Source organism: Peromyscus maniculatus, chromosome 4 (assembly GCF_049852395.1).
Source record: "Peromyscus maniculatus bairdii isolate BWxNUB_F1_BW_parent chromosome 4, HU_Pman_BW_mat_3.1, whole genome shotgun sequence".
In the NCBI taxonomy this organism is placed as follows: Eukaryota; Metazoa; Chordata; class Mammalia; order Rodentia; family Cricetidae; genus Peromyscus; species Peromyscus maniculatus.
Genome location: NC_134855.1, coordinates 130408522 through 130478393, shown reverse-complemented (window position 1 = coordinate 130478393; position 69872 = coordinate 130408522). Strand labels below are relative to the sequence as shown.

At 48.6% G+C, this 69872-nt stretch overlaps 4 protein-coding genes across 4 annotated transcripts; 2 read left to right on the top strand and 2 right to left on the bottom strand.

The window, feature by feature from the left end:
• Positions 1-10918: 10918 nt before the first annotated feature.
• Rem1 (RRAD and GEM like GTPase 1) lies at positions 10919-19621 on the bottom strand. The gene is made up of 5 exons (XM_006985492.4): positions 19476-19621; positions 18108-18662; positions 17062-17141; positions 12383-12584; positions 10919-11671 (listed from the first exon to the last, which is right to left on the bottom strand). Exons 2-5 carry the CDS (start codon positions 18445-18447, stop codon positions 11400-11402), a joined length of 894 nt encoding a protein of 297 aa, XP_006985554.1. The 5' UTR covers positions 18448-18662; positions 19476-19621; the 3' UTR covers positions 10919-11399.
• A 3956-nt stretch (positions 19622-23577) lies between these two features.
• Defb124 (defensin beta 124) lies at positions 23578-26877 on the top strand. The gene is made up of 2 exons (XM_042277182.2): positions 23578-23710; positions 26673-26877. The coding sequence occupies exons 1-2, from the start codon at positions 23653-23655 to the stop codon at positions 26828-26830; spliced, it is 216 nt and encodes a 71-aa protein (XP_042133116.1). The 5' UTR covers positions 23578-23652; the 3' UTR covers positions 26831-26877.
• An 11573-nt stretch (positions 26878-38450) lies between these two features.
• Defb123 (defensin beta 123) lies at positions 38451-49144 on the bottom strand. Its single transcript, XM_006985493.4, has 2 exons — positions 48925-49144; positions 38451-38693 (listed from the first exon to the last, which is right to left on the bottom strand). The coding sequence occupies exons 1-2, from the start codon at positions 48980-48982 to the stop codon at positions 38548-38550; spliced, it is 204 nt and encodes a 67-aa protein (XP_006985555.1). The 5' UTR covers positions 48983-49144; the 3' UTR covers positions 38451-38547.
• An 11680-nt stretch (positions 49145-60824) lies between these two features.
• LOC102924253 (beta-defensin 122-like) lies at positions 60825-64675 on the top strand. The gene is made up of 2 exons (XM_006985495.4): positions 60825-61128; positions 64437-64675. The coding sequence occupies exons 1-2, from the start codon at positions 61071-61073 to the stop codon at positions 64580-64582; spliced, it is 204 nt and encodes a 67-aa protein (XP_006985557.1). The 5' UTR covers positions 60825-61070; the 3' UTR covers positions 64583-64675.
• The last annotated feature ends 5197 nt before the right edge of the window (positions 64676-69872 follow it).

Here is a 69872-nt window from a genome sequence, read left to right as displayed (position 1 = left end):
CCATTTTCTTCCAAACAACCACAGTGACATACATGTTTAATCTCAGCATTTAGAAGGCAGAGGCAGGAAGATTCTAGTGAGTTCAAGTCCAGCCTTGTCTACACAGTGAGTTTCAGGCCAGCCAGAGAGACATAGTGAAATTCTGTCTCAAAAACCAAGCCAAAACAAAAATCAAAAAGTTGAGAGTTGGAGAGATGGCTCAGTGGTTAAGAACCTAGGTTACTCTTTTAGAGGACCTGTGTTCAATTCCCAGCACCCACATGGGTTACAACTGTTTGTAACTCCAGTTCTGAAGGCCCTGATGCCCTCTGTTTGGCCTCTGTATGTACTAAGCACACATTTGGTACATACATACATACATATGGGCAAACACATCAATACACATAAAATAAATAAATACATGAAAGATTTGAGAAACTTCACAAAAACATCTGGGTCCAGGTTTTCTTAGGAAAATGGAATACCTGTGATGCTGGGCTCATATCCAGAGAGCCCAGGAACAACAAGCAGCCTAGTACCCTCTTCCCTTTTAGAGGGCGTATTATTTACTCTTCTGTTGCTGTGATTAACCACCACGACCAAGGCAACCTAAATCAAGAAACCTTTATTTGGGCTTAAAGTTGCAGAAGAATAAGAGTCCATTATGGCAGGGATGCAGGGTAGCAGGCAGGCATGGTGGCTGGAACAGGAAGCAGAGAGCTCATCTCTTGGACCTCAGGCGTGAAGCAGAGAGAGTGAACTGCAAGTGGGGCAGGCTATGTACTTTCAAAGCCTTCCTCAGTGACGTACTTCCTCCAACAAGGCCATACCTGCTAAGACTCCGTAAACAGTACCTCCAACTAGGGACTAAATGTTCAAATCCTGAGCCTACATGGAACATTTCTCATTTAAACTATCACATGAGACAGGTTGTTCTGCACCTTGATGCCCTCTGAAGTCTACCTGTGACCTCCATAATTATGTGACCTAACACCATGTACTGCTGGTGTGTGTGTGTGTGTGTGTGTGTGTGTGTGTGTGTGTGTGTGTGTACTCTTGTATAATCCTGGAAGAGCCATGAGCAGAGAGTACCCTTCACTGTCCTTCTGAGGTGGTGGGGTGCAAACCTACCCAAGTAACCCAGACTGTGGAAGATGTCTTCTTGGGAGAGGAGGGTAATTGGGAGACAAGTCCTTCTGTGGGCATGGAGTAGTGTTTTCACCCTGAAAGGTGAAGAGGTAGAGATTTGCTCAGTGCAGGTATATTAGTGACCAAATGTGTCAGAAGCAGCTTAAAGTGGGAGAGCATTAGTTTGGCTCACAGTTTCAGGGGACACAGTCTACCATGGCAGAGACGACCTGATGGCAAAAGCCGCTGGCTCTGTGGTGATGAGAGCTTGTAGTGTTGACTTCTCGCATGGCATGGACCAGGAAGCCAGCTAGGTTAGAACTCTTAGAACTCTCTCTAGTGGCCTGTGCCAGTCAGCTAGATCCTATGTCCCAAAGGTTCTGACCCCACCCCGCTGCCCGGCCCAAAACACCGTCAACTAAACCTTCAGATCCATGAGCCTGGGGAAGACATTTCAAACTCAACCCTAACAAGTGCTTCTGGGTAAAGGCATGAACTCCTGAAAGAGAGGTGAGCTCAGCTTCTGGGAGCGGTGATCCACTTCCAGCATTCCCCAGTTCCTGTCTTCATATCCCTCGGAACGTGGCTAGGGGAGAAGGGGAAAGAATGAAAACCCATTCCATCACCTTCTTGAATTTTTTTCTCTACTCCGCTACGGTGGGGAAATAAATAGCTCTTCACAATGCCCAGGTCCATCTCTGGAATATGTTACATTACAAGGTGAAGATACGTGACATTACCTTTGCTAATCAGATAGATGGCTTTGATATAAAGGGGTGGGTGGCTGGGGAAAAGGCTGTGGGCAAAGCATGGGGACCTGAGTGGATCTCCAGCACTCATGGAGCAGCTAGGTCTGGCCTTGTGCGTCTATAATTCCACTGCTAGAGGGCAGAGACAGACAGGTCCTGAGGAGTTGCTGGCCAGCTGGAAACAGCGAGTGCCAGGCAGGTTCCGTGAGAGATTCTGTCTTACAATAAGATGAAGAGTCACTGAGGAAGACACCCGCATCTGTCTGGAGAGATGAACAGTGGTTTGAGAGCACTTGCTGCTCTTGCAGAGGTCTTGAGTTTGGTTCTCAGCACCCACATCGGGTGACTCACAACCGCCTGTAATGTCAGCTCCAGGGAACCTGACACTCTCTTCAGCCCCCTTTGGCACCACTGCCAGGAAAGTGGCACACACACGTATGCATACATATTTAAAAAAAAATCTTAGCCGGGCGTTGGTGGTGCTCGCCTTTAATCCCAGCACTCAGGAGGCAGAGGCAGGCGGATCTCTGTGAGTTCGAGGCCAGCCTGGGCTACCAAGTGAGCTCCAGGAAAGGCGCAAAGCTACACAGAGAAACCCTGTCTCAAAAAACCAAAAAAAAAAAAAAAAATCTTATGGGACATGGTGGCGTACACGTTTAGTACCAGCTCTCAGGAGTCAGAGGCAGGTGAATCTCTATGAGTTTGAGGCCAGGTTGGTCTACATAGGGAGTTTTAGGTCAGTTATGGTTGCACAATGAGACTCTGTTTAAAAAACAAAAGCAAAAAACAACTTTTTGTTTTGTTTTGATTTGAGACTAAGACAGGGTCTCACTGTATGACCGTGACTGGCCTGAAACTGGCTTTGGAGACCAGGTTGGCCTCTACTTCCTCAGTGATTGCTAGTAAGCTACCTGAAACATTTATGTACAGGCCTGTGTACCTGCATGTACATGTGTTCGGATAACAACACACACACACACACACACACACACACACACACACACAATCCCTGGTGATCTGTGTGGGCCCAGTATAATCTCATGGGGAAGGAAAGCAGAAGAGGAGTCTGAGCGTTGGTGTCTTAGCTTGACTTGACATTACTGCCATAACAAGGGAGCTATGAGCCAAGGAAAATGGTTGCCCTCTGGGAGCTGAAAAGAAGGGGGTGCCTTCTCCTCCAGATCCTCCAGAGGGTACTGCTGCCACGATGCTGTGTATTTAGTCTTGCCAGACCAGTCCATGTCCCAATTTGGTCGAATTGTAAAATAATAGACCTGTGCTATTGCAAGCCACTGAATTGATGGCAATTTGTCGTAGGAAGCGATAGGCTTCTTCTCATAGGTCCATCATACCTCACTGTCTCTACAACAGCCATAGTTATGATTTTGGTGACTTTGGAGGTCAGTATCTTCAAGGACTTGCTAAGGAATTTAAGTAAGGTGACAGGTGATTTCTGAGGTACTCCTGGACAGGGTTACAGTTGGTGAGGTGAAGCCCAGCTCACAGGGCCGCAGAAACAGGGCAGCTTTGCTGGAAGCAAATGTTACTAGCTTTACTTGTGAGATTCTTGGGAACTCTCCAGACAGCCAGGCCACACTAGTGTGCATGCTTTTTATTGCTGTTTTAACTTGTTAATTTGGATTCATCTCTATGTAAAATGAATATTGTCTCCATGTTGGCCACCTTCACAGCAAATGGTGCTAATTGTGCTGGAATCCTGGACTCTCAGCTGGCAAGAGGCTCCAGCCAGACTCCAGAGAGAGGGGTCCTTTTCCTTCCCATGCTGACGTCGCCTCCCCAGTCTCTCTGTCCTGCCTCAGACCCGCTTTTTTTTCTGTGTGAGTTCCTGACTCACAGTTTCTGGGCATGAGAAATGGTGACTTCTGTGCTTCTACATTTCAGGGCAGCTTTAAGGCAGCCCAGGGTGGGAAGTAATGACCCATCTGACATGGCTCCCTCTTTTGTTGTCTGAGATGTAGCTTTTCCCTGAATGTAACTTTTCATATTACATTTGTTTGCTTATCTATCTATGTATCTATCTATGTACCTATGTATGTATGTATGTATGTATGTATGTATGTATGTATCTATCTATCTATCTATCTATCTATCTATCTATCTATCTATCTATCTATCTATCTATCTTGTGTGTATGGTTCTCTTTTTCCACCGTGTGGATCCTGAGGATTGAATTTATGTCTTCAGGCTCAGTGACAAGTATCTTTACCGGCAGAACTATCTCGTCAGACCCCTCAGGCAGCTTTGCTCAGGGACAAATCGTGATGAATTCAAATCGATGATTGGCTTGAAGGTGGCCATGTGACTCTATCCTGTCAATGGGAAACTGCCTCCTGGAAGCTGCTGGGAGAGACTCCCAGATGATGAAAGGGGTGTGTCCAGGAAGCAACAGCTTTCTCACACTCCTGGAATTGTCATGCTCATATTTGATATTTGGAGCTGTGGTGGCCATATTGACCTTAAATGTAGCCAGCCCAGGTAAACTGGGACTCGGAAGACAGCAGAGAGAGTCAGGTGGTGATGGCACATGCCTTTAATCCCAGCATTCAGGAGACAGAGGCAGGCGGATCTCTGAGTTCCAGGCCAGACTGGTCTACAGAGTGAGCTCCAGGACAGCCAGGGCTACATAGAGAAGCCCTGTCTTGAAAACAACAAACAAACAAACCAGGAAGATGGCAGAGAGGAAAAATGGAAAAAAGGAAGTCTGACACAGGAGCTTCATGTTCAGAGCAGCACCTTTCATCATAGTAAAGGAAGTCCAATGTGAAGAAAGATGAAAATAAACCTTGTGTGTTCGTAAGCCTTGCAGTGGAGTACTATACAGTGCTAAAAAGTATGAGCAATCATTAATTATCAATGCAAATGAATCTCATGAATATAATGTCAGATGTGAAAGGTAAAGCTGAAGGATAAATACAGTTTAAGTGAAGTCTAAAAGCATGCTTCAAGCCGGGCGGTGGTGGCACACGCCTTTAATCCCAGCACTCGGGAGGCAGAGGCAGGCGGATCTTTGTGAGTTCGAGGCCAGCCTGGGCTACCAAGTGAGTTCCAGGAAAGGCGCAAAGCTACATAGAGAAACCCTGTCTCAAAAAACCAAAAAAAAAAAAAAAAAAAAAAGCATGCTTCAGAGAGAGCTTATACATGGGAAAAGTTATAATGAATTGAACAAAAAAAAGTAACTATCAAAGTACAGAGTGCTCACTGTGTGTGAGAAGTGTCATGCTAAGAAACAGAAATCTGAATTCTCACACTGACTGACCTGAAGAGAGGGAAGGGTGAGCGAGAGAGGTAGTGGACGACATCAAGGGAACATTTTCCAGACTTGACGGGGCTGATGCACATATGAACTCTCAGTCTATGGCAGCATGCCCAGGACCTACACAGGTCAAGTCACACAGAATCCAGAGAAGGGGAATGACACGAAGCCTCTTATCTAGTCAAGAAGCTATTTGCAATTAGTAGCTGCTAGAAAGGGCAGGCTCCGTGCTACGTAGCTAGCCAACACAAACCAGACTCCACGGTCTTCTTTTTTTTTTTTTTTTTTTTGGTGTGTGTGTGTGGTGTATAAAATATCTTTTACAAATTGTATTTATTTTATTATTCTATGTGCATGAGTGTTTTGTCTGCATGTATGTCTGTGCACCATGTGCCTGCCTGGAAGAGGACATTGGGTCCCCTGGGAGTGGAGTTACTGATGGTTGTGAGTCACCGTGTGTGACTGGGAGGAGTTGGGGTAAGAGAAAGAATATAATCAAAATATATTGTATGGAATTTTAGAAAATTAAATAAAAACATAAAAAAATGACATAGACATACACATAGGCCAATCTGATGGAGGCAATTCTTCATCCGAGGTCCCGTCTTTCCAAGTGATTGTAGTTTGTGTTGAATGGACAGACATACTAATGTCTTTGTCGCCCATAAAACTGAATAAGCCTCCTCATCCCCCCCAAAAAAGAGGAAGGGAGAAGGGTGGCCAGTACCCTCATTTTCCAGATGACAAAACTGAGTTCTGAGAGATGAAGGACATTACTCAGTGGTTCCAAATACTTAAAGCTCATTTCATTTTTTCATTTTAATTATTTTTTTGAGATAGGAGTCTCTCTGTGTAGTCTGGCTGTCCTGCAACTCACTGTATAGGCTAGACTGGCCTCAAACTCACAGAGATCCGCCTGCCTCTGTCTCTGGAGTGTGGGGACTAAAGGCGTGAGCCACCATTATACCCGGCACCCCGAAGTCTGTTTCATGTTATAGATTGGAATTACTACTTCCAAAAGGAAGAGAGGCTGAGTCAGGTCTGGGGTACACAGAGACCAAGCTTCCTAGATGGGACCAAATGCTGATGTCTTCCAGTTCTAAAGCCCTGTGCTTGCTACCAACCGGTCTCATCCATGCAGCATGGGAATGCCCCCACCCCCACCCCCCTCCTTAGAGCAGATGGCAGTGGAGGAAACCACACACTTTGGTGAACCCAAAGCTTCCAGCCCATCATTAGCGTTATTTTTAACTGAACCCTGAGCTGATGGGGACAGTGCTCAAATTGAGATGGAACTTGTATATTTTTTCAAGCTGTTAAATTTGAATGTTCAAGTAGTTCTTGAGACAGAAACCACCATGTGACAAATTCCACCGTAATCTCTCCCTTCTGTATATTTTGATTGGTCTAAGGTCACATGAGTGGCTGGGGTCTAGAGACGCCTAATTGCTCTGGAAGAGCAGCACAAAGTTGTTCTTCCCACACCCCTTCTTCGCCCGTCCTCCTGAGCCGGGCGGTTGCACATTTCCATGTCTGCCCGCGATGCCCTCTGTGCCCCACGCCTTCCTTCACGGCAACAGACTCTTGGCCGTGTTTGCTGAGTGAAGGCAGGGTCGAGCCAGGCCCTGTGAGACCCCATATTTCCCACCACCCAAAGACAGGAAGCCGTGGTTGGAACTTGATCCCTTCGGGAGGCTCCAGGCAGAAGCCTCACGGTTTGGGCAGAGAAACCCAACAGGGAGCCTCTGTATTCTGAACAGCGGCTGGGTTGTCTCAGGAGCCAGGTGGTCTTCATCTTTCCTGGATCAGGCCAGCACAGAGCGTGACCCTCCTCCACAGCAAGCTGGGGACTCAGAGGAGCCTTGGGGCCCCTGGGGAGACATTCATCTTCCCAGTCTTTATCATATTTTTCCATAACAGTACTTTCCTTTTGAGATGCAGTGGCCCAGCTGGAGGCTGAGGGCTTTCAAAGCACTTTTGTCCTGTGCCCTATCCCCAGTCCTGGCAACTAGGTGCAGGGCAAAGACTCCTTTCTTTCCATGACAATCTTCTCTGGGCTTGCAGTGCCAACCAAGGGCGGATGTAGGTGAGTCCCAGCCACTGCGGGATTGGTCTGCACTAGTTTGGATTCTGGCGCTATTTGCTAACTGTGCAACCTTGGCTGGGGACAACTTCTCTATGCTACAATGTCTCCACATTGAAACTGGCATGGTGATCACATCACCAGTTTTGAGGACTTCAAGTTTCCTATGGAAAGCACCTAGCACAGACAGTACCTTGCACACAGCGTAAGTGATATTTGCGGTTATTCTCACACTATCTGGAGCTTAGACCCTCTCCTCTGTCTTCAGTTTCTTCAGCCGTATCATAAGGCAGCCCCTCCGGGATGCCTCTGGACAGTGGCTGAGCTGAACTAGCGTTGGGCCTGTTTCTTGGGTTCTCTTAACTTCAGCGTGCTCATCTGCAAATGTACCCATTGAGAGGGGGTGGGGCGGCGACGAAATCTGAAAACAGGCACAAGGCACAGACAGGGCTTGACGTCGACCTCAGAAGGACGTCAGCGTTAGCTGTCTCTTTTGCTTTGGTGAGGACGACCTTTCTAAGCCAGGGTAGGTTGTACGCTGTGGTTTTCTCAGGAGCTGCCCCAGCACAGCCTTATCTATGGACACCCACAGTCGGAACGGGAAGGACATTTTACAGGTCGGTGAAGTAATCCTGTCAACATTCACTGAGTGCCCGCCCGCCCGTAGAAGGTTAGAACCACTGGAGCTGGAGACAGAACAGCTTGTAACTCTGCCTTGTGAGCCTCCCTCCGTTTCTTGGGCTGGGAACAACAAACAACTAAACACAGGAGCACATAAATATAATATATGCTTGGATTCAATCCCTTTCTTTTGAAGATGGGGAAACTGAGGCCCAAGGAAGACATTTTCCTAAAATCCTCCAGTGGCATATCCGGTCAGAAACTTCCAGGCAAATCTTCACGGTTTAGGCTGATTTACCCTCAAGACTGGATTTCTCCAAGGTCTTAAAAGGCAATAGCATACATGTGCGGAGGCTACAGGTAAACCTCAGTATTGTGTCTCAGCAGTCAACCATCCTCCTTGTTTTGTTTTGATTTTTCGAGGCAGGGTTTCTTTGTGTAGCCCTGGCTGCCCTGGAACTCGCTCAGTAGCCCAGGCTGGCCTCGAACTGAGAGCCCCCCTGCCTCTGCCTCCCAAGCACTGGGACTAAAGGCTTGCGCCACCGCAGCTCACCTCATAAATTTGACACAGGGTCTCTCATTGGAACCTACAGCTCACAGAGTAAGCTAGGGTGGTGGTCCAGGGAAAGTCGGGGTTCGCATGTCTGTCTCCTCAGTGTTGAGATCACAAGCCTGTGCCGTGGTATCTAGTTTTTGACATGGGTTCTGAGGATGGAACTTGGGTCCTTGAGCCTGTATACAGCACTGAGCCGTCTCCCCAGCCCCATTTTATACATCTTAAAACATGTAATCCTCGAGTCAAGTTTGGGGCGGGGAATTGTCATACATCTTATTTTATAGTGGGGGAAAATGAGGCACGAAGACGGGGAAAGGAACGGAGTTCAGATGTAGACCCCTGGCTGCAGGCTCCCCAGCTGTCCACATACCCTTTCCCCATCCTGGCTTCCTTTCCATCCTGAGTGGCTTCACCTTCTGGCTTCCCTCTCTCATGGGTGAATTGAGGGGCCTTCCTTGATGGCCGCTTTTCCCTGTGATTCCTTTATCCGCTTGGTTGTTCTCTAGCGTACCTTCCTACCGTGCAGGGTGAGCTCCGGGCGGCCAGCAGCGGCTCCCGAGGGCGTGGCTCTCTGCCTTGGCACGCAGTGGACCTCAACAAATACCTGTGGGGCGAGAAGGGAGGGAAGCGCAGGGCTTGTCCACGGGTGCTCGAGGCCTGCTGGGAAACTCCGGGTCAGCCTTCACTTTGGGTTCTCAGTGCAAGCCCCCGTCTTCCCCTCCTCCCGCCCTCGCACTCGGCCCTCCATCCGGCCTGCATTTTTCCGGGTTTGATATCATTTTTTCCACTCTCCCGGCTGCTGCCGGCGGCCTCTGCCAACTTTCCACAGCTCCAGCCTCCCACCCCCATTCTCGACCGCAGGCCGGAGACAACTTCGGGTGGGGAGACCCTCCTCCGCTTCCTGGGCATGACTGGTGGCCAGTGAGTTGGTGAGCCTGGGGGAACCAGACACCCCAGGGCACTTTTTTTTTCTCTGCACCTCATCCACTGGAGTGGGCCATGGGTAACCCTGTGCAGGGTCCAGGAGTTTTTTTTGGGGGGGGCGCAGTTGGTTGGAGGCAGGGGTGTCCGAGTCAGAGGACGGATGATCCAAACAGTTTGTTGCGTCTTGTTCTCTTCTGGAAGTAGTGACAGTCTCACCTCCCCCAGTCTACCGAAATGGAAACTCCTGACCTGACCCCTACACCCAGATGGGTCCCCAGCCAAGTGGGAAGCCTCACTGCGTCCTTCATCCCTCACAGCCAAGCGAGGTCAGAGGAGGGGCCTGGGTCCAGGGGGCCTGGAACTCACTGAGTGGTGACCCCGGAGTGCTCTCTGCTCCTCTCGGGGCTTCACTTTCCACATTTGGAAAATGAATGCACTGAACCAAATTAGCGTCTATCCTGGGATTAATGGACTGAGTTCCATGGAATTCATGCCAGCCCCCTTAAATTATATGCAAAATTGTGTTGGAAAATCTACGTCCTCCCATTGTTTTGAGCTAGCACTTGGGCTGCGTAGACCTGGCTTGCCTGGAACTAGCTTTGTAGAACAAGATGGCTTTGAAGTTTCAGGCAGATACTCCTGCCTCTGGGTTCCCTGCATGTTAGGATTATGCGTATGCACCCTCTCCCTTCCCTGGTGGGCTGGGTTAGCCTTGAACTCTGGATTCTTCTGCCTCCACCTCCCCAGTCCTGTGATTATGAGCATGTACCACTATTCCCACCTCCCCCGTAGAATTTTAACATTTCCCCCCTTTTTTTCCTCAGTGGTAGGACCAAACCAATGACCTCACTGTGCCAAGAACCCTCAATCACACCTGTATCGCCTGTCACTCTGTGTGTGTGTATAGGTCAGAGGTCATCTGCCCAATTTGTTTTCAGAGACATTGCCTCTGCCTGGCCTCAGAATAAGGCAGGGTGGCTGGTCTGTGAGTTCCGGGGACCCACTGGTCTCTGCCTCCTCGGTGCTGGGATTATAGGATTGTAGTAGCAGGCTGGCTCTTTGCCTGAGTTCTAGCCATGGAACTCAGGACCTCATCTCAGCTCTATCGACTGAGCTAGTCACCCTACCCCCTCCTAAAGAGGGCTGTGGCAAAGGGCCCGTAGGACCTGGGATCTCAGTGGCCTCATTTAGAGCAGCTGTGTGTTTCTGGGCTCCTGCCTTCCCTCTCTGAACCTCCTTTTCCTAAGCAGCGAGAGGAGGTTAGCAGTCACACTGTGCTCTTAGGTGTTGTGCAGACCGAACACGAACACACACGTGCACACACATACACCAGGGGCTGGCTGTGCAGCTCTGTGGTACAGCTTCCTCGCATGCGTGACAGGGTGACAGCCTGGCACAGTCAGCTCGCACCGTCAGCAGCAATTACAGTGCCAGGATGAGTTCTGGAGAGACAACATTTTGTGGTTCTAGAATCTAAAAAAAACGAGTTAAGGAGCAAATAGCAGGTCACTCAGAATTGAGATGTTCACGTGATCCACAGTGTGTCTGTCTCAAAGGGCCTGGGGTAGAAGCTAAATCCAGCAGTCGGGAGGAGGGCCTGAGCATACAGTTAATTCACCGACTTTATTGATTGTCCAAGACCTCAAGGCCTGCAGGACAAACCAGTCTACAGTCAAGTTAGATGTTTGGGGAGGAGGTGGAGATGCCTAGAAGAGCCTAGGGAAAGAGGTCCATGCATCAGATAGGACATTCTGGACTGGCTTATTGTAGAACGTTCTGAGGGTTGATCACAGCCCAGGGACAAGCAAGAATTTTAACAAAAAGACATCCACCTTGTAAAACAAAAACAAACAACACCCCCCCCCCCAAAAAAAAAAAAAACCCTACTTATGCCTAGCTTGGGTTTACAGCCCTATAGTCCACCCATCACTTCCCCAAGGAGGCAGGGTCCTCAATGCCCCGGTTCCTGGCGATGTTCTCTGGCCATCCTGGCAACAGGCAAGGTCCACCACGCAGGCTCCAGAAGACGCACCTTTGGCCCTCGGTGGCACCACAGTGTCCCATCATCTCAGAGGGGCGCTGGCCTCACAGCACAGCTAGGTTGTGGCAAGACTTGGAGCGGGCCTTGAGTGCCCGGCGTCGTGCGCTGCGGGCCGTCAGGCGTGCCAGGAAGCGGCGGGCGCGCTGGCCCAGGCTGGCCCGTCGTCGTGGTGAAGGTGCCTCTGGGGCCGTGCTGTCCTGGCGGCGTAGGCGCAGTTGGCGCACCACGCCCTCGAAGAGCTCCATCACGTTGTGCTGCAGAGTGGCCGAAGTCTCGATGAACTTGCAGTCGAACACCACTGCGCAGGCGCGGCCCTCTGAGGGGGCGGAGCCGTAGACAGAAGGCCGAGATAAAGGTGGTAAGAGGTGTGTTCAGACACAGGAAGCATCGCCCCCCCCCCCCCCCACGAGACAGGATGTCTTTGAGTGGCCTTGGTTGTCCTAGAACTAGCTCTTTAGACCAGTCTGGCCTTGAACTCACAGAGATCCTCCTGCCTCTGCCTCCCGAGTGCTGAGATTAAAAGCTTGCGAGTGATTTCCCAGGTGTCAGGGGACCCAGGGGCAAATCTACGGAGCTTTGAGACATCAGCTCAGTCTAGGGACTGACTGATACTCAGCTGGGAAGATTTGACCTCATGAGTAGGGCCGTTTTAGGAATCTTTATGGGCCCCACTAGAAAGATGAAACTTATTAAACTCTTCCTCTCCCACTGTAAATCCAATTTAAACCTGCCTTTAAAAGTTTTGGTTTGTAATTACTGGCCAATACACTAAGTGTTTCATCCAAAGCTTGAATTTATAATCTCTCCAATTTATACTGGAGCCACTAATGGCCGTTTTCTGCAAGCTGGTAGACATTGGGTGTGGGTAGAGCCTCTGATGATCAGCTTGGGAGGTGAGAGAGGGTGAGGCCAGGTAGGTAGTTGCAGGAGTGGGCCAGGCCGGAGGGCATAGACCTTCATTGAGGTGGGCATTGGAGGAGGGGTGGTGAGGTCCGAAGGAGAGAGGAATGCAGGGTAATGAACCAACCTTCCACCGTGACCTCCCGGCAGCGGGCCAGGTCTGCCTTGTTGCCCACCAGGATGATGGGCACGTGGTCGGCCTGATGCGTGCGCCTCAGCTGGATCCGGAGCTCCGAAGCGCTCTCAAAGCTGCTGCGATCTGCGATGGAGTACACGATGATGTAGGCGCTGCCCGCCTGCAGGCACGACTCCCGGCTCCAGCTTTCATCCTGCGGGGGAGGGATCCCAGGCCCATCCTCAGAGGGTGCCTAGCCCTGGCTGACAAAGAGGCTTTGTTGGTCTAAAGGTGGAGTAGGTAGAGTTTCTCTTCTGGATAGATTGGGGGAAACAAATTCTATTATAACGCCTGGTGTCACCTTGGGAAAACCGCTGATTCTCTGAGCCTCAGTTTCTTTGCTCGGAAAATCTGATGTAGGCTGCCTTGCTTTCTTCTTCCCTCTTCTAGTGACTGCTTCAGGCTGGGGACTGCAGACATGAATTGAGTGGGGACCCTCTCCTACAAAAAGGGGTCTAGCTTTGCCTGTCCAGCCCCCCTTCCTCGTCCTCTTCCCCCCTCCTCTTTTTCTTCTTTTTGACAAGGTCTCACTCTGTAGTCCAGAGTGGTTTTGACCTTGAAGCAATTCTCCTGCCTCAGCCCCTGGAGTGCTGGGCCTACATGTTTGCCCCATCAGGCTTAGCTCATTCAGCTCTGTCTAGTTTGGTCTTGGGACACAGTTCTTAGTCTTTCTGCAATCCAGACTTAAAAGAAAAAAGGAAAAGGTTCAGGGGGTAAAAGTGCTGCCGTGAGAGCCTGAGTATGATTCCTGGATCCCTCAGTGGAAGGAGAGAACCCGCTCCACAGATGTCCTGTGACCATCCCATCTGCACACGGAAAGCGTGTACACACACATCACACACATCACCACACACATCCAACATGTGCACTCACACAAAACTGGTAATAAAATAAAGCGTGTGTGTGTGTGTGTGTGTGTGTGTGTGTGTGTGTGTGTGTGTGTGAGAGAGAGAGAGAGAGAGGGGGGGGGGGAGAGAGAGAGAAAGAGAGAGAGAGAAAAGGCTGAATTCAGGGGAGGCCTTTCTCAGTGCAGTTTTGGAGAGCTGAAAAGTCACCTGTAGGGTGTGAGGACAGAAAGAGATAGAGTGGAAAGGAACGCTTAAGAAGCAAAGCTCGCCGGGCGGTGGTGGCGCACGCCTTTAATCCCAGCACTTGGGAGGCAGAGCCAGGCGGATCTCTGTGAGTTCAAGGCCAGCCTGGTCTACCAAGTGAGCTCCAGGAAAGGCACAAAGCTACACAGAGAAACCCTGTCTCGAAAAACCAAAAAAAAAAAAAAAAAAAAAAAAAAAAAAGAAGCAAAGCTCTTTCTAGTCATTTGACTAAGGAAAGGAAACCAGACTATCGGAGCCAGTGCTCTGGGAGTGTAGATTTCAAGCCTTTAATGAGGTCTAGTTCCTGTCCTCAAGGCTCATGTTCTGGAAGGAGGCCTGTGGGAAGGGGAGGTACAGTGTGTGTGGGGGGAGGTCCATGGGGGAAGGCTACCAAAGGTGGTGGAGGAAGGAGAGGTGGGTGTGGGTGTCAGGTAAAGCCTGCACAGTGCGGGAGGGCTCCCCAGTGAGCCAGTGGGCAGGTCTGAAAGGAAGAGCAGGCCCAGCAGGTGAGAAGGCCCAGAGGAAGGGAGGAGTCACTCTTAACGGCTAGGGTGGGAATGGCTGCCTGGGAAGAACCGACTGTAAGGCAGGAAGATGCTAGAAAGTGGGAGAGGTGAACAGAGACGTGTCAGGTCCTCGGTGGGGGTGAGTGTGCACACTCCACAGCCGTACTGATAATTTCTCAGGCCAAACAGCCTTTGGGTAGGATCAGACAGATGCAGCATGTCATTGCCTAGAGAACAGGTCACTGGTGAAGTGTTTGCTGGACGCTCATGAGGACCTGAGTTTGACTGAATTTGATTCCCGGAACTCACATTACAAAAGATATCAAAACAACAACAAAACCAAAAATCAAAACCCTGGGTGCGGTGGTGAGGTCAGAGGACAACTTTCAGGAGTTGATTCTCCTCTTCTACTGTGTGGGGTGAATCTTTGGTTGTCAGGCTTGGTGGCAGGCACCTTTGCCTGGATTAGCCATCTTGCAGGCTCCATGCCTGGCGTTTGTTTGGTCTGCCCAACTCACTGACAACCCCACAGTATTCTACCGCATCCAGAAGGCAGCTCCTCCCCATACCCGCCCTCCAGTTCCACGAGACTGGCAACCTTGTCCGTCTCATCCCCTCCAGGGTCTTCAGCATCCTGGCCCACTACAGACACCTAACAAAAGCTTCCAATGAACGAGTGAATGAAACTTAAGCTGAAGGTTCAGAAAGTGATGCTCCCAGGGCAGACGGGGACTCAGTCCCAGTATAAGCTCTGGAGTTTGTAGATCTGGGTGTGAGTTTGCCTGCTGTCTGAGAACGTTGGACACATTAAGCCCTCTGAACACCTGTTTCCTTGTTGACGGAAGGGGAACTAGACCAACGGTACGCATAGCTTTAACTGCATGTCACAGTGCATGTCAGAGCTTCCCAGCGTCGGGGGAGAGGAGGCTGCTGCATAAACCCCAGCTGCTGTTTTAAGAACACCATCTCCTCATCCCCATCCAGACTCCTGTTACACTTGTGGAAAGATATTGGCCACACCAGACATGGTGATGCATGCCTGTAATTGTGGCTGAGGCAGGAGGACCAAGAATTTGAGATGGCTGGTGAGGTAGGGTGCCTGCTGCCAAGTCTGATGATCCAAGTTCAATCCCCGGACCCGTATGGTAGGAAGCGAGACCTGATTTCAGCAGATTGTCCTCTGACCTCTACATGTGTTTGCACCCCTCCCACATAAAATAAAAAAATATACAATAAAAATCCAACAAAACGTAGGTACATGGGGAGGCCCCATCTAAAAGAACAAGAAGGAACTGTCTGACTTGCTCCCTATTCTCTTTTTCGGCCTTAGTGGCCATGCTGCTAGCCACTCAATACTGCCACACAGGCCCAGATATCCTGGAACTCATTATGCAGTCCAGGCTGGCCTCAAACTCACAGAGATCTTCCTGCCTCTGTGGCCTGAGTGCTGGGATTAAAGGCGTGGGCTCCCATGCCTGGCCCAACACTGTACTCAAAGCTTTCTTTATGGGGCTTAACTCTAGGGAAAAGGTACCACAACCAGTCACTCCTTCATGTTTTCGTGTGTGTGTGTGTGTGTGTGTGTGTGTGTGTGTGTGTGTGTGTGTCTGTCTGTCTGTCTGTCTGTCTGTCTGTCTTTTCTCGTGCTCAAAAAGCCCTGTTAGGTGTCCGTGTTTCCTTATCTGTAGACATAGTACTTGGCACATGGCAGGCAGGTGGGAGACAATGGGTTTTGTCAGTTGGATCCCTTTAGAGAGAGGATATCCCTGATGAGGTTTTGATTTCTCTCTCCCCTCCCCCTCTCTCTTTTTCCCCCTTTTTGAGGCAGAACCTCACGTAGCCCAGGCTAGCCTTGAACTCACCATGTAGTCAACGATGGCTTTAAACCCCTGCATCCTTCTGCCTTTAGCTACTGGGGTTACAGGCATGCACCACCCTATCTAGTTTGTGCAGTGTTGGGGATCGAACTCAGAGCCTTGTAATTCAGAGCGTGCCCAACAACGGGAACTCTACTGATTAAGCTATAATCCCAGCTCATCCTCAATTACTCAAAGTCCTACAGTAAGCATATATTACCCGTGTAACAAGAGGAAAGAAACTCAGACAAGAAAACCATCACACTCCTGTTCTGGCGGGGAAGGGGAGGGTAACCCGGGGTTTTCCTGTTTCACGACCCCCCAGCTATCTCGCATCACCGCAGACAGTTCTTCACTCCTGCTTAGCGCTCTTTTCAGGCTCCACACCTGGCTCACCACTGCGGAACTGCACCAGAGTTTTTAAAAACCAGCTGATGATGCCGGGCAGTGGTGGTGCACGCCTTTAATCCCAGCACTTGGGAGGCAGAGCCAGGCGGATCTCTGTGAGTTCGAGGCCAGCCTGGGCTACCAAGTGAGCTCCAGGAAAGGCGCAAAGCTACGCAGAGAAACCCTGTCTCGAAAAACCAAAAAAAAAAAAAAAAAAAAAAAAACAGCTGATGATGTGACTGGGGCACAACTTTGCTCGGTGGGAAGACACATGCAGAACTGGGTTTGATCCCCAGAACTTTTTGTAAACAAACGGTAGTAGCAAAGATGAAAAAAAAATCAGCTGATGAGGAAGGAATGCTTGACCCATTTATCAGATGAGAAGACTGAAATTCAGGGTAAGTCTATGAACTGCGCAAAGCTAACATCTAGTAAAAAAGGAAAAAAAAAAAGGGAAGGGGTGTGTGTGTGTTACCCTTAGGTGTTTTGGGATCAAATCCAGTGTTTTGTTTTTTTTTTTTTCCAAATGTGGGAGTGGCCGTAAGGATGAGGAGCATGCAAAGGGAGAAATGCACTCTGGGATGTCTGCTGGGGTGGGGGTGGGGATTGGTGGAGCGAGGAAAGAGGTCAAGGCTGTGAGGCGCTTCTGCCTTAGGAAAAGCTATAGGGTTTGGGGGAGGGGCACTGGGGCAGGCCCCTCCCCTAGCCCTGCTCTGTGTGTCCCAGGAGGAGTCAGGCGTCTAATATTAGTTTTGGCATCCCTCATCCTAACCAGGATTACAGTGTCGTACCAGTTTCTCGGCCTCCCAGGTGTCCATGACCACCAGTGTGGCGTCCTCTCCATCCACCGAGAGTGTTCTCTCGTACACATCTGCAATCAAGTGGGGGAGAAGCATCTCAGGCTGGAGCAGCCATTGGAGAGATATCACTCACTCCTTCACGTTTCCCTGGGGTAGGGAATCCTGTCCTTCCTGGTGGCCAAAAGCCCCTATCAGGTGTCCATGTGTCCCCAGCTGCGAGCACAGTACTTGTCCCATGGCAGGCAGGTGCAAGAAGCTGGGGCTTGTCAGCTGAATGAATGTGGGCTGGTGGGCTTAACCTGCGAATCCTCCCCAGCCTGCTCTGATTCTTGCTGAGGCAGATCGTGTTATCTCTCGGGCCTCAGTCTCCCCATCCGTAACACACCCGGGAGCATATGAACACTACTCCCAGGAAAGTCAAGACTGGAGAAGGGGCCTGACCAGATGGTCCTCATCTTCTCTCCAAGTTTAGCCACTCCTTCCCTCCACAGCCTGTGTCCTGAGAGCCTGCCCCGCAGAAGCCTATCTTCCTGTCCTCTGTCCCACTCCTGTATCTGATTGCCCTGGGGCCTGTGGTCCTGCAGCTCCTGACCCGAGTGCTCAATGCATTCAGGGAATAAAGCAATCCAGAGCTCAGAACTGGAGGTCTGGAAGCCTCCATTTGGGAAGGATGTTAGTTTTGTTGTGGGTCTTGGTGGCTAAGGGATGGAAGGGGAGGAGGCTGAGAGTCAGGAGGACTTGGGGCTGGGAGTTTCTGAGCTGGGGGGAAGCCCGTCATTTTCTGATATCCATAGTTTCAGATTTTCTCCCCTTACAACATGGAAATAAAATCATGTACCTTTCACCCAATTTTGCTCCTCTAGACCCTGTCCAGGTTTGTCCTGCACCGCCCTAGATGAGCATCGTTTACTTCTTAGCATGAGTGACGGCCCCTATAAACTGAACAATGTGTGACCTGCACACCTCTCCTGTGCCCCTGGTGACAGGCTTTTCAGTCCTGTGGCCGCAGCCTGGCTCGTCCCACACAGGGCTCCTACCTCCCAGCTGTTCGTGAAGGTCCCGCTCTTGCTTCCCTGCGAAGAGGCTGGCCAGGCTGGTCTTCCCAACGCCGGGGTCTCCAAGCAGCACCACCCGGTAGAGGGCCTCCCAAGAGCCTTCAGAGTCGCTGGATTCAGAGGACCACCCATCCTGGGCTGGGGAAGGTTTTCGAATGGGAGGGTTGAGGGAGGCTGACTGACCCAGTCGGGGATGCTGGGCTTGAGTAGCGGGTGCTGTACACAGGCGGCCAGGCTGGTGGCCCCGGGACGACAGGGGTAGTGGAGTACTGGCTCGACGGCGCAGGGTGGTCTTCGCTTCCTGTTGGGTGTTGAGTGTCATCCTCAGTGGGGAGGTCTCTCTCTTCCCTGGCGCCTTCCTTCCAAAAGAAGGGGCTGGGCAGTAAGTCCGTGGCCCGAGTCCCTTCTCCTCTGGGTTCTGATAAACTGTGGAAATGGCTTCCTCCAGAGTTCTCTCTGGTTCAACTGGGGGAGGCTCTTCAGCTCCTTGGGGTTGGGGGTGGCTGGTTTCAGGCCCGGAGTCCACCCGGGTCCCGCCTAGAAGGGGCGAGCGCACAGGCTGTGAACACACACAGATGTACACACCCAGAAGCAGATTCCCAAATTCCAAGGATGACCCTTTCCCCATGACACAGACAGGCAGAGAGGCTGCAGCAAGCTGGGACATCTAAAGCAGCGATAGGACATGCTGCCTACCGGGACTGGTCCCTCCGCTTGAGGATTTGAGACCCTCCTTACAGAGAGCATCTGACCGCCCCACCCCCCTTCCCCATTGGTCTCCTTCACTTGTCTAGGGTTGGGGGGATGCTGAGGAGGACTGGGGCCTCTGGGAAGTTTATTCCGGCTGCCTGATACCCCCGGGCAGAGTTTGAAGAGGAAGGGCGGGGCGCGTTGGTGCCCCACAAGCGAGGGGCTCCGGGGATCTCTCTGGCTGTAACCCGAGTGCCCTGGTGCCATGGGAACGGCGTGCCCGGCCCGCCCCTGCGTGAAAAATTCAGGAGCCGCTGGCGCCATGGCCTCCAGCTTTTGTTGGGGGACAGGAGCCGCGAGGGACCCAGCAACTGGTTTGGTGAACAAGGTGCAGGAAGGGGAGCCCTACCGGGCTCGGGACTCAAGTGCCCTTTCGGGGAGTCTGGGCTGGAACTTTCCCAACTTGCCGTCCTGGATGTGAATCCCAAGTCCTGGGGCGCTCGGGCGTTGTGATAGCGTCCCCTGTGCCAGGCTTCCCTACCCTTGGAGGCCCCAGGTCTGCCCACCCGCACCCTCCCGGACGCGGGTTCGAGGCTCCCAGTCCTCGGACCACACTGTATGCAGGCGGCCAGAGAACTCCGCCCGGACAGGCAAGTTTACCTTGACGCGTGAAGGCTCCAAGTCCCCGCCACTCCAGCTGCTGGGTACTCCGTTATCCCCCGGTCTCGGCACGCAGCCCCTCGGGCCGGTCCCGCTCGGTCCAGAGCCACCCCGCCCTGTGTGGCCCCGCCCTGTCAAGGCAGCCCGGGTCCCCGCCCTGCAGACCTCCGCCTCCAGTCCTCCCCGTGGGGGTGGCCATGTAAGAATGGGGTGCCGGAAAGGGAGTTTACTCCTGGGTCTGGGTGTCCCTCTGCGTCCACCTACCGGGTACACCAACTTCAGCCCTGGACGGAAGGAAGCCTCTGGGTGAACTTGGTCCGTGTTCAGAGTCCCAGGTTCCACCTCCCAAGGGAGGCGATTGGGCAGGATTGGGATCCGGGCTCAGGAGTCTGCGTTTTAAACAAATGCCCAAGTGGTAACTGATGCGAATAATTCACAGGACACACTTTGAGAAAGCTCTGGGTGGAGGGTTAATTTTGGAAAGGGGCTTTGGAGGAAGAGAGAACCTATGTAGTCTGTAGTGAAGAGTTCGGGATGTCCGATTCTGGTATCATTAATTCACTCATTATCTACTTGCTCGTGATTACCAGGGATTAAAGCATCTGTCTTTTAGTTTACTGCCCCCTTTTAAAGATACTTAAAAAACATTTATTTCTTGGGAGGTAGTGAGGGAGAGTGTGCCATGGCATCGGTGTAGATGCCAGAGGACAACTTGTAGGAGGTGGCTTTCTCCTTCCCTCTACCATGTGGGTTTGGGGGATTGAACTCAGACCGTAGAAGACGTGGCAGCAAGTGCCTTTACCTACTGAGCCATCTCACTGGTCCAGTCTATCCATCAGTGTGTTATTCATTTAAACCTTTGTAGGCATAAAGGAGCAGGAAAGATACTGATCTTGGCAAAGGAGAAAGAAGCGGGCTGCAAGGCCAGGATTCAAGCTCTTAGAGCAGGGAGTCCATTTAGCTCTTGAGAGGTTCAGGTGTGTGTAGGGAGAGGGGAGGCTGTGAAGGCCACACTGTACCTGTGGGTGGGGCTCCTGGTCATGGCTGAGGGGCTCCAGGTGCCTGGCTTGGAACCGATCCACACAGCAGGGTAGGCTGGCTCAGCCCCCACCGTGACAAACTCCCTTTGGTCTGACTCTCTTCCGCAGTCTGGAGACCAGGCTCTGCCCTGCTCCAAGTTTGAGTAGGGACAGTGGCTTTCAGGCTGTGCCTCGCCTTGGGTGATCCCATTTTACCAAGTGGCAGTTGGCTTCATTTGGACTGCACCTGCAGAGTGGCATATAGACACTACCACGGGTCCAGCACTGCCCACGAGGCGGAGACCAACAGACAATTTGGTCCTATAAGGGAAAAGCACCCTCTATTAGCTTATCAAATCGGACTGGGACCATCCAGGCTCATTGGTGTATGAGACTGCAGCATCAAAACACACAGAACACCAGATTAGCAAAGGGCACAGCACCCTCACCTGGACCCCATAAAAAGGACAAGTGATACAGCCACGGCAAACATCCCCACAGACCTGTCATGTGACCACCTGCTCTGTGTGTGTGTGTGTGTGTGTGTGTACACAGACCAACAGATCTCCCAGTTATCCAGGGTTTCAGCTCAGCAGAGTCTCCACCATTTGACGTGGCCTTATTGAATTACCGTTCATTCATCCACTGTCCATCTACTCATCTGACCCAGCCAGACTGGTCCTGCCTGTCTATCTGGCTCACAGCTCAAGCCTGTGTCTGGGCTCTGTGAGCCCCCAGCGGCTCTCCACTTGTGTTGTTAGTATGTTGTCTAACCCACTGGCAGTGACTTCTCTGGTCCTGTCTGCCCTCTGCCTCCCTCCCCTAATACCCCTGCAACTCTGTGGCTGCTTTAACTCCTCACAGCTATTCTATAACACACACACACACACACACACACACACACACACACACGCACGCACGCACGCACGCACGCACGCACGCACAGATTTAGAGCTGTATAGACAGGTCCATGCATAAAACTGTGTGAAGTGTAATATTAATTATCAAATCAAAGCTGCCCGGTAAATTGCATGCAATGAAATGGACATAGCTGGTGGATTTATCACTATTTAAGACATTCTGGCACTGGGGAAAGACACAAATGTGACCGTGCTTCTAACATGTGGCTTGGCCGCCTCAGCCACCCTGGTCTACCTGCAGGATGGGCTGTGCTGGATAAGCACCCTCCACAGTCTGAGAGGACAGTGACCTGGCTTCTAGTCCTGGTTCTGTCACAGTATCACTGTGGGACCTTGCACAAGTCGACTCCCCTCTTTGGTTTCAGTCTCTTGATTTAAAATTGTAATCTGCTGGATGTGGTGGTGCACATTTCAATTCCAGCACTTGAGAGTTGAGGCAGGAGGATTGTGAGTTCCAGGTCAGCTTTTATTAAAAATTTAAATACTGACCAAGATGGAATTTGGTCAGGACTACCACCTGGAAACTTTGCAGCTGTGTGGCCTCCAGGCACCTGTTGTCAGGCTTATATAGACAAAACTCAGGGCAGGGCCTGGTTATAACTCCCAAGGAAAAAGTAACCGGAGGTAAACTTGCGAAAACATACAGACAAATGAACATGTTTTTGTCTATGACATAAAAGTCTGAACTTGGCATTTAAGACATCGTGGTCTGCGCCGTCCCAGCCTCTTTTAAGTGGGTCTCGCTGCTGTGACCTGTCCTTCCGGGCCTGTTCTGCTCCCTCTGCCGGGATACCCTTTCCCTTCTCATCTTTCGGGATGTGACCTAGACGATCGTGTACCAGATGCCAGGCTAAGCTCTGTGCCTGTGTTATCCTGGTGGCCCGGTCTGTAGTGGTGTCTTAGAAAACCCTGGAAGACTTTCATGGCTTTTTGATTCAGAAACATGGGGTACGGCTAGGGAGTTCTCGTCTCTCTCAGGCAGGGTTTGCTGCTCCAGGGGCTACACTTGGAGAACCTTGTTTCATTCATTGCTCCGAAAGTAGTTATAGCTCTCTATGAGGTAAGGGTCCTTCCATTTTCATAGGATTAGAGGCTGGAAAGATGGCTCAGTGGTTAAGAACACTTGCTGCTCTTGCAGAGGACACAGGTTAGGTTCTAAGCACCCGCATATTGGTTCACAACCATCCCTAACTCCAGTTCCAGGGGATCTATTCCCACTTCTGACCTATGCAGGCACCATGTATACACATGGTGCACATACATACATGCAGACAAAACACATAAAGTAATTAAAAAAAATTTTTTTTTTTTTTTGGTTTTTTGAGAAAGGGTTTCTCTGTGTAGCTTTGGTGCCTGTCCTGGAGCTCGCTCTGTAGACCAGGCTGGCCTCGAACTCACAGAGATCTACCTAGCTCTGCTTCCCAAGTGGTGGGATTAAAGGCGTGCGCCACCACCGCCCGGTGGTAATTAATTTAAAGAAGAGAGAAAAGGACCCTTGTCATCCTCTTGTAGATGGCAGCCCGGGTCTCTTCTAGGTTAAGTGATTTGTTTGAGGTTAGGGAGTGGATTGGTCACTTTTGTCACTGTTCTGACAACATGCCAAGGGAGGAAGGGTTTGTTTGTCTCACAGTGTGAGGGTACAGCTTGGTTAGGGTAGGCAGCAGCAGTGTGAGGCAGTGGGGGGGGAAGGAGGGGGAGGGAGGGAGAGGGGGAAGGAGGGGGAGGGGGGAGGGGGGAGGGGGGAGGGATACTGGTTCTCAGCTCACTTTCTCTTTTTCATCCGGTCCAGGACGATCCTGGCCCATGGACTGGTTGTTCACATTTAGAGGCAGTCTTCCCACCTCCACTAACCCAACTAGAAACTTGCTCACAGGCATACCTAAGTGTTGGTCTCCTTAGTGATTCCAGATGCTGTCAAGTTGACAGTCAGTATTCCATCACATGAGAAGATGCATTTCCTTACTCTCTCGGCTGGGAAGATTCTTTTCCCTCCCCACTTGTCTCAGATGGACCCTAGGGCCTTGCAGCCTCTGGAGGATGTGGCTGACCGGTCCACTCAGAGCCAGCCACGAGAGAACTAAACAGCCTTGGGACCATGTGACTGCATCCGCCCACCTGGGCTTGTTACCTAGGACTCTGCAGCCCATAAAAGCTGGGTGTGCAAGTGCAGCAAGGCTGGATGCTGGATTCTTCTCCTGACTTGCTTGATCCTGCCGGCCTCCTAGGGGCTTGGTGGCCATGGCACAATGGATTCTGCTCCTTGTAGCTCTCCTGGTCCTGGGTCATGTGCCACCAGGTAATCATGTGTGTGTGTGCATGCGTGCGTGCGTGCATGTGCGTAAATGAATACTAGGCTCCCAGGTCCAGGAGGCCAACTTAGTATTTAAGTTCTGGTATCACCACTAATTTATGGGGCAACATATAACCTGCACCTCAGTTTTCTAGTCTGTAAAATGGGAGTCACTCAACAGGAACTCATTTGAAAACAGTGCACTATTACGATTGCTGGAGGCTGGTGGGAACAGACAACAGGCAGACAGGTATCCTGTTAGGTGACAGATGTAAGAATAATAGAGGAGCCGGGCGGTGGTGGCGCATGCCTTTAATCCCAGCACTCGGGAGGCAGAGGCAGGCGGATCTCTGTGAGTTCGAGGCCAGCCTGGTCTCCAAAGTGAGTTCCAGGAAAGGTGCAAAGCTACACAGAGAAACCCTGTCTTAGGGAAAAAAAAAAAAAAGAATAATAGAGGCAAGCTGACTGTTAGAGTGGCATGTGGGGTGGGGTGGGGTGGGATGGGGATGGATGGTGCCAGAAGGCCTCTGATCAGCTCTTTAAATTTTTAAAAACGTTTGTATGTTCTTTCTTGTGCATGTTGGTGTATGGGTATTTGTGCAAGTGTGTGTTCAGGCCCACAGAGGCCAGGAGTGAGCATCACACTCCGTGGGGCTGGAGTTATTTGCACTTGTGTGAGCTGGGATCCGAACCCTGGTGCTCTGATAGAGCAGTAAGTGTGCTTAACCACTGAGCAGTCCTGCCAGCATTTAAAACCCCCTTTATTTTGATCTAAGTGTGATGGCACACACCTGTAATCCCAGCACTTGGGAGGCTGAGGCAGGAGGATTGGGGGTTCAAGGCCAGCTTGGACCTCCTGGCTTGAAAAATGCCAAAATGTAAACAAAGGATGAGAGAAAAATTAAGAAAGCGTCTGTTTTGGAAAGACATAAAATATGCATAAACAGAGAATGATGTAGCGAACAGGTAAGGTTGTATTTCTTTCCTCCCTTCCCCTGGAGATGGGACCCAGGACTTCATATCTGTTAAATACATGTTCAAGCACTGACCTATGCCCCTCTCCCACAAGGTGAGTTCGTTATAGACACATTTAACACCTGAAAAAAAATAGACAGTAATATAGTGCGATGAGTTTTGAAATCATTTATTGTAAGACATTTTAAGTGGAGGTAGAAAATGGTTTGAAGAGCCCAGCTGCGCCATGATACCGCCACAGCACTTAGGAATGTGAACCAGCTCTGTTTCATTATACCTTGTCCTACGGCACACTGTACCATTTTGTAGAAGGCAGGTTTGAGCAGAGCTCTGAGTGAACAGAGGATACAAGGAAGGCTGTCTTGGGCCGTGGGAATGGCAAGCGGTAAACAGCAGAGGGGCCAGTGATGTCAGAGTGGGGTACACACGGGCATGAGAGGCTAAGCCCTAAGCTACAGAAACAAGGAATTGAGAGCAGATGAATGGGCATACTGTGTGGTGGAAACCCCAGCTCTGAGCTGGAAGGTCAAAGGTGATGCTATGCTAAGGGTGTTGACTGTAGGTGAGAGTTCTGTTTCTAAACCTATCATACCTCAGTGGTCCGGGGCAAGCCCCTTTCTCTACCTGGAACGTGAGGGAAATGCGCTAGAATGGATGCTGGTAGCCTTGGTCACCTGAGTTTCACCCTGATAACCTCAGTTCCTGCTTACCGACCATTTACAATGTTCCTATGACTACCCTCTGAAAGAGAGTGGTGTAGACAAGCATCCAGGGCCGAGGTTACTCCCCTGGGAAATGACAGCACCAGGTTCACACGGCATTGGTCACCTTTAGTTATGCACCATCTTCAGACTGAGACTCTTAGAGATTGTGGGGCCATTTCTGGGCCATTCTATGAGTCTCTCTCTGTTGGGCTGCAAGGCAGGGTTTGAAGGGCTAGAAAACATACACATGGGGTCGGCAGCATCCACTGAGAACTCAGCGGGGTCTCTCAGTCCGGGAAGATGGAGGCAAGCCTTCCACTCCCACCTCCTACTTCTGCGGGCTCTCTTCTTGCCTGATGTCACGTGTCTGTAATGCGCTGTCCCAGACAAACCTGAGTGCTCCTGGTTCCCCTCTTACCTGCTTTGGTTCCGACGGGCCACCACAGGATCCTGCCTCCATTGGGGCACTTGGCACAAGCTCTAAGCATTTGCTTCATCTTTAACTGCCTTCTCTGCACTTTCTTTCACTTCAAATCGTGGTATCCCCACTGCTCCACGTTTGTTGAGTGAATAAATGAGAGGCTCTATCCATGCCATGACCCCCCAAAAGAAGACCAAGTTCCCCAAAGCCTTGCCCTTTCTACGGGGGGGGGGGGATTCTCACACTAAAACCTGACATTAAAGAGGTCCCTTTGGGCCAGGGGCAGTCTGTGCAATGGAGGCTCTTTTGGTTTTCACTCTGATTTTGCCATGTGACTATGATGATTTCATTTAGGTTATTGACCTCCGTAAGCCTCAGTTTCTCTACCTTTATAACAGGGATTGGAATGAGACCAAAGTAATTGTATAGTGCTACTAAGAGAAGTGTTAAGAGTGTCCCCAGTGGGTGTCTTTACCTGGACAAGAAATTATTCTTTTAACCAGTCGTCTAACCTGTGACTTACTGGCTTACCTAGAATGAGATCTGTATGCTCCATGATAGCCCAGTGCTCTCATATATGACTTGTGGTCTAACAAATGACCAGAGAGAGGGGTTGGGGATTTAGCTCAGTGGTAGAGCGCTTGCCTAGCAAGCGCAAGGCCCTGGGTTCGGTCCTCAGCTCCAGGGGAAAAAAAAAAAAAAAAAAAAAAAAAAAAAAAAAAAAAAAAAAAAAAAAAAAAGAACAAAAACAAATGACCAGAGAGTTAACCTGTCACTAGTGTGGCCTAATCTGTAGTTCAACTTGTGACCAGTGGTCTAACCTGTGACCCACAGACTGCTCTCTGATCTGTGGTCTTCCTCCGCACAGGAAGCAGTGAATTCAAAAAGTGCTGGAATGGCCAAGGGGCTTGCCGAAATTACTGCATGCGGCAGGAAACCTTCATGCACCTGTGTCCAGATGCTTCCCTGTGCTGCCTCACCTACTCACAGAAGCCTCCGCCCGCCTCCAAGATCAGCCAGGAGTAGCTTGCTCTGGTGCCCGGACCCTTACTCCCAATAAAATTGGTGCCACAGGCTCTCTCTGAATTCTGCTCGCATGACTGTGTCCCTTTCCCCACAGGGAAGGGGAGGGAGTCAAAGATGTGGGAAGGATGGTTGCAGGAAGAGGAGGTGCTGGGGAGAGTGGGCATTAATGATCAATCTAAATGTTCTGGTTTTGGACTAACTCCGGAAATATGATTCATACCCTTGGCCTCCTTGGGATCGTCATCCACACAGCGGGGAGAAGGATGCTGGGTGGTTAGGACTTGGCAGAGGGAATGCCAAAAGCAAGGTAGAGCTCAGGAGCAATGAATGAGGATTAGTGATATCTTGTCAATGAGCTGGTGAGTTTGGCTTTAAAGGCAGGCAGCCTGGCTAGGAGGGGAAATGTCTTCCTCTCTGCCATCGGTTCATTACTCAGACTTCGTGAGTCAGCCCAGGTAGGCAGGGCCCTAAGAACTAGATCAAGCAGTTTCCAAATGAATAGAAAGAGACCACAGAGGAAAGCCCATCCCTTCAGGATGAGGACCAGTGATGCAGGAAGGTGGGGAAAACCACCCCAGCTGAATCTGACAGGTGTGCAGAGAGAGAGGCACAGGGGTCATTTCCCCTCTGCCTGTCATGGTTGTGTCAGGATGGAAAAACAGGAAGTTCACCTTGCAGGGATCCCTCCTCACTGTGAAGGAAATCTGGAGGCATGGGGATGTGGTTTTGTGGTGTAGTGCTTGTCTAGTGTATGTGTAGAACTATGTGCAATCCCCAGTAACACACACACACACCACCACCACCACCACCACCACCACCACCACCACCACCACCACCACCACCACCACCACCGTTTCTATGATCCCCTTTTCTTGGGCCACTAACTACACAATCACCAAGACTTCAGGCCCCACGTCCTGTTTAAAGGAGACACAGGGGACTGGTTTTCGGAGAGTGAGTTGGTAATAAGAACTAATAATAGTCACAGCTCTTAACAATAACATAACGCCAGGATCTATCAGTAACAATAACAGCGGCAGTGTAAAAGTTAAGACCCAGAAAGCAAATCTTCTTGGCTGACTTCTGCTTGCATCTGCTGGGTCACCGTGCTGACTCACAGCCACTTCTGGCTTAAGCAAGCCTGGAAAAGAAGAACTCCGCTTTTTAGCTCCCGAGGAGACATGAGCTCGGTAGAAATGGGGTTAGGAAGTTCCTCTGTCTGCCATCTTCTCCCTGGGATTGAGTCCACAGAGGGACGGGGTCTACGGTGACTTAAAGGAATGTCAAGGGCAGAGGTCCCTGAGATTTCGGAGAAGGGGGCCGTTCTGAGAGGTGGAGGGGGTGAATCCGTGAATGGATCACAGCGGTCAGAATGAGAGGTTTGTGGGAGTGAAGGATGCTGATGTGACAGAGGGGAAGTCCCGGGGGACACCTGCCGGGCCGGGTGTTAACCCTTTAGTTCCTGGTCCCTGTAGTATTGCAGATGTGCCAAGGCAGATGGAGAGGAGGACAGACATGCCCTTGGAGCCCAGGAACAACAACATTCCGATGCTCAATCATTTCTGTCACAAAGTGAACTGTGTGGGGGTCGGAGCCCTGGCTTCCTCTCTGTTCCTGTGCGGCCCACACAAGGAACTGAGCAGCAGGATGTAAGGGCACACCGTGGCAGAGTCAAGGTGGTAAAGCCCAGAGCAGGAATAATAAGAACTCCAGGAGGCCAGCTGAACCACAGGGGTGGCCAAGAGGTGACTTAGCTTGGGACAGCCATGAGGAGTCGGAGGGAGACCACACCAGACTGTCCTTAGTGGACAAGCACAAGCCACCCATACCTTGGCAAACTCCAGTCAACACCGGTCTCTCCCATCTTCTGTCATACATGGGTGAAGCAGCTGGGGGAGAGAAGGGCCTTGGAAGACTGAATTGCCACCCGGATTAAACTTCCGGATTTAGGAAACCCCAAAGGGACACTGACAGTTTGAAATGTCAGCTTGCCACAACATAGAATCAGCTGGGAAGGGATTCTCAATGGCGCTCTCTAGATCAGGCTAGCCTGTAGGTGTGTGTGTGGAGGACTGTCCTGACTGGTTACTGAGGTAGGAGGCCTACCCCAAATGGCATCATTCATGGCCTGGACCCTGCACTATAGAAGAGTGAAGAAAGCAGCTAGCTAAGACCAGACAGGCAAGCCGATAGCATGAGCGAGTTCGTCTCTGCCCTCGACTGTGGAGATGATGTGACCAGCTGCTGCCTCAACCTCTTAATGATGGGCTGTAGCCCGGCACTGTAAGTCAAATAAACTCCTCCTTCTCTGAATTGCTCCCCTAGGTGGAATATTAGTCACAGCAACAGAGACGATACTAGAACAGATGCTGAATTACGGGTTTAAATCAATGGCTTTAGGCTCGGCCGGACCTAACTAAATTTAGTCCTGCGCCCCAACCCCACTCCCTCAGTGTTTCAGAAAGAACCTGGCGGTGCATGCCTTTAATCCCAGCACTCGGGAGGCAGAGCCAGGCGGATCTCTGTGAGTTCGAGGCCAGCCTGGGCTACCAAGTGAGTTCCAGGAAAGGCGCAAAGCTACACAGAGAAACCCTGTCTCGAAAAACCAAAAAAAAAAAAAAAAAAAAAAAGAGCAGAGCAACTTCAGATGTAGCATGTGTGGCTTTGGGAACTTGCTCATGCCACAGGGCTCAGGCTGTGGCACCCAGGGCAAGTCACTTCCTCAGCCTGTTTGTCAGGTTTCTTTGCTGCCAACAGGAAATCGCCACGGCCTGTAATGGGGTGGCTGGCAGAGGGTGTTGAGAAGGTGGCCTAGTGCTTTGAAAGTGCCCAATAATACGGGCCACTGTGATCTGTTACTGCTACCAAGCAAAAGGCATGCCCTGGCCACCTTCTCTGCGAAGTTCTCCCACAGAAGAGCCTCAGGAACTGTAGAAAGAGTTTCCATGGTTTCCCAGATTCTGACGGTGCTGCAAAGTTTTATGTCAACTTGACACAAATTAAAGTCACCTAAGAGGAGGGAACCTCACTTGAGAAAACGCTTCCTTAAGATTGGGCTATCGGCAAGCCTGCTGGGCGTTTTCTTAGTTAGTGCTTATGGAGAAAGCCCAGCCCACTGTGGGTGGGGTCATCCCTGGACTGCTGCTCCTAGGCAGGCTGAGAAGCCATGGGGAGCCAGCCAGTAAGCAGCTCCCCTCCATGGCCACTGCATCAGCTCCTGCCTCCAGGCTCCTGCCCTGTTTGAGTTCCTGTCCTGACTTCCTTCTGTGATGGACAGTGATGTGGAAGTGTAAGCCAAATAAACCCTTTCCTCCCCAGCTTGCTTTTGGTCCTGGTGTTTCATTGCAGCAACAGAAACCCTAACTATGACAAATTGTTATCAGGAGTGGGGTATTACTATGTCCTCGGAGAGGAGTGTGAATGGACTTTGGAACTGTGGGCTAGAAAAACCATTGAGTGTTGAGAGCTCAGCGAGCCATTCTGCAGGAACTTGGAAGATATGAATGTTGAGAGTAATGGCCATTATCACCTCAATGTGCTAAGGGATATAGTGTCTCCTGGGAAACATTTACAAGCCAAACCTTTGCACAGAACTTGAGTAATCACTTAATTTTAATTCCATGAAAAACTAATCAAGAGACTTCTAGGCACCACAGACTCCAAAAGTGGTTATCATGAGATGTGCTCATGATATTGGGCATCGAATTTTTTAGATCCAGCTATTCCTAGCGGAAGATGTATGCAACATTGTCAACTTATGTGAAACACTAACCAAGAGGAAAATGAAAGGCTTAGTGATCATGAATATCTTAAACAGAGGAAGAAGAATAGTGAATAAAGAAGAGAAACTACCTGGGTGGTGGTGATACATGCCTTTAATCCCAGCACTTGGGAGGCAGAGGCAGGTGGATCTGTGAGTTCGAGGCCAGCCTGGGCTATAGAGTGAGTTCCAGGAAAGGCACCAAAGCTACACAGAGAAACCCTGTCTTGAAAAAACAAAACAAAACAAAAAAAAAAAGAAAAGAGAAGCTACTCAAGACCTCAGATGACAAAGGTGTATTCATATTTTAAAATTATGACCTTTCAGGTGGTCTTTGTTTATTATTTATTCATTCATTTAAAATAAACTTATTTATTTATTTTACATCCTGGCCGGAGTTTCTCCTCCCTCCCCTCCTCCCAGTCCTCCCATTAGCCCCCTCTGTTTCCACCCCCAATCCACTCTTCCTTTCTGCCTAAGAAAGGGCAGGTCTCCCATGAGTATCAACAAAACATAGCCTAAAACAAAAGTGTATGGACGATTTTTTGTATGTACTAGTGTCTGTTAGTTCCTTCTGGGACTGCTATAAAAAATTACTTGTGGGGAAATAGATTTTTTTAGCTAAATTAAAAGCAGGGGGGAAAGCCCAGGGATTAATAACAAAGCAATGTTGATGATAACGGCGAGAACAGTGTTTGAGTGATTATGACTACTAAACACAGCTGTGCTAAGTGAAAAAAAAAAAAAAAAAAAAAAAAGGGAATGTTGAGAGCAGTGCAGATGATGGGGGCCGAGCTTGTGAAGTTTCAGAGGGAGCAAAAGCTGTACCAGGCCTTTCGTGTGAGGACTCTGTGGCTCTGGTCAGCTGGAGTTGAAGAATCAGCTGTGATTAACAAGAGACCAGAACCACTAAAGTGAAACCTTTACTTTGCTGGGACAATGGATGCTGATTAGCTGGGGCTGAAGAATCAGCTGGGATTAAGGAGCGGTGTCACTGAGGTGAAAGCTTCTGGGAAGTGTTTCCTGAGAGTCAGCACACAGAAGCTGTGGTCCAGAGGTCGCTAAAGTTGTACCTCGTGCTGGCTGGCACCTGAACGAGTGTAAGAGTCACCCAGGTGGTTCTGGTTTTGAAGGTGTGAAGGGGTCACGGAGAGCAGCAGAGGCTTGGCCCTGTGTGGTAGGGCTGGAGTCCCCGAAGAGAGCCCAGGAGAAGCTATTGGTGAAGGGCAACCCCGTTGCAGCCAGAGACTCCAGCATTTTGGGATGCCAGTGCCATAGGATAACCACTAAGGACATCAGCAGTGGGGAGTGCAGCCAGCCGGGAGTCTAGAAGACAAGCTGTGTGTGCTGCAGAGGGTGGAGCCAGAGAAGTGACCCAAAGCCCTTCGGAGGGCAAGAAGAAAGTGAGTTGATCCCAGACACTGGATATTGAGTTATTTACACAGTTGGAGTTTGATTTTGCTTTGTTCAGATTCCAATTGTGCCCTGGTTCTTCCATTTGGAAGTGAGAAATTATTTAATTTTTTATTTTATTGGGAGCCCACAGTTAAGAGACTTTGGATTTTAAAAAGATACTTGGAATTTTTAGTGTTTGAATTTTGTTTTTGTTTGTTTGTTTTCGAGACAGGGCTTCTCTGTGTAGTTCTGGTGCCTGTCCTGGATCTCACTCTAGACCAGGCTGGCCTCGAACTCACAGAGATCCACCTGCCTCTGCCTCCCGAGTGCTGGGATTAAAGGCGTGTGCCACCACCGTCCGGCTAGAGAAACCCTGTTTTGAAAAGCCAAACCAAACCAAACCATACAAAACAAGCCCCCACCACAACCCAACCAACCAACCAACCAACCAACCAAACAAACAAACAATCCAAGCAACAACGCAGTCAAGCTGTGGGTACTTTGTATCCTTGTATTTTTGTCCTCCAGAAAATTTTTCTGGAAGTACTTACAGATTCTTTCTCTTTTTATTTTTTAGACAGAGTCTCTCTATGTTGCCCTGGATGTCCTGGAACTCACTATGAAGATGGAAACTGGCCTTGGACTCACAGAAATCCACCTGCCTCTGCCTGCTGAATGCTGGGGTTAAAGGTGTGCACCACCATGCCCAGCAAAATTCTTTCAAAAAGTGGTGTTTACTACTAAAATACCTCCCAAAGTTACTTTAAAATCTTGGATTTTTTATAACTCCAGTAGTATTTTGAAAACAGTTCAAGGGCATTGCAGCACGCACCTGTGATCCCAGTACCTGGAGGACTGATACAGGAGGATCGTGAGTTCAAGGCCAGCCTGGGCAGATCCCTCTTAGACACTCCATCTGCAAAGTTTTACTTTTAAACTTCATTCAATGGCCAGATCAGAGTCTCATAGGCAGATACTGCCCTCTCTTGGCTGTTTGGGGAATCTACTAGGCACATTTTGGATGATTGGTTCCCTACTGGCAAGCAGGGACAGGGGTGGCATGCAATGTGTGTGACTGTCCAGGAGATGAAATATTGGTTTATTTCCCAGACTTGTAGGTGAGGAATCCAGACGCAAGTTTTTCTTGGCAACTGAATTTTCCTGGGACAATACTACTGTGCAAATTACAGGACCATTATCTGGAGATTCTTTTTAAAATATTTATATCTATCTATCTATCTATCTATCTATCTATCTATCTATCTATCTATCTATCTATCTATCTATCTATTCATTTATTGTTTGTTTCTTTCTTTCTTTTTCCGAGACAGGGTTTCTCTGTGTAGCTTTGTGCCTTTCCTGGAACTTTCTCTGCAGACCAGGCTGGCCTCAAACTCACAGAGATCCGCCTGGCTCTGCCTCCTGAGTGCTGGGATTAAAGGCATGTGCCACCACAGCCCGACTAAAATATTTATTAATTTTAATTATTTATATGTTTGAGTGTTTGCTTGCATGAGTGTAGGCACCTAAAGAAGCCAGAAGAACGGCATTGGATTCCCTGAACTGGAATTGCAGGCCACTGTGGGCTGTCATATGGGTGCTGGGAACCCAACTCAAACCCTTTGCAAGAGCAGGGGGTGTTCTTGATCACTGAGCCATCTCTCTCCACTGGGAGATTCTTTGCTACTACGCTTCACTGCTTAAAACCAGATTTATTTATTTTTATCTGATGTATGTGTTTTCCCCACATGTGCCCAGTTCCTGCAGAGGTGGGGAGAGGGTGTCAGAACCCTGGAGCTGGAGTTACAGACAGATATGAGCTGCCATGTGGACACTGGAAACCAAACCCAGGTCCTCTAGCATGTGCTCTTAACCACTGGGCCTTCTCTCTAGCTCTCGATGCTACTGCTGCTGCTTCCTCTTCCTCCTCCTCCTCTTCCTCCTCCCCCTCTGCCTCCTCCTCCTCTTCCTCCTTCTCTTCCCACTTTCCTTTCCTGTGGCCCTGGATATAATATCCAGAGCTGGGTACATGTTAGGCAGGCGCTCACCATTGAGCAACCGCTTGCCCCTCATTCTTCTTATAGATCAGTTTAGATTGTTTATATCATCGTGACTTAATTTTTTTACAGATAATGTGTCTAGAAATTCACCAATTTTGTCTCAGCTTTAAAATTTATTGATATATAACGTTTCAAATATTATTAGAAACATTTCACACACCCCTGTGTGTGTGTGCGTGTGTATGATGTGCACACATGCTTAGCATGCATGCCATGATGCACCTGTGGAATCAGAGGACAACTATAGGAACTTGGTTCTCTTTCCACCACCTTGTAGGGCCTGAGGATCGAACTCAGATCATCAAACTTGACAACATGTGTCCTTAGCTTCTTTCTGAGCCATCTTCCTGGCCCCTAAAACTATTTCCTAATGACTCTCTAGATTTCATTGGTATCTGCTATAATGTCTCTATTTTAATCTTCAATTGCATTTTTTTTTTTTTTTTTTTTTTTTTTTTTTTTTTTTTTTTGGTTTTTCGAGACAGGGTTTCTCTGTGTAGCTTTGTGCCTTTCCTGGAACTCACTTGGTAGCCCAGGCTGGCCTCGAACTCACAGAGATCCGCCTGGCTCTGCCTCCCGAGTGCTGGGATTAAATTCAATTGCATTTTTAATATAAAAAACTTACCTATTATTATTGTGTGTTCAGGATGCATGTGTGTGGGCACATGAGCCATGCATGGAGGTCACAGGACAACGTTGCAGGTTGGTTCTCTCCTTCAATCTTTCCATGGGTTCCAGGGATTGAACTCAGGTCACCCATGCTTCCACGACAAGTGTCTTCACCTGCTGAGGCATCTCAATGCCCCTCTGACCAGAGCCTTCTCTTTCTCTCTCTTGGTTAGTTTGGCAATTTGTTAACTTTGTTTATATTTTCTTTTTATGTGTGTGCACAATTGTGTCTGTAAACCCCATGGTGTGTGTGTGTGTGTAGAGGTCAGAGGGTAACTTCCTGAGTTTCACCTTTCACCTCATTTGAGACAGGATCTTTGTTATTTTTCTACTGCGTACACCAGAGTGGGCGGCCCACAAGCTGCTGGGGGTGGGGTGTGGGGTGTGGGGGTGTGGGGGTGTGGGGGTGTGGGGAGGGGTGTTGCGTGTCTTCCTCCATCTCTCTGCAGGAGTGCTGGGAGGACAGAGGCCGTCGCTCTGCATCCAGCATTTACACCATTTCTGGGGATTTGAAATCAGGTTCTCACACTTGTGTAGCAAATGAACCATCTCCCCAGCTCTCTTGTTTATCTTTTCAAAGAACCAACTCTGTGTCTGATTAGTTCTTTGTCTAGTTCTTTTAGTTTTTTTTATTGTTTTTTCCACCTGTCAGTTCTGAGTTTGGCTTATCTTGTGTTTCTAATGTGCGGCACATTGTTAGGTTATTTATCTGAAACCACTCTGGTTTGTAAATGTAGGCTCTCCAAATGATACCCATATCTCTCTTGGAACTACCTAGCTGTCTTACAAAGGTTCTGCTGAGGTACGTTTTCATTTGATTCTAGGATTAAAACTTCTTTTCCTTGCTTTCTTCAATGACCAACTGACCATTGAAGAGTGCATTGTTCAGTTCTCTTGTGTAGGATGATTTCTCTTGCTATTGGTTGTAGGGATCGTGGGAATCCCCGAGTGAGCGAAGTCCTGAGTGAATGTGCATTGTTGGCATGGACACAGCCATGTCAAGACCAAGTCTTCAGGCCAATGGGAAATTGGCAAAGCCTTTCTCCATATTGGCAAGGCTCAGAATTGGCAAAGCCTTCTCCCTCTGGTCGAGTACAAGTGTTTACAACTGATCAGTGTGTGCAAAAACGAGCAACTGCTGCTTCCTTCTGCTGGATGTTTACAGCCCGAGACTGCCGGCCCGCAGAGACCTTCTCTGAGAGCAGCAGGCCCTCCCGCTGTGCGCACACCAAACACGATGGCAGTAATTGCAGCTCCAGTAGAGCACACTTGACCCCAGCTCTTCTCTATGTGTGTCTGTGTGTCTGTGTGTCTGTTCTTTCCTTCACACCCCTAGTCAGAGTTCCAGGACCAGCTGCACGGGACGTGAGAATCGATGCTACTTTGATCTTCATTTTCTGTGTGTGTGTGTGTGTGTGTGTGTGTGTGTGTGTGTGCAGAGGTATGTGCAGGCGCATGAATGTGTACATACCTGTGGAGGTCAGAGGTCACCCCCAGGTGTCATTCCTCAGGAGCTGTCCACCTGGTGGTTTGAGACAGACTGAAGCTTGTGTTTCACTATGACAAGCTTGTGCTGGGTTTTCACCATTGGGTTTCACTATGACAAGCTTGTGCTGGGTTTTCACCATTGGGTTTCACTATGACAAGCTTGTGTTGGTTTTCACTGTTGTGTTGCACTAAGACAAGCTTGTGCTGGGTTTTCACTGTCTTGCTGCTTTGCAGTTCACTGAACTCTAGATCAATCAGTAGGTTGACGTCGTTCTCTTAGTTATCTTTTCAGAACATCTTTCTTTCCCCTATTATCTCTTCTTTCGGGGCTGTGCTTAAATATACGATTGCTTGATTGTGCGTACTTTCATTCCCTTCTTTCTTTCCTAATTTGTGTATTTTCTATTGGTCTGTCACTAATTCTTCTGTTGCACATCCAGTGTGCTCTTAAGCATGTCTGCTGCAGGCCTTTAGACTGTGATCTGGTTTAGAATGTCTAATTTATCTTTGGGGTTCCATTTGAGGATGATGTATCAATACATGGCAATCCCCAGTGAGTCATAGCTCCCCCTATTCAACAGGACTTTAGCAAATGCAGCAGAAGTCTGATAAATGCTGTCTATTGGGGCCTAGTCACGTGGAAGAAGCAAAGGAAGACGATGCACTCACATGGGAGACTCACATGGGGACGCCAGAAGAACTGCTCAGCTACGAGCAATAGCACCCAGTGGCTATTTTATGATGCTATGTTTTAGGTCAAGTCTGTAATGTAGCAATAGAAGAGTGGCCACTTTAAAATGTATTAGATTATTTTAATTATTATGATTATTATTGTCTTATTCTGTAGCCCAGGTTTGTCTCAGACTGGTTCCAAACTCTTGATTCCCCCACCCCTTCAGCCTCCCAAGTTCTTGTATGGTCTAGGCTGGCCTTACATTGACAACATAGCTGACCTTGAACTCCTGACCCTCCTGCTAACACTTCCCAGCTGCTAAGATTACAGATGTACACCCTGTGCCTGGTTTGATGCATTCGTTTAGATTCTCCATCCTTTCATCCATTTTATCAATCTTTTATTCTCCTTTCCTAAATATGATAGTTCCTTTGAAGTTGTCTGCTAATTCTAGGAAGTGTGCCTGGAATCGACTTCTGTTTAGTTTTTATTATTATTATTATTATTATGGATCACGTTTTTTTTCCCTTTGTGTCTGTCTTATAAATGTATGTATGCACACCCATAATTTTTTTTATGTGGTGTGGAGGATTGGACCTAGGGCCTCTTGCTAGGCAAGCACTCTTCCACTGAGCTGTACCCCCACATCTTATAATTTTTAGGTTGTGCATGTGTTATAAATGGCATCTGTGCTGGATAGTTTTATGTCAGCTTGACACAGCTAGAGTCATCTGGAAGGAGGGAACCTCAACTGAGAAAATGCCTCCATAAGATCTGTCTGTAAGGCATTTTCTCAATTAGTGAGCAGTGGGGGAGGGCCCAGCCCATCACTGGTGGTGCCATCCCTGGACCGGTGGTCTTGGGCTCTATAAGAAAGCAGGCTGAGCAAGCCAGTAAGCAGCTCCCCTCCACAGCCTCTGCATCAGCTCCTGCCTGCAGGTTTCTTCCCTGCTTGAGCTCCTGTCCTGACTTCCTTTGATGATGAACTGTGATGTGGAAGTGTAAACAGAATGAACCCTTTCCTCCCCCACTTGCTCTTTGGTCATGGTGTTTCATCACAGCAATAGGAACCCTAACTAAGACAGCATTTAAAATACTGTATAGACATATCTTCTTGGGACTGGCATAGTTTCTTCTATTAGGCAGTTGAATATGCTTATTAATATACTTCTGCAAATCAAGGCAATAGAGTATACTTCTGTCTTATCCAAGGAAGGGCTCAGGATTTAAAAATAATGATTTTGAGGTTACAGGGGTTAATATTATCAAGATAATTAAAATAAGATCATTTGTATGAGGGCAGTGGGATTATTGGGAACTGACTGAGTCAACCTCTGAAAATGAGTATGTCTTAAGTCTTCTACCTAAACAATTCTAGAAACACAAGTGTACGTAGGCACATTTCTGTTAGCTGCCCAATAGTTGTTTCATCCTATGCCTCCTGGGCTTGAGAAAATCCCACTATTCCCCCCATGAGAGATAGGGATGTCACATTGTTATTGTGATGGTGATTATTATAGTTTTGACTTCCCATACCTGAAAATTGCTAGTGTAGATGAACAGGCCACACAGGGGTCAGCCAGGTGCATTTATTGACTGAGCTCAGAATCCATGAGCTCAACCTAGGACAACTCTGCCAGCTGCGTCCTCCAGGCTTCAGGCTTCCGGGCACTTAAAATATCCAGGGCTTTGGCTTCGGCTGGTACTTGGGCTTCACGCAGCACATCTTCCCGTTTGTGCAGTAGACATAGACACTCTCCTTCCTGGAGCATCGGTGGCGGCACTTGCCGTGGAGGTTCCAGCATTTCTGAGCATCACCTGGTACAGGGAAGAGAGAAAGGAGGTCGTGTCGTCCTAAGAGGAGGGTGGCCCCAACCCGGGGAGGGGGGGCGGCACAGGTGTGAGAGGCTCTCCGCCTCCCCTTGGGCCCTCCCACTACTGTTACTTTTCCTGACCCCCTTTTTTTTTTCTACCTTTCTTTGACTGTGAATCTAGACTAAAGGACAAATGATGGACCTTTGAAAATCTGTTTTTAAGGCCTGGGCTAATTGAAACTTTGTCTAGAAAACTCCAACCCAAGAAAGAAACAGCAACACACCAAGAGAGAGGCAACAGTTCTGGCCGTCCCAGGAGGATGCGGCTGCACCAAACTGCTGCTCTCGAAGAAGGGGGCCGAGAGGAATGATGTCCATCCGGAGGCTGTGCAGGGGTGCCAGCGCTGGCTGCCTGGACAAGGCAAAGGCCCCCTACCCATTTCTCTATGAGGTGTGGCACTTCTGCTTGGGTTATAGATGCCTTGTGTCCTTTGGATGAATGAAGTCTTTAAGCTCTATTTGAACCACAGGTTTCCTCTTGACAAGCCTGAATGAGTTCCACACGTGGAGAGGGGAAAGGGAAGCCTTTGAAGAGAGGACATAGCATCCCAGCTTCTACACCCTCAGGGTTAGCCTTGTCCTCTCTGGGTGTCCCCTTAGAGCACGGAAGGGGAGCAACATTCCCATCTGTCACCAAGAAAAGAAACGGCAAGAAACACTTGCAAGGATGTGAGGCATAAGGACCCCCTGTTCACTGCTGGTGGGAATGCAAACCTGTACAGCCATTATGGAAACCAGTTAAGAGGCTCCTCAGTGGGCTGAAACTGGAACGACCATAGCACCCAGATGTGCCATTCCTGAATATGCTTGGGGCCTCAATAGCAGACTGTGCCATCAGAGATGCTTGCATATCTGTGTCCATGCTGCACCATTCACTATCACCAAGATAGGGAACAAGCCTAGGTGTACGTCAACAGATGAGTAAAGCCAGTGAGGTCCATAGGCACAGCGGATTATAGTCAGCGGTAAGAAGAATGAAGTCATGATGTTCAGGAAAATGGATGGAGCTGGAGATTATTATCTTATATGGACTCATTGCCTCTTTCATGTATGGAATCCAGACTTAAATGTATACATGCAGAGATGCATGCCATGAAAGTATTAAACATATACATGCAGATATACGCCATGAAAGTATTAAATGTACACATGCAGATATACATGCCGTGAAGGTAGAAAGGGGACTGTGAAAAGAGATGTCTAGAGATGGGAATGGGGACAGAAGAGGGTCGTGGAATATATAGACATAAAAGCAGAAGGGAGGACTATGTGGGGAGGAAGAGGAGCAACCGGAGGGCAGAGGAGAAAACAGGGCATAAAGTGGGAGGAGAGACACAAACATGATACATATGCGTGAAAGCGCCACAGTGAGACTCGGTACTTCATAGGCCAGCTAAAAATTTAATAAAAAATAATTAAAAACTAACAGCAGCTATTTAATCAGCATTAAGAACTTCAGATGGGGCTGAGAGGAGCGAGAAAAGAAAAGAGCAAACAACACGTGCCCACACTGGGCAGGTCTCCAGAGGAGCCCCTCTTGTCTTTGAACGCTCATCTGAACACATGGATGAGGAAACAGCCGAAGCCTTGGAAAGAATCACCGAAGAGAGGTAGGCAGACCCGCCCTCAGAACCGGGAATGTTCTGTGCACTCGCCAGCCAGAGCAGAAAGGCTTTGTAAAGCCTGCAGCATTTAGGGGCCAGGAGCATGGCTCAGAGGTTAAGAGCACTTCCTGCTCTGTCAGAGGACCCAGGTTCAGTTCCCAGCACCCACATGGCAGCTCACAACCAACTGTAACTTCAATTCCAGGGCATCCAACGGCCTCCTCAGGTCTCTGCAAACACTAGGTACGCATATGGCGCACAGACATACACGGAGGTAAAATACACATAAGATTCAAACAAGTACAGAAACTCGGTCAGCCGGTGCAGTACACAGGTATCATTCCAGCCCCCGGGAGGTGGAGACTGGAAGTCTCAGCTATATAGTGATTTCCAAGGCTGCCTGGGCTATACGAGACTAAATACATACATACATAAAATTAAAAAAGCCTTTTTAAGAAGATAAGTGAACTTGGAGACACAAAACAAAAACTATTCAAAATGAAGTACAGAGAAAGAATAAAGCCTCGCCCACTGTGGAATGATAATAGCAGATCACCATGTCAGCAGTTGAAGAACCAAAGGAACGTGAGGGAGAGACAAGAAGTGTGTGTGAAGAAATGGCATCCGGAGAATCTCAAGTTGACAAAATCACAAGTAACCAGAAACCTCAGTTTCCTGATATGACTCCCAAAAGTTATCCTCCGATGCCCACACCTGCCGTGGTATACACATGTAGCTATGGAAGTGGAAGGGGTTATTGGGGAGTAGGAAGGAGACCAGCAGGAGCGGTTGGGGACCAGAGAGGGTGGGGCGGGGTATGAGGCTGTGTGTGCTGTGGCATGCTGTTCTCTGAGAATAGCAGCCATTACTGTATTTTCTTCCTTAAGGAAAATATATTTATTTATAGTTTGACTGAACTGGGTCAACAAAGACGCCTCCTTTCTCCCTTTCCTGTGTGGATGTTACAATTTCATAGAAAAGATTCAACAGCCGCCTAGGTATCCCCATGCGTTCTGAGATAAGCAGTCAGAATGGTGTGGGATCTCTTTCAGGGAGGCAATCATTAAGGATGAAGAAAAAAAACCTGAAAGGGTGAGGTTGTGGTGTCACGGAATCTCTTCTGGGGAGGCAAGCTCCAGTGGTGGCCCCAGGGCTTCAGCCCAGAGGTGACTGAGGAAATTAGAGTCTTTGGGGTTCACTGTTCTAGTAGTGTCATCGCTGAAGAGAGCTACGCCCTGAACCCCACCCCACCCCACACCCCGCCCACTCTCCTCTTAAGTAGATGGTGTTTGACTTTTTCTTTTTCCAGGAAGTATTTCTGGATCTCTTTTTCAGATCATGGACCCATGGCCCACAGCAAGGACCAGCGTGTGACGGGGCCCAGCAATCACAGTATTCCATCTACCAGGCAGCATAAACAGACGGAGGTACAGGCCTTCCCAGGAACTGACCACTGGAAATCAGGTGTGTGTAAGTGGTTGTCACTGTAAACCTGTGCCATTACCATATATACAGTTTATTTATTTTTATTCTATGTCTATGAGAGCTTTGCCTGCATGTATGTATGTGAACCACATGTGTGCAGTACCCAAGAGAGCACAGGATTCCCAGGAACTGGAGTAACAAAAGATTGAGAGCTACCATGTGGGTGCTGGGAATCCAACCCAGGTCCTTTGGAAGAGCAGCAAGTGCTCTTAACCACTGAGCTATCTCTCCAGGCCCACCATTACCATCCTAATGAGAGCAGCCGCGACTACCTGCCGGAGACCCTCCAGGCTGGGCCTATGGAAGGTCCCTCATAGAGGGAGGGGTTGGGGCGGTCACTAGCCTTTCCCTTCCTCCAGCGCACTCTCCCAGCTGTGAGGAATTCCGCCCCAGGTGCATGTTGTCTCAGGAGCCACTGGAGTATTGAGCAGGAAGGCTAACTGAGGCAGGGTCTCCGCCTGTGCAGCTACAGGAACGTCATTATCCATGCTGGCAGGAGACATCGGCAGTGCACCTGTTTGGGGGTCACCTATGTTCCTGTATGTAACCCCTCACTCATGCTCCTATAATGTAAGCCCAGTAAACTGCTTGGTCCCCCCCAAGCTAGGCTTCGGTGGAATAACTTCGGTGTCTTGCTAGTGCTCTATTTGGAATGAGTACACACTTGTTTACATCACCTCAGGAAGTGGGTGGGTACAAGCAAAGCACAATGATACACACATGCGAAGATGTCAGAACAAACCCATTATTTTATACTCTAATTTAAAAAATTAATGAAAGGAAAAAAGGTAATTGGTAAGGGCTGGAGACGCTGTTCAGAGGGACAGCAGTGTTGGGTACATATAAGGCCCAGGATACAATTCCTAGTGCAGCAAAGGCAACGGCCGTAAGTTAAAGGGACGTGAAAGCAATGCATTCTGGGTTGACAGCCTGTGTAGATGTAAAGGCTGGTGGGGGGAATTGGGATGCTCACTGTTTTAAGGTTCCTGTACTCTCTGTGAATTGGCCTGTGAGCATCGAAGGCAGACCAAGAAGATACAGATGTCTGTTGTCAACCTTGGAGCCTACTCAAGATAGATGCAGGGACTGGGCAAGAGCAGTCTACAACCTCCTGTCACATGAGTGTGAACTCACCAGACCCCTTTGTTCATGAACAAAGGGTCAAAATGCTGAGAAACCTGGTTTTCAGAAATCAAGACAGTGACTGACACTTTGTATCTGAAATTCTGGCCCCAAGGATGGAACATCCCATACTTCGCCCAAGGAATCAGGTTTCCCAGTACAGAAAAGCAGCTTTGAGCTCTACTGGGTGCCGAGGAGCAGATGAGAAGTACAAAGTTCTCATTCTTGCTCTCCTGCTCTTCTTTTCCCTCTCTCTCTCTCTCTCTCTCTCTCTCTCTCTCTCTCTCTCTCTCTCTCTCTTTTTTTTTTTTTTTTTTTTGGCCAGGGATGCAGGGGGTTTGCGGGGGTGGGGAGGTGGAGGGGTGGAGAGGGCAGGGTGGGTGCTGACCTTGAACTGCTTCTTCTCCCAAGTGCTGGGACCACAAGGTGTGTGTCACCATACCTGGCTTCCTCTCCATCTTTATTTTGTGCTTTCCTCAGAAATTCAGCCTTGAGTTGGTTCTCAGCCTGGGCCTGATGTCAGCCCTTTACCTAGTGCCTGTGGTCCAGCCTTGCTTGGGACCTCCCAAGCATCGTTCATGTATGCTTAAACCCCACCCTTCCTCTCTTCCTCTAGAGTCGGTGGTTCTTGACCTTCCAAATGCTGCGACCCTTTAATACAGTTCCTCATGTTGTGGTCACGCCCCAACCATAAAATTATTTCATTGCTACTTCATAGCTGTAATTTTGCTACTGCTATGAATTGTAATGTAAATATCTGATATCTGATCCTGAAGAAGTCACGGCCCACAGGTTGAGAACGTTCTTTGTTGGGTGAGTTGTTGCCGACCCCAGAGACCCTTGGGTGTGAGTGTCCTTTGCAGCAGAATAACCTGTCTAACGTGGTGGGATTGCAAGGCTGTGTGGGGAGTCTTCATAAAGACGGATGGACGTCACACAAGGAGATTACCACAGTTCCTAGGATATTTAAAATAAAGCTCATGAATCAAGAAGCCTCCCTTCACCAAGGATGGGACAACTGAGTTCAATAAGAGTAGCCAGGTGTGGTAGCAGCACTCAGGAGGCAGAGGCAGGTAGATCTCTCCGAGTTTGAGGGCAGCCTGGGCTACATAGTGAGTTCCAGGCCAGCCAGGGCTACACATCAGAAGAATACTGTAAATTCTACGCTATGTGTGTAATTAGAAAATACTCATTGTCAGTGACCAGTTATTTCAAGAGGACTTGTAAAGACAGAAGGATGAAGGTCAGAGAAGTATTAAAAGGTATATTTTAAAAATAGGATGTCTGTCAGTCAGGGCTACACAGTGAGATCCAGTCTCAAAAAAAAAAAAAAAAACAACAAACAAACAAACAAAAGGGTGTCTAGGGATGTAACCTTGGTAATGAGTGTTTCATGAAGAAATGAACTGAGGACCCTTAGGGAAGGAAGTGGGAGTGTGGGGGAAGGGTTTGGGTCCCAGCTGACTGAGCTGTGTGGTACTAAAGGGCCTGTACTTGGCAACGTTTGCTAAGCAGTGTTTTTGTTTTCTATATCCACGATTCTGTCTTATTTTACAACAAAGAGAAGGGAAATCTCATTAAAAATAAGATCTCATTTTTAAAGATTTATTTGTATTTTATGTGTATGAGTGTTATTGTCCGCATGTAGGTCTGAGTACCACATGGGCACAGTGACTACAGAGGCCAGAAGAGATGTTGATCCTTGGGAACTAGAGTTGCAGAAGGCTGTGAGCTGCCATGAGATCTCAAACTTTAGTTCAAGCATGTTAAGATGACCCAGTGTGTGTGTGTGTGTGTGTGTGTGTGTGTGTGTGTGTGTGTGTGTATGGGTATGGGTGTGTGTATATGGGTATATGTGTGTATGTATGTATGTGTGCATGGGTGTATGTGTGTGTGTATGGGTATGGATGTGTGTGTATGTGTAGGATATGTGTGTGTGTGTGTATGGGTATGGGTGTGTGTATATGGGTATATGTGTGTATGTATGTATGTGTGCATGGGTGTATGTGTGTGTATGGGTGTGTGTGTGTGTGTGTAGGATATGTGTGTGTGTGTGTGTGTATGGGTATGGGTGTGTGTATATGGGTATATGTGTGTATGTATGTATGTGTGCATGGGTGTATGTGTGTGTATGGGTGTGTGTGTGTGTATGGGTATGGATGTGTGTGTATGTATAGGATGTGTGTGCGTGTGTGTGTGTGTGTGTGTGTGTGTGTGTGTGTGTGTTGAACACAGAGCCTAGAGAAGGACATGGGGTGTTCTCCTCTATCACTCTCCACCTTGTTACATTGAGATGGGGTCTCTCTGAGTTGGAAATTCACCATTTGGCTGGCCTGGCTGGCTAGTGAGTTCTTGGATCTGTCTGTCTCCACCTCCTAACACTGGGGTTATGTGCAGCCCTGATTCTTTATGTGAGAACTGGAAATTCAAACTCAGGTCCTCTTGCTTGCACAGGAAGTGTCCTACCCATGGAAGCATCCCTCTAGCCCTTAAGCTAAATTTTAAAATCACATTTATTCATGTATTTATTGCTCACACATGCCAAGGACAACTTACAGGAGCCAGTCCTCTCCTATCAGGAGGGTCTTGGCACTTAAGCTCAGGCTGTCAGTCTTGACAGCAAGTGCCTTGACCCAGAGTCATCTCACTAACTCTGTTTTAAACATTTTTAAGTGATGTACATTTCAGCCTCCTTTCATCATGAGACCCTTTGACTGTTAAAAAATGGAACAGAGTGGAATTTCTGTCCCTTGAGGCACTGATAAACAACAGTTAGGATGACATCGTCAGCTTAAATGAGAAAGAGTTGTTTCAGGTCGTAGCCAGACCATAATTTCAAGAACCAGAATTTACCAAGGGAAGTCCAGGACTGGGTAAAGCCGGGTGTGTTTACTCAAAGCCACCTCCCTGTGAGCTAAAGGAGATGAAGGCTGAGTGTGACCGGAGTATTGATGGCTTTCACTCAAGGCCTCCTACCATCAAAACTCACGACAGGAAGTGGAAGAGAAACTCTTCTAATAACTTCCTGGTGACTTAGGAGTTTAAATTCCCTTCCAGCAGCGGCGGCGGCGGTGGCGGCAGCAGCGGTGGCGGCAGCAGCAGCGGCGGACCAGGCTGCCTGAGAAACCCCACTAGCCCTGTGGGCCTGATGAGGCTCATTGACATCCTAGGGACACTGTCTACCGTTCTGCCGCCAGAGGCCTGCTGGCTAAGGGACATTTGGGGAGTGGGGATGAGCAGAGGTATCGCTGCAGGGAGAGAGGATCTGCTGGAAACACCCAAGATGATTCCGAAGCAGCGCAGATGATTCTGGCAGTTGCTAGGTCTTTAGGGAAAAGCTTAGCTTTTTCACCTCATCAGACCCTCAGTAGGGTTTGAGAAACAGCGGAGAGAAGTGGCTTAACTGTGATACCTCAGTAAAACCCCCCACTCTATCCCCTACAGACAAAGAGAAGCTTAAACCAGGATTCCTAAGTGTAGATAAGAACTTAGACCCCTTTTCCCCAGGTGGCTGTATCTGCTACAGGGACTTTGGAAAACAGTCAGGATATTCGACCAAAAGACTAAAAAGGGAGGCGGGTTAAAATAAATTATATGGTCTGTGCCTTTAAGAACTAGCCTCACAAAGAAAGGTGAGCGCTCCTTCCAACCTCCCTGCTGTGAGTGAGAGATTTGGAAGAGCCTCCCTGGAGGCTTGTAAACTTAGAAAACACCTTCCTTTTGCATTCTGTACCTAAAGTCTTCAGTGGTGGCTTTGGGGATGCATCTAGGGACAACAAGACCCTCACTCTATTGTCTCAAAAAGGGGGCCTTAGACAAAGATATCTCAATATAGATAGACCCAGGCCAGTTTCAAGTCTCCAGAAATGATGGCGCCAGCCCCATGAACAAAAGAGCAGAGTCAGGATGTCTGATGGTAACCAATTAACCGCGAGATGCCCCTCTCCAGAGATAACATGACCAGACCCCGGAGATGAGTTGTAAAACTCCTGACAGGGCAAACAGATAAGCTAGAATAAGATAAAGTCCAGGCCCAGGAAAAACTGGACCAATCAAGGATGGACCCGTACTAACCCCCTCCCCTCTAAGAAATTTTATGGGTTTTGCCTATAAAAACTAACTTCCCCAAGAAAGAGTAACTCTTCTCTGCCTCACTTGAGATGGCTTGAGTTGAGTTCCCTGTCATGACTTGTAACAGATAAACCTTGCTTTTGCATTCTGGCATGCTCGTCCTTGGTAGTCTCTCTGGGGGTTACGATCTGGGCACAACATTAACATTCCCCTCTCTCTCCTGTGGCATAACATCCTTCCAGGAAGCCCCCACATTCTCTTGTGTGGTGGAGGCAGGGAAAGGTGAGGAGTGGAGAGAGTTGTAAAGAGCATGCCCCGTGGAGAAGGCAGCAAGGGGGGTGTGAACACCTAGAGGTGTGCCTACCCACACCATCAGTTCCCCAGAGCCACAGCAGCCCATTTCCTGGGCGGCACCGCCCTGAACCTTCTACACGCCACGCTTCCGATATTGTTTTAGCTTCTTTGGGTCCTCCAGGAGAAAGCAAGGTCCCCACCGCTTCCAGAATGGACGTTCAGATGAATTACAGACAATGAGAAGCTAACTCCCAGGTCCTAGGATTACAATTCTGCACCACCACACCCAGTTTATGTGGTGCTGGGAATCAAACCCAGGGCTTTCTGTGTGCTGGGCAAGCACTCCATCACCTGAGAAGCAGCCCCAGATGTTAGTGCTTGCACACCTGCTATGACGACACACAGGACGTAGTCACAGCCATTAGAGAAAGGAGCAAAGGAACCTCTGAACCATGAGTGGTCAGACCATGGTGAGCCATTTGCCAACTTGGGTGCTTGGCTTTTCTTTCTCTCTTAGATGAGGGTGTTTCAGGGTCTCAGGAGGGAACTGAAGTCAGCTTGTTTAGAAAAATAGTACGGGGGCTGGAGAGATGGCTCAGAGGTTAAGAGCACTGACTGCTCTTCCAGAGGTCCTGAGTTCAATTCCCAGCACCCACATGGTGGCTCACAACCATCTGTAGTGAGATCTGGTGCCCCCTTCTGGCCTGCAGGGGTACATGCAAACAGAACACTGTATACTTAATAAAACAAATTAAAAAAAAAAGAAAAAAAAAAGAAAAATAGCATGTTCTGATTCGGGAAAGTTCAACAGTCTGGGGTGGACAGAAGCTCTGCCAGGTGAGTGGAGGGGGCAGGTAGCTGTGGGGGGGTAGGGAGGATAGGGGTGGCCTCCAGCTAAGCTCTCCCATGGCCCTCACCTGGCATCCCAGGCAACTTCAGGCTGCTTCCTCACCAGTGGCTCCCATCGATCACCCCTGTGCTTTGGACTAGGTCCCCACAGGTGGCATGCGCTCTCCCAGCTGGGGATGCTCACTTATGCTTATCCCGCACCCTTCTGTCTCATCTCTTCCTTCCCCTGCCTAATTTCAAGTCACGTCTCAGGACTCTACTCACCTCAGGCTAGCTGGGCCCTGCTCATGTGTACCCAGTTCCCTGACTTCCCTTTGTCACGGCTTTGGGTATAATGCGATTAACCGTGTCCGAGGGCCACACCACTTGCTTCCATAATCCTAGCTCCAGCACAAAGTATGGTACAGAGAGAGGAGCTGCAGACTTGAGATCCTCGTTCCCATTAAGGTGGCTGTGGCTTTTCCTAAGCTTAGAACATGTTGGGGACTATTTCGCAAGAGATCTGCTGTTGCCTTCTCCTCTCTGGCTACTTCTGCCCCCACACTGGCCCTTGGCCCAGCTTGGTAGAGCTGAGCATGGAGTGGGTGATGAATGAGATACTCAGGATGTTGTTGGTACCTAAGTTCCGGCACCTGGCAAGTCCATGACATCTCCGCAGCCCTAGGAAGCTGGTCCTCCTTGCCCCGGGGTGTTCACGGACAAGGCCAGGGTCTCCCTCTCTGGCCCCTTCCCTGAGGAGATCTACATTACCTGGAGTGAGCTGGGACAAGAGCAGCAGTACGGCCAAGGTCAACAGCAGGAGCTTCATGGTGCTAGAAGGCTCAAGGCGAAGCTTCGAGTCCAAAGCAAAGCTTCGAGTCCAAAGCGGTGCCAAAGTTAGCGGCGAGCTGGGGCGGCTGAGTCTCTCTAGCGGAAGTCCCTCGGATCTTCAGGAGCAGCCCACAGGAACAGCCCTGCACCCCGGGTCTCCAGTGTGGAGCCACACCCACCGAGTCCACAGCATCCCTTTGTCTTTTGGATCAGGAGGGTGAGGACAGCCAGGGTTCAAGGCCACACAGCACAGCCCTTCCCCGCCAGCTTCACACGGCCTTATCCAAGGCACCACAAGGGGGCGCCACGCACACGAATGCCACAGAGCACACATCAGTGGTTACCAAGGACACTGGCAGAGAAGAGGAAATGGGGTTCCAGGCAGGGCAAGGTCTGTTCAAGAGTAGATAGACACAAGAGGAACACCCTCCCCCCAACCTCGGGGTGGGGCACGCAATGCCACTCAGAGCACCATCCAAGCACAGGGTTGTTCTGGACTCAGAGCTGAGCCCCTTCCTCAGGGATTCAAGAACAGACGTTCCCAGCGCCCTGGTCTGAACATTGATTCCAGTTTCTTTAGCTCCCTAAGGTGGCCGTTCCTGCAGTTAGTAATCCTTTCTTCAGGGTCCTTAGTTTTCAGCCTTCCAGCAAAAGTAAGCAGTTCCCTCCGTTAACTATCTGTCTCTACTATTTACGTGAGTTCCACTTCCTGACCGGACCCTCCTGATAGAGAGGTCGGGAGAATCAAGGAATGCATTAGAGCTTACACGGTAAGATAGTGAACTGAACCATCAGTGGGGATGGGAAACACTGCGTGGGCTGCCGAAGATTTACACAAAGGTAAATGAAAGCGCGCGGTCCTAGACGCTAAGTAATTCCTTCAGGAACTTTCTACAAGGAAGAGAGTAAGAGATGGCCCTGGGAGGGGACCCAGTGACCAGGCCCACAACTCTGCCACGGTGCCCTGCCGCCTCTTACTTCCTGTGAAGTTTCAATCAGAGGAGAACCACTGTCAGCATCCCGGAATAAGGAATCTGTGGTAAAATTAGTCTCAGGGTAGGGGTTCGAGGCTCTGGAAAAGCAGAGACTTGATGAGATACAGAGGGTATGAGTTAATTTCCAGGGGTGACAGGCCAAGGCTTGAAGCCCCCCAGGACTGCCAGGGGAAGGTGCGGGACTCTGGGGAGATTCTGGGCTCCTGGGCTGCTGATGCCTGTTGGTGGCAGCCACAGAGAAGTGGTTAGCAGCGAACCTGGTTTCTGGGGTTACTTTGGTCAGCAGGGCCGGAAGTGGGGAAGGAGAACTGTTACCAAACAGGAAACAACGAGGACCTGCCGAAACCTGCCCCTTGTCCTTACCACCAATCACCGGTGACAATTTTCAGAGCACAGTGGTTAGCGCTTCTGATTAGCTGCTGTCACCAGAGAGTGTTAAAATTTTAAAAGTTGGCTGCAAACTCCTCACTCAAGTCCAGAGAGAGAAGGAAGCTAAGTGGAATTTCATCCTAGACAGGGCTGGTACCTGCCAGCAATGTGCTACAAAATACCACAAAGTGGAATGTTTTAGGGAGAATGTATTTATCGGGTCCTTTTCTTTCTGAGAGTTCTTAAACCGCTTACAGTGCCTGGGTATGTGAAGGAGTTTTGCATTTCATGAACATAATGTCTCAGTCTTATCTACTCCCCATCACCCTCTCTCAGCTTCAGCCACACCTCATTTTGGAGACATGGTCTCATGTAGCCACCGCTGGCCTTGATCTCTCTATTGTAGCTGAAGGTGACCTTGAGCTTCTGGACCTCCTGCTCCTACCTCCTGGGTGCTGGGATGAGAGGCATTCATTACCTCGGCTGGCTTTATAAAGGGCTGACTGAGGATTGAACCCAGGGCCTTGTGTGTGTTAACCTAGGTAACCACTCAAGAAACTGAGGCCAGGCCCTCAGCCTTCCTACTAACTTAATTTTTATTTATAAAAATATATTTATTTACTTATCTAATTTTATGGGCATTGGCTTGTGTTTTGTCTGCATGTATGCTTATGTGAGGGTGTCAGATCCCCTGGAACTGGAGTTACAGACAGTTGTGAGCGGTCATGTGGGTGCTGGGAATTGAGTCTGGGTCCTCTGGAAGAGCAGTCAATGTTTTTAACCCCTGAGCCATCTCTCCATCTCCCTATTTTTATTTTTAATTATGTGTGAGTGTATGTGTATGTGTGTGTGCATTCGAGTGCAAGTGTACTTGGAGGCCTGAAGAGGGCATCAATTCCCCTGGAGCTGGAGTTGGGGATGGTTGAACCGCCTCCACCCTCCACATGGGTGCTGGGAACTGAACTCAGTTCCCTAGCAACAGCAGTATGCATTTCTAACTGCTGAGCCATCTCTCCAGTTCTTATGTGATTTTGGAATATATATGTGTGTGTGTGTGTGTGTGTGTGTGTGTGTGTGTGTGTGTGTGTGTGTGTATTTATCAGGTTATATATTGCAGTGCTAAACCCAGGGCTTCATGCATTTCAGGCAAGTTCTTTGCCCTGGACACCCCCCCCCCATAAAATTTCCTTTTTTCTGGGTTTCAATGTGTTTCATCAAAGATTTGGAGCAGATGAGTCATGGGGGTCCATCTACCCATCAATTTATATGGTTCTGTAGGTGTGGAAAAGTAATTTATAGAAAGTAAATGAATGGGCAACACAAGGATTTCAGCACCCAGGGCAAGCTCATTTTCATCCGCGGATTCTTGGGATCAGTCACCCAGTCTCTGTAACCCTTAGATCCCAACTCCCAAATACATGGTGTCACTTTGGAAGCCACACTCCCAAGTTAGGTGGTGGCGCACACCTTTAGTCCCAGCACTTGGGAGGCAGAGACAGACAGATCTCCATGAGTTCAAGGCCAGCCTGGTTTGTAGTGTGACTCCCAGGACAGCCAAAGCTATGAAGAGAAACACTGTCTTGAAAAACAAAACCCAAAACAACCAACCAGACAAAAGAACCACTGGTCCCACTCCTCACAGGCTCATGTACTAATGTGCTTGGTTCTGATACCTTTAAAAAGCAGGATGGGTATAAGTCGCAGCTTCTCTCAGTTATAAGGAACAGGGGACCTGGTGAGGGGGCAGAGGAAGATGCTGTGTGAACACCTCCAGGCACACCTCAGATACCATGGCCTGTTCATGGACAGTGAAAAAGGCCACTTTCAACCTGATCAGGAATCCAAACAAATCCAAATGGCAAGGGGGTATCATTTTCTGCTATCAATTAGCAGGCATATTATTTTATTAGTAATCCTACAAATTTTAAAAAAGATTTTAGTTTTCCAATTAAGTGTACACATGTATGTGTGAGTGTGGCTTTGTGCACATGAGTGCAGTGCCAGAGGAGGCCAGAAGAGGGCTTTGGATCTCCTAGAGCTGGAGTTCCTGAAGGTTGTGATTTGCCTGACATGGATGCTGGGATCTGAACCTGGGTCCTGTGCATGATCAGTATATGCTCTTAACCCCTGAGCTATCTCCCCAGTCCCAACCCCAGAGACATTTTTTTAAAGAATATACATAGAGAGCAACACCTTTTATTATAAACATCAGATTGCTGCATCCTTTTGGCAGGGTGCTTGCCAATACTCAAATCATGAAATTGTGCTGGGCTAGTGTCCTTAACAAGGAGAAGGCAATTTAGACAGGAACCACGAAAATGTTACGTGATAATGGAGGTGGAGACTGAAGCTGTGCTTTTATGAGCTGAGGAGTGCTAAGGGTCAGCAGCAGCAAGAAGCCAGGCGAGAGGCACAGAACATGCATTTCCTCTGTCTCTGGAGGACACAACCTTGCCGCCATCTTGATTTTGAACTTGTAGCCTCCAGAATAGTTGAGAAGAATATATCTATTTTTACAAACCACTCCGTTGTAGTGTGTTGAATGGCAGTCCTAAATAATAAGTAGGCCACCATTTCAAGTTTATTATTACAAAGCCATTCTACATCTGTGATGGTTACCCTCACTGTAACGTGACTGGATCGAGCAGTGTCTCTGAGACTAGCCGAGCACACCTCTGAGTGTGTTACCCTTTCCCCTAGCGAACTTCGCAATGTTAGGGGCCGCTTAACTCCTGTGTATATTCTTGCATATTATAAATCTATAACAGACTGAATTCTGGGTAAGATGGGCTGCCAAGAAGGGCACACCCCTTCCCTGGAAGTTCCCATGTTGCAGAATATTTGTTTACACTGTGAGAAGATGTGTCACTGGGATTGGTGTAATAAAAAGCTGAATGGCCAATAGCTAGGCAAGAGAGGTAGGCGGGATTTCCAGGGAGAGAGGAAGAGGAGGAGGAACTAAGGAGCGTGGATTACACCAGAGAGATGCCAAGAGATGTGGAACAAGTCAGATGTACAGAAATGGAGAAGAGGTAAAAAGCCACGTGGCAGGACATAGATTAACAGAAGCAGATTAATTTGTTATAAGAGATAGTTGGAAACAGCTGGGTATGGTGACTCACGCCTTTAATCCCAGAAAGTGATGGCAGGAAGCAGAAAGGTATACAAAGCGTGAAAACCAGAAACTACAGCTCATTAAGCTTTTAGGTCTTTACAGCAATTAAGCTGAGATCCATTTGGATGAGGACACAGAGGCTTCCAGTTTGAGGAAATGAGATCAGCTGAGGAGTTGGCGAGGTGAGGTTAGCTGTGGCTTGTTCTGTCTCTCTGATCTTTCAGTGTTCACCCTAATGCCTGGCCCTGGGTTTGTTTTTATTAATAAGACCTTCCAAGATTCATTTTACAATACCAGAAGATCAGAGAAGTCAAGGAGCAGCCAAAGTCACCTCTTACCTCCCCGACTCCTCAGACCAAAAAGGGGGTGAGCTCCTGTTTCTACCTACCTTATATTTCTCTCTCCACCCAGCCATAGTACTTCCTGTCTGTCTGTACAGACCTCCAGACCTCTATGGTTAACTAATGGCTAGCTCCACCTTCTGATCTTCAGGCAAGCTTTATTTGTTAGAGCACAAACAAAATGTCACCACAGAGCTTCACTTATTAGGTGCTCAACCCCCTCCCCTCTGAGCACCCGACAGCGTCTCTGCTCTCCTCATTTCCAGCATAAGCATTCTCCTCTCTCTCCATGTTCTCGTCTCTGGCTACCTGTAAGCCTTGGTCTCATCTCTCCTGCTCCCCAGGATGCCCGCTTTCCTTTTTCCTCTGACCAGAGGACCCAAGGACTATGGACACCTCTCTCAGGTGTCTTTCTTCTTCCTGCCCGGAGCCCTGCAGTACTGGATGTGGTTGAGCTTGATCAGGAGTGCAAACTGGATTCAGGGGAAGTCACATGAGACCCCACTCTTCTTTATATCTCTGTTCCCCATTGCGGGTACTGCCGAGGGTGACATTTCTGATATGACTTTCATTTTCTTCCTCTCCCAGCGGGATCCGGAATCATGCATCCTTTGAATGTGTCTCTTGTCAAGGCACACTTGGGCCCCTCCCCCTTGATTTTGTTTAGTACCTGTTATGCTTCTGGGTGACTCCAGATGGAGGAGGTGTTCCATGCCTGGTTTTGCCTTCCTGGATCTAAGATCTGGGCCTTCGGACCTCTGAAGGACAGAGGACAGCCTTGTGGAGTCAGTTTTCTCCTTCTACCTTCATGTGGGTTCTCAGATCAAACTCGAGGCTCTGGACTTAAACGGCAGGGAACTTTACCCACTGGCTGCAGATCTTCCTCTCCTCATGGACAACCCTGATCTCTTTAAAGGCTGTAAACTGGGTCCCAATTCCTGTGGGCAAATCTACTCTAATACTTACGTATTTAAGGGGGGACTGGAGAGGTGGCTCAGTAGTCAGAACACTGGTTCTTCTTCCAAAAGACACAGGTTCAAGCCTTAGCATTCACATAGCGACTCACCACTGTCTGTTAGGCATCCCCAGGGGATCCAACACCCTCTTTAGCCCTTCCAGGGCACTGCATGCATGTGGTACCCAGACAGACATAAATTCCAGCAAAACATGCATTCACATAAAAACAAACAGGTTTTGAGAAATTAAAAACAAAAAAACAAAGACAAACCACATGCTTAACTGATTCAAAATCGATAGGAAGTGAAATTAAGTACAACCTGGTTTATTATGAATAAAGATCATTAGACAACTTAAAATTTGAAAGCGTCAGAAGGTGGCCCATTAAAGTCGAGTGTTCTCTCGCTATAATGTTCCCTTGTTTCTCGCTGAAAGGGAAGACACTCTGCGGGGAGAGAAGATGATTTCCTGTTTCTTATCCGTCCCCGTTCCTGATGCACAGTGCAGCAGGCAGCGGCCCCTCACTCATCTGAACAAATCCACACACAGTGTAAGGAGGCTAAGAGCGCTGGGCTCAGCCGGCCATCCTGGCACTCAACACCGAGTCTCTGGTCCAGGTGCTCCACTGGACTCTTTCTCCTTCTTCCCTTGGTCCTGCAGGAGACAGTAACCACTTGCTATCTTCCCCGGTTCTCCAGGGGAGTTCTTTGTTTCCCAAGCTGTAATCGCAGGATTAGTGTATAAAGATGTTTAGCTCTGTGCTCTCCTCCTGCCTTTTCTCAGGAGACAGTTGACTGTCCAAGGTCATCGGAAGTTATTGTGTTGCTCAGAGCTTGCTGGAATGGAACATCCTGTAATTTTCAGGCTTTTGTAGGACAAAGAAAAGCCTTGTAAATGAACTCAAGACTATCCAAACATCCGTTAAGTCTACCCAATAGGAATGGGTAGGACATAGAGGAAATGAGAGCCTTACAATGTATTTATTCCCTGAAGGAGTTCAGGGACCCAGGTCCTAGAAGGGAGAATGTTGGTTAGGCAGGGGTTAGTGTCAGAAGAGACTAAGAGTCCCCCATTCGCACCCCAGTTACTTCAGTTGGGCCATAAAGATAGGTAGAGTGGTCAACAAAACAGAATATCGAGACAGGAGTGGTGGTCTCCGGCTGGGCCAGCTCAAGGCCCCAGACAAGATGGGAGGAACAACTGATGATGGTGGACTCTGTCTGGTTCAGCTCAAACCTGCTCCAGGGACTGCCTCACATGGGGAGCATGCCCAGACTGCAGTTAACACCTTCTGCCCTTCCCCCAATTCCAGTGAACTTTGCAATTTAAGAGACCACTTAAATCCTTATACAGATTCTTAAGTCATTTGTTTACTTATAACAAACTGATTTGGGGGTAAAATGGACTGCCAAGAAGAGCACACCCGTTTCCTGGAAGTTTCCAGGTACAGGGGAGAGGGTGACAGGAGAGAGACATAAGGCCCATGCCTGTGGGGATCCGCGCCATTTCTGTTTGGCTCAGCTGGCTCCTTTTCTCAAGAGTGCACTGTGGCTTCTTCAGCTGAGTTAATGAGACCCCTGACCACTTCTCTACTGCTGTGTCCTGTCTGAATTCTTCTCTTTTGGGAGCACAAGAACACAGACTGCTTCTGGGGTCTAGAGCAGAGAGAACTCCAGACCGCCTGTCCTAGTTAGCTTTTATCATAGCTCCGCTATGATAGAAAACCACGACCAAAAGCAACTTGGGACTGGCTGTCAGGTTACAGTCCATTGTTGCCAGGTATTTGTTTACACTGTGTAAAGATATGCCACTGTGACTGATTTAATAGAAAGCTGAAAGGCCAATAGCTAGACAGGATTTCCAGGCATAGAGGATGCTAGGGAGAAGGGCGGAGTCACCAGGAGATGCAAGGAAGCAGGTCATGTAGGAGATGAGGTGACAGGCCACGAGCCAGGTGGTAGTATGTAGATTATGGAAGTGGGTTCATTTAAGTTATGGGAGCTAGCTATGTAAAGCCTAGCTATAGGCTGAGCTTTCACAATTGATAAGAAGTCTCCATGTGGTTATTTGGGAGCTGGCAGGTGGGCCAGAGAAAGACTCCATATTCTATCATCAAGGGAAGTCAAGGAAGGAATTCAAGGCAGGGACCTGGAGGCAGAAACTGAAGCAGAGACCATGGAGAATACTACTTGCTGGCTTCCTCTCTCTCTCTCTCTCCCCCTCCTTAGCTAGCTTACTTACACAGCCTAGGGATGGTATTGCCCACAGTGGGCTGGGTCTTCCTATGCCAATTAGCATTCAAGAAAATCACCCGCAGACAGGCCCACCGGCCAGTCTGATGGAGGCAATTCCTTAACTAAGGTTTTCTCTTCCCAAGTGTGTCAAGATGACGACCAAGATTAGGCACACACACAGGAGTTCTTGTAACAGGAAGTTCTAAGGCTGAGTGGGGACAGCACTAAGATTCTGTGAAGCCAACTCCAAGACAAGATCCAAGGTTGCCATCAGCAGTAGCAATGAAGGACAGCCTGTAGTTTGTCCAGAAGGATACCCAGGCTGGGGTGCCTTTCTTGGAACCTTTACCTGGGTCTCCATGGCAACCCCACTGAGGCAGCTGAGATAAGAAGGTTGTAAAGAGACAGAAGATTGATGATCACGGCCCTGGGACTCTGCAGGTGTAAGCTCGGCTAGTTCAGCTATATTGGTGGCAAAGCCTTAGTTTCTATAGCCTTATGTTTTCTGTGTGTTTTGAGTGTCCAGGGAGTTGGGTTGAGTTTTACAGCCCCTGGCTCTAATCTGCTCACTGATGAGACTGAATCCCAGAGAGAGAATCTAATTTGTCCTAAGGTCACACAACTAAGTGGTACAGCTGGGACAATGAACCGGATAATTTCAACTCTGTCTTTCTTGGCTTCAATGCCAAAGTTCTTCTGAAAACTGGCTATTTTAGGCAGTGGGACAGAGAATATCTTGCCACACGGTGGTGGAACACACCTTTAAACCCAGCACTTAGGAAAGAGAGGCTGGCAGGTCTCTGTGAGTTTGAGGCCAGCCTTGTCTACAGACTGAGTTCTAGGACAGCCAAAACTGTTACACAGAGAAACCCTGTCTCAAAAAAAAAAAAATCTTGATAGACACACTGCTGAAGGTGTGGACAGTGTCCTCTCTTCCTTAGCTCCTGAAGTGGGAAAGTACATCTGAAGAAAGGAGACAGCTCAGGCTCTGGTTCGGAGAGGTAGGACCTCCGCAGGAGGAAGGGTAAGGTCTTAGCTCTTAGCTCTGACCTCTTGGCTTTCTTCTTTGCATTGGTTCTGTGTTTCTTATTTAATAAGACGGTTGGTTACATTTACATCACCTGGCCAACTTCTCAGCTGATCTTGTTTCCTCGGACTGGAAGCTTCTGTGTCCTCATATCCGAATGGTTCTCAGCTGAACTGTGCTGCTCAAAACCTAAAAGCTTAACCAGCCAAATGCTTCTAGTTTCTGGTCCTCACGCCTTATATACCTTTCTGCTTTCTACCACCACTCCCTGGGATTAAAGGTTCGCTTTCTGGGATTAAAGGCATGAGTCACCATGCCTGGCTGTTTCTAATGTGGCCTTGAACTCACAGAGATCCAGAGGGATTTCTGTCTCTGGAATGCTAGGATTAAAGGTATGAGTGCCACCATTTTCTAGCCTTTGTATCTAGTGGCTCTTCTGTCTCTGAGCCCAGATAAGTTTATTAGAGTGCACAATATTTTGGGGAACACAATACCACCACATGTGTGTGTCCATCCAAGTGTTTGGATTGGTGTGATTGTTTGTGTGGAGGCCAAGTGGTCAAGCTTGGTTGTCATTTCTCAAGAGCCGGCCACCCACCTTGTGTTTGGAGACAGTCTCTCTCTGGCTGGCCAGTGAGCCTCAGGGCTCCTGAGTGTCTGCCTCCATTTCCCCAGCACAGAGGTTATATGTCTGTGTCACCACGCTTTTCTTTAACCTTTTTTTGAAACAGCTGGGCCACTATGAGACCTTTGCTATCCTAGAACTCCCTCTGTATGATGCAGGCCGCAGGAAAATATCATAAGAACTCAGCTGGTTATGGCAAAGTCATTACCTGAAGGGATCAAGGAATTCCTTCAGAGGAAGCCAACTTCCAAGGAGCTTTTGGTGTTATTTGGCTTGTTATAATCAACTGTCTTCTGTTATGAAAATCATGTGTGCCTTCATAGTTTTCCCAATTGATTTTTCCCTAAGAAGGGCTAACAGTGTGGACTGATCACTCTCTGGACATACATTCAAGGTATTTGGAGAAGAGCCTCAGGAAAGGCTTCCTTCCCCCCAGCTCATCCATTTCTCCCCTTTCAGCACTGGAATCAGATCTCTCCCTTAGCCACTTTCAAGGACTAACAGAAATAACAGCCCAGACCACCGCATGCTAGTCTCCTGATTTAAGGTAAATTCCACAAGGAGACACCGCCTAGGTCAGGTGGACCTTAAGTAATAGCTTTACACAATTTAGCTCGGACCCTCCTTTCTTACAGCCTTACTAACTTTATAGACCCCTAACTTCTTACCTAACCACTTCTCGGAATGCAGACTGAGCACACAGATCCCCCTTTTCATACACTAACGGTCATCAGCACTCAGTTGACCTCCTCTTTTACCACTCCCAGTTTGGATTGTAAAAGAAAGCCTGGTGGTCACTGCCTGAGGAAAATTCTTACCTGCCTTTATGACCCCAGAGAATTCAAGCCTGGTGACCTTCCTAGAGCAGGGGATTGCTATTGCTTGGATTTATAGTTGGACTCCTGAGAGCCTTGGAGAGAATGGAGAGACAGAGAATAGGGAGGAATAAGGAGGATTTTGACCAGAGTACATGTGGATGATATGGAAGATGAGGAAGAGTCAGATGGGGAAGTACTAGTTGGGTAAGAACAAGATGAAAAAGACCTAGATGAGGCAGAGTTAAGACTAGAGAATTAAGATAGAACTTAGAGGGAGCAGTAGATGAATATAGAGAAAAATCAGGCAAGAAAGGAGCTAGGCATGAGAGCAGAATAGAAGCTGTGTAGAGAGAGAATTATCACAGAATAATAAAGTGTGTGGACTAAGGAGTTTCTTGTACATAGATTCATTTCTTTACATCAAAGATTAATTGTCAACTGGTTGTAGATTCTTCCCGGACCCTGGGAGGGGATTATTGAGGGGCTGGACCCCCCTAGTCCCTAGTATATGTAGACCAGCTTGGCTTCAAACTCGCAGAGATCCACCTGCTTCTGCCTCACGAGTGTCGAAATTAAAATCATGCACCGCCACAATCCAATTTTGCCTCTTTTATATAGATTCTGGTGATTATACCTGGGACCTCATGCTTGTGTGGCAAGCTTTACCGGAAGGGCTATCAAATGAGGACATTATAGATCGTGGAAAGAATTGTGGAGTGCCAAGGATTTTTAAATGTATTAACATTTTAAATATAATATTTTAATTATTTGAAAATTTTATGCATGCATATGATGTATTTCATCATTTCCACCCCTCTCCTCTCCCCAATTTCTCTCAGATCCATCTCCCATCTCCCTACCTTCCTCTCAACTTCATGTCCATCTTTGTTTAAAAAAATACATTTTATTATTGTGTGTCTGTGTACCATGTGCATGCGGTGCCCACAGAAGCCACAAGAAGGTGTGGGATGCTCTGGAACTGGAATTGCTCATGGTTGTGAGCTGTCATGTGGATTCTGGGAACCCACGTGGGTTCCTTTGGAAGAGCAGCCAGTGCTCTTAACCACTGAGCCCATCTCTCCTGCCCTACCCTTTAAAAAATAACCCAACTAGTCCAGTTGGTGCTGCCCATAGACTCATGGATGTGTGGCCATTCACTGCAGCACAATCTACCAGGGGCCAGACTCTGAAAGACAACTGACCCCCGCTCCCTCAGCAGCCATCATCTGTGAACAGCTTCTCAGCTGGGGGGGCGGGGCACTTCAGTTCTTTTTCCTCCAGAGTGGAGGATTCTGGGCGGGATTGACAGAGACTGACATATACTTACAGTGATATGCTCTGACCATTGTAGGGTTGACATTGTGGGGTTGATTTAGTCTTGCTGGTGTTTGGGAGGACAAAAGGAGTGTTAGTGTAGGAGTGTGTGGTCAGCACTGTGAGTGGGGAGGCCTAGGGATGAGGAAGGCAGCTGGCTCAGGGCAGACTGTGCGCGTGGGCCTCTGAGGACACGTGTCCCGGCTGATTACAAGGAGCAGGGATCCAGAGCCTTCTCCCATCGCCCTGGACTTTGCCAGACACAGCCAACACCTCAGGATCCCTGAAGCCATGAAGACTGTGCTGTTCACTGCGGCTCTGCTGCTGCTGCTGTCCCAGGTCACTCAAGGTAACCTAGACCCCTTCAGAGGGTCAGAGTTGGGCAGTGGGGCTGGCCAGGGTACTTAGGGCCTGGGTGGAATGCCGGATGGGTATGAGACACTGTCTGGGGCGGTGGGAAGAGCCTCAGATCTTGGGTTAGAACCTGCAAGCCAACTCACTCCTCCTCTGCATTTCAACTTCCTAATTTCTGATTTTTATGTAACAAATTTGATTGACAGGTCAAGACTGGGCACACCGAAATTTTGGTGTGCCACGGAGGCAGCTTCTTCGTTTTCTGTAATTCATCGGAGAGTTCCCAGGAACTTCCATTCTGCTAGCAGGAGGTGGGGGTTAGAGGTGCAGGGTTACATAAAGGTCTGGAAGTCAACTGCATTGTCTCCTGTGATTTGCGAAAAGATTCTGCCTTGGAGAAATGCTTAGGTCTCCCGGCCTTCTCCAATCCCCCTTTCTCCTCCCACAATAACAGCTGGATTCAGGAGACAGGGGATTCATCATTGCTCAGCTAAATATGATTTATTTTAGACTAGTGGGTTTTTTTTTTTAGTTTGTTTTTGTTTTTCAAGACAAGGTTTCTCTGTGTAACAGCCTTGGCTGTCCTGGGATTCACTTTGTAGATCAGGCTGACCTTGAACTCACAGAGATTAGACTAATGGTTCTAAGCTCCATGTTAAATCGGTTGCTGCCACCCTTCCGATTGCTGTACAAGCTCCTCGCCTCTGGCAGTGGGAGAGTCTTTGATCTGAGGTGTCCATCTTTCTGCTGGAGTCCTACTTGTCTAGATTCCTCAGTCTCTGGTGTGATAGGCTGCTTCAGGCTTGTCTTGTAATTTCCTGACCAAAAAATAGTTTCCAGCTTCCAGTTTCCAAGAGTTGGGTACTAATTTCTACCAGTCTCTAAGCTTTGCAGTGACCAGAAATGGGGGGAAAAATCTATTAAAAACAAACATCCAGGAATTCCTGCTGGTACTTCTGATTCAAATTCACAGCCTGCCTCTATGTTCCTCTATTTCTCTTTCTTTTGGCAGTGGTGGAGATGGAACCCAGGGTCTCGTGGATGTTAGGGGGAGCGTGCTGCCACTGAGTCACACACCTGGCTGGCCTGCTAGGAATGATAGGCCATACCTCACTTCCTTATTTCCGTGTCTCTTACCACAAATACCTCTACAGTAGCATGTTCTCAAGCCATAGACAATTTCTGCACGTGTTCTCAGTATATTCCCATCTTTGTATTGTGTATTGTATGTCTCTTTCATCAGGACAGGTAGCCCACTGAGTCTTTTATGTACTCATTTTATTTTTATATTTTTATGGTTCATGCTAGGCAGGCACTCTGTTACTGAGCTCTGGTGGCCTGATTTTAACTTGTCAGTTAGATTGAGTTTCTGTAAGGCACTGTGCATTTCACAGTTAGTCCTGTGTGTAATTTGCTAATCTGAAGCTCTTTCCCTGTTAGAGTCCATAGGAAAGGCACGTGGAGGCAGTATTTGTCCAGTTTCAGATGTGAACAGTTCCTTGCTATCCTTTGTCCTTGGAAGGCATGAGTATCTTAAATACATGACACCAATCTTTATTCTGGCATAAAGCATGATTATCAATAAGTTTCAGTCTAACCCTGCTCTCCGCACGGGCGTGCGCGCAGCCTGATTGCCCAAAACACTTTTGTTTCCTTTTTGTGTAATGTCCAGTAATGCTGCTACAATCATCCCATTTGGTTCAGCCCTCTCAGGCACACACTATGCCCTTTGGGTATGCATTTCAAGTATTTCTCTATCGGAGGAAATGTTATTGAACATAGTTTGATGTGTTGCTCTGTTTCCTTCTTAATTTTCCGTAGTGCCTCCTCGTTGGGGTGTGTTGGATTTCTAATCAGCAGCTGGCACTTCTATTGGTTCTTCTTATTTCATGCTTCCTTTCCAGTGTCTCTGGTGGTCTACTGGTTAGGATTCACCCTTCCTTTCTGTATTAAAATATTTTATAGTTTTTGAGAATTTCATGCACAAGTACTTTATATAATTTCTACCTCTTTTCTCTGAGTTCCAACTCCACTGTGTCCCCAACACGCCATCTTGAATTTATGACCTCTTCCTATATATGTATATATTCTCCTGAATTCATTCATTCATACAGTGCTGCTCATATGCATATGTGTTTAGGCCTGACCATTTGGGGTAACTTATCAGGGAGCTCATCCCTGGAGAAAACTGACTCTCCCCGCTCTGAGCAGCCATCGATTGCCTGTGGCTCTTCGTCTAGGGGGTAGGGTCTGGTGAGATTTTCCCCATTCACACTGTCCTATCTACTGGTGTGGTCATGCAGATCTTGCTTAAGCAGCCATATTGTTAGGTTTCATGGGCATAGCATCCCAGTCACATCTAGAAGAGGGTAGCAGCTGGTGTCCTGGTCCTCTGTCGCCTGCTGTCTTTCCTCTTCTCTTCTGCAATATACCCCGAGTCTTAGGTGGATGGGTTGTATTGTAGATAGAGTAATTGGGTCAGACTCCCTACAGCCATCAATTCTCTGCATTTTGACCAATTGTGGGTCTTTTCTTCTTTATTTAAATATCCTTTCCACTTTGCATTTCTCCTAAGCCATTAGCTTTCATTATTGGCTAATGTGTCCCTTCAAGTTCAGGGTTTTTTTTTTTTTTTTTTCCCTTGTAAAGCAATTCCAACTGTTCAATCTTTGCTGAGGTCCTGTCATTCCTTGGCTGGATTTATTTAATACTAGTGTTTTTCACACAAATTAGTTAATAATTAGTTTTATTTTGCCTTTTACTTTTATTTCTTTTGAGACAGGGTCTCATGTACTGAGGCTAGTCTCGAACTCACTGTGTGTTGCTGAAGACACCCTTGACCTCCTAGCTGTGGCCATCATGCCCAGTCTATGCTGTGCCAGGGCTGGAACCCAGGGCTTCAAACATGCTAGGCAAGCACCAACTAATAGCTACAGCTCTCTGAGACACCTCCATCTCCTTGTAGAAAAGAGGGAACAGATTCTTAAGAAGAAAGTCACCAGCTCAGGGACTACCGGGTAGCTTGGGACACAGATTTCAAACCCAGGGGTATAGAGTCCGACGTTCATTTTGTTAGCATCATAACCCACTGTGCCGTTAACCCTTGTAACCCACTGCATTTCCAAGAGGGAACATTTATGAAGGCTGAGATTGAGATGGAGTGTCCACAGAGGATGTGGGGGTGATATGACCTCCCTAAATCCCTAGAGGTAATCGCTCCTGCCATTATTATTGACTGGCCCTCTGGTCTCTACCTGGAACCTTGTGACTGATCCAGGCATCCTTGTTTTTGCTCTGGTATAGGGAACACTGAAAAGTGCTGGAAATGTCAGGGTACCTGCCGTGACCAATGCATCAAGGATGAAAAGGTCTACATCTTTTGCCGGAGTGGCAAATTGTGCTGTGTGAAGCCCAAGAATGTACCACAGCTGTCACAGGATTCGGATTAGCACTCTGAAGCCTGAGGTGACAAAATGAAGGTGGACCCACCCAGAGTCTGACTTCGGCTGTCCCCTGAGCTTCATTAAAGCAACATTGGCTGACTTCTGGGTTTGCCTCTTTGTGTATATATGTACATGTAGCCAAATGTCAGCAGAAGGCGTGTGGTCAAAAGGTGCATTTGTGCGTTTAGTTCACCTTCCTTAGGAGTTCCACGTCTGTGGGGCTAACTAACTGCATGGCAAAAATATTCAGAACAAATTTCATCGTTACTGGAGCAGGCTGCATTTTCTAGTTGTTTCTAAACAGTATATTCAAGAACTATACACATGGCATTTACACTGTATTAGGAATTATAAGTAATCTAGACATGGTGTAAGTGTAGTTATTCCTGTGGTCTATGATTCTGCAACCCCTGGAAATGCCAAACTATTCGTACCCCCAATTCTCTCACCTACAGTATTGTCCTGTTTGTGTGTGGCCTGTCACCCCCCTCACGTGCTTTACTTCTTACATATACTATTAGGGCACATTGACTGTGCAAGACAGTAGATTTATTGTGACATTTGCATCTGGCATACAGTGTGTTTTGATCATGTTCATTCCCATTACTTTCTTACACTTTCCCCACGAACCTCTGTTTGCTTCACAGGGCCATTTTGACTGCTGCCCATTCTCCTTTAGATGGAGTGGCTTCATCCTTCATGAATGAATAACAAACACTTCATTGTCTGTGTATTCCGCAGCCCCACCCCCACTGCCTTCCATCTGGTTTCTGACACAAGGTCTCACTCTATAGCCCAGGCTACCCTGGAACTCACCATGTAATTCAAGTTGCCTTGAACTTGTGGCACTGAAACAGCCTCCTGAGTGTTTCAGTTACCGGTCTGAACCACTGCACCTGACCAGTCCATGTGTTCTTCACCCACTCCTCGGCTGCCGGGCACTCAGGATGTCTTCATGACGTGGCTGCCGTGAGCAGTGCTGTGACGGTCACAGATCTGCGGGCAGCAATAACATCTGCTGGTCTACCTTCCTTCGGTGTGTGTCCAGGACTGGGACAGCAATGCTGTGGCAGCTAATTTCTATTGTTTGAGGAACTCCACGTGTAGTTCCATGGTGGCCACACTAATTTACATTGCCAGAAGCAGGATGCAAGAATTCTGTTTCCCTTTCACCCTCTCCAGGATTTTATTTTTCTTTAATGATTGCTATTTTCTTTTCTTTTTCTTTTTTTTTCTTTTTTCTTTTTTTTCTTTTTTTTTGAGGGGGGAGAGGTGTCAGGGAGTGGTTTGAGACAGGATTTCTCTGTGCAACAGTCCTGGCTGTCCTGGGACTTACTCTGTAGACCAGGCTGGCCTTGAACTCACAGAGATCCACCTGCCTTTGGCTCCTGAGTGCTGGGAGCAAAGGCGTGCACCACCACCGCCTGGCTGGTCGCCATTTTAAATCCAGAATGCGGAGGTGTCTGCAAGCTATTTATCTGACAGAGGACTAGTATCCAGGACATATAAAGGACTCACAAAGAACAAAAATGACCAATAATTACATGAAAAAATGACCAACATCTTTAGGCCTTAGGGAAGTGCGAACCCAGATCCCTCATGTACCCTGCCATTTCTATGCTCCTTGTCATGCCCGATGGGATGGAAACGTACACAAATAGTGTATCAACAACTGTACACTCAGCCAGGGCAGCTGGGTCTACCACATATTAGGGGCAGTGCAAGCTTGGAATCTCACGCATTCCTTAACATGTCTTTAAAGTGTTAATGAGGCCTGATGGTCAAGGAAAACCATGTGAACTTAGACGGTGCAGCGTGCCGATGACAGACATCTGGGTTGTGAAAGGGTTAACACAGCATCCACCCATCACAGTGCTGGGAACTTTTCCTTGCTGCTGTGACCAAGTGCTTAACAAGAAGCAACTGAAGGGAGGGAGGGTTTAAGAGACAGTCAGCCAGGCAGAGGAAGACGTGGTGCCTGGGCTGGGAGGCAGCTGGTCAAACAGCATCTGTGGTCCACAAGCAGTGTGAGGTGAGTTCTGATAGGCACGTGTTCCTCCCCAAACCAGCCGCTTCATTTTTAGTCTGGACCACCGATCCACAGAATGATGCCCCTCACACAGGGTGGGCCTTTCTTCCTCAGTGAAGACTCTCTGGAAACTCCCTTAGAGACACATGGTTATTCCTCCCTAATGCCCTCTTTCCTTAATCCAGTAAAGGTGGCAGTCAAAATTAACCATTGCAAGTGTACTCCTTATCAACTTGACATCCAAACACACAGCTTTTAACCATGACGTTCCGTCTCTGGTCATCAAAGACTCAAGGCCACGTCATAAAGCGAAACCTGTTTAGTTTATCCGCAAGAGTCACTAAAATCTGAATCCAAGTGTGCTTGCCAAGCCTGGTGACCTGAGTTTGATCCCCAGGACCCACATAGTAGGAGGTGAGAGGCAGCTTCCCACGGTTGGCCTCTGACTTCCGTGCTCTAGTTTAGCACAGGTGTGCACGTAAACAAACAAGGAATAAATAAATGTAGATTAGCTTTTGAGCAGACTTTCCGTCCTGCCCTGCTCCATATCCACTCACCACTCAGCTGGGCTTGCTTCTCCACACTATCTTACTGTGAAATCTTGACCAGACAGTTTTGCTGATGTTGGAGCAGAAGGAGAGAGAGCTCTGGATCTCTCCACTGGCAGTTAGCTGGTCTGACCTTAGTGATAACATAGCTCACTAGCAACATCAGTGTCATGGCCACATCCAGCCACAAGAGGACCAAAGAGCAATCCTGCACCAGGCTTAGGAACCCAGAATTACCACCACAAAACCCCTGAGAATGGCTGAAAGCCTTGCTCTTATGCCTGTACTCAGGAGAGAACTTTGGAGGCAATCGATCTCTAGTTGGTATTTATTCAACAATAATTTCTTGAGTATTTTTCAAAGGTTATGGAGCTTGTTTTAAAATGCTTGTTTTGCTGCATGTAATGGTGTGTACCCAGCACTTGGGAGGTAGAGGCGGGAGGATCAGGAATCTGAGGCCAACTGGGCTATTGAGACGCTGTCTCAAAACAGCCAGACAAACTGAACAGCTAGTTTTAGGACAGGAAATCTTAAGTTCTACCTTCCCCTCCCCAACATCTTTGTCCTTGGCCCATTGGCAATGGGATATGAGTTGGTTTTCTGCTTCTCTCTTTTTTCTATTGAGTTTCCAGTAGCCTGGGCCGTTTTTAATGGGGAGAAGTCAGAAAAGTCCACAGTTGGAGCAGGGAAAGCATTATCTGCCTCAGGAGGGCAGTGGCTGGTTCTGGGGGAAGAAGACAAAGGAAGTGCTGAGGGGCGGAGAAGCCTCCAGAAAAGCGGAGGCCGGAGTGGCGATAAGAAGCTGGAGGACCAGATGCCAGAGGAGCAGGGAGCTCCAGGAAGCGATAAGCTCGGAACAGGCTCAGATAAAACCTCAGCATCCTTGTCTCCCATCTTCCACAGGGCCTCAGCAGTTACTCTGTGTCTCCTCCAGACACAAAGAGGGGCATGGCCTTGAACTCAATACTGGCTAAGCAACTGAGCCTTAGACTTTCAAAGCTTTGAAATGTCCAAACTTAATTTGAAGATGTGCCATTAGGAGTTGGTGTCTCTGACACTGGGTCTTAACGCTGCTGGTGAGAACTAAGCCATGGGTACACTAGGGAAGGAGAGGGACCAACAGCAGATAGACGGTGGACTCTGACTGTTAGTGATGGGTAGCCTGCAGGGCACTGGCTGTCCTGGAATTTGCTATGTAGACCAGGCTGGTCTTGAACTCACAAAGACCCACCTGCCTCAGCCTCTTGAGTGCTGGGATTATAGGTGTGCAACAGTCAGGTAGGAATCTTTAGCATCTTCTAGAGGAGGAGGTAATTGTCCTTTCCACAAACACACAAAGGACAGAGTGACTCCCAGACAGGAAGGGCCCCAGCCGCTGAGTTTGAAGAGGAGTCCATGACCACTGAGCGAAAAGTGCTACCAGTTTTGCCTCTGTCTGGAGTTTCCCTTTGCCAGAGCCAGGCCTAGCACGTGGGGAGGAGATGCCTTGGATTGGACCCACCAACAAGCACTGACTCTCGGGGTACTGTTACTCTTGGGGTACTTTCAGGCTAATGCTTTCTAAAATGTCATCCCTTGGCCTCATGTCTCATTGCGCCCTAGTCCTAGCCAAGGGTGACGTTTATTTTATTTATTTATTTATTTATTTATTTATTTATTTATTTATTTTGCCATGCTGGGTATGAAACCCAGGACCCTTGGCATACCAGGCACTGGGCACTTCAGCCCCAGGTGGCAGCTTCTCTCACCAATGACGAGGTGCTCTTGTCTTTAGACCAAGACTGGTGTGTATTTTTTTAAACTTTCTTTTTATTTGTTCTTTGTGTCTTTCACATCGTGCATCTCAATCCCCTTCATTTCCCCACACCTTCTTATCTGCCCTCTGCCTTTGCAACTGCCCACACCAAAATAAACTAAAATTTAAGAGAAGAAAAGAAAAAAAAAGGAAAAGAGGAAAAATCTCATCATGGAAGCTGTGGTGTATCACAGTGAGTCACACAGTAAACCCTTTTGTCCCTAGATCTTCACTTGCAAGTGTTCACTGCAGAGTCATTGATTTGGCTTGAGGCCTCCGATTTCTGCTGCACTATCGATGCTGGCCTCTGTCTGGGACTCCTCCTGAATATCCTGTTGTTGCTCTGTGTCGTGGAGATCCTACAGCTTTGGGTCTGCAGGACTGGTCCCTTCACGTGGGGATCTTCCAGCAGATCACAGATGGATATCACAGGTGGATATTGGGGTGGGCCAACTCATTACCCTGGTTCTGGTCCTGGGTAGTTGCAGGGTTGGTCAGCCCACCAGCTCTCCCCTGTCCTCACCACCAGGGTGAGCTCTCCAGCATTGCCTCCAGCTAGTTCACCCCTTGCCACAATGAGCAAGGGGCAGGGCAAGTTCTCCTGCTTTCACACACCCAGGGTCAACTCTCCCACATCTGGGTCACCAGGGCCAGCTCTACTGTGTTGTCCAGGCAAGGTGCAGGGGCCGCTCTCCTGAGTGCTGCAGCTGGTGAGGGCCAGGGACAGCTCTCCTGCTCTTAAGACCTCACTCAGGGCCAGCTCTCCCACCTCTATAGGCAGCAAGGGACAGGAATGGGGACAGGGATGGGGCATGTTTCCCCTGCCCACACCACCGTATGGCAGATAGGTGAGGCCAGATCTCCCACGCTCACATTCTCAGGGCTGGTTCACCGGTACCCCTCTGTCCATGGGGTTGGCTCTGC

Coding starts and splice junctions, on each gene's coding strand:
- Rem1 (XM_006985492.4), bottom strand. CDS start 18,447: ATGACACTCAACACCCAACAGGAAGCGAAGACCACCCTGCGCCGTCGA. Junction 17,142..18,107: donor CCTTCACGAACAGCTGGGAG/GTAGGAGCCCTG, acceptor ACTTGATTGCAG/ATGTGTACGAGAGAACACTC. Junction 12,585..17,061: donor CCTGGGAGGCCGAGAAACTG/GTACGACACTGT, acceptor CCTCCCCCGCAG/GATGAAAGCTGGAGCCGGGA.
- Defb124 (XM_042277182.2), top strand. CDS start 23,653: ATGGCACAATGGATTCTGCTCCTTGTAGCTCTCCTGGTCCTGGGTCAT. Junction 23,711..26,672: donor CCTGGGTCATGTGCCACCAG/GTAATCATGTGT, acceptor TCCTCCGCACAG/GAAGCAGTGAATTCAAAAAG.
- Defb123 (XM_006985493.4), bottom strand. CDS start 48,982: ATGAAGCTCCTGCTGTTGACCTTGGCCGTACTGCTGCTCTTGTCCCAG. Junction 38,694..48,924: donor CTTGTCCCAGCTCACTCCAG/GTAATGTAGATC, acceptor TCCCTGTACCAG/GTGATGCTCAGAAATGCTGG.
- LOC102924253 (XM_006985495.4), top strand. CDS start 61,071: ATGAAGACTGTGCTGTTCACTGCGGCTCTGCTGCTGCTGCTGTCCCAG. Junction 61,129..64,436: donor GCTGTCCCAGGTCACTCAAG/GTAACCTAGACC, acceptor GCTCTGGTATAG/GGAACACTGAAAAGTGCTGG.